General features: G+C 50.2%; 3 protein-coding genes and 1 pseudogene across 3 annotated transcripts; 2 read left to right on the forward strand and 2 right to left on the reverse strand.

The window, feature by feature from the left end:
• Positions 1-556: 556 nt before the first annotated feature.
• Positions 557-4,245, reverse strand: LOC136486234 (probable serine protease EDA2). Its single transcript, XM_066483111.1, has 14 exons — positions 4,025-4,245; positions 3,791-3,916; positions 3,500-3,655; positions 3,222-3,404; positions 3,007-3,123; positions 2,866-2,919; positions 2,715-2,786; positions 2,291-2,396; positions 2,051-2,147; positions 1,731-1,825; positions 1,538-1,612; positions 1,323-1,406; positions 968-1,105; positions 557-888 (listed from the first exon to the last, which is right to left on the reverse strand). The coding sequence occupies exons 1-14, from the start codon at positions 4,178-4,180 to the stop codon at positions 788-790; spliced, it is 1,560 nt and encodes a 519-aa protein (XP_066339208.1). The 5' UTR covers positions 4,181-4,245; the 3' UTR covers positions 557-787.
• A 1,901-nt stretch (positions 4,246-6,146) lies between these two features.
• On the reverse strand, positions 6,147-10,573 carry LOC136486240 (probable serine protease EDA2). Its single transcript, XM_066483122.1, has 11 exons — positions 10,232-10,573; positions 9,288-9,413; positions 8,895-9,050; positions 8,625-8,807; positions 8,402-8,518; positions 7,824-7,877; positions 7,673-7,744; positions 7,359-7,464; positions 7,119-7,215; positions 6,747-6,841; positions 6,147-6,230 (listed from the first exon to the last, which is right to left on the reverse strand). Exons 1-11 carry the CDS (start codon positions 10,442-10,444, stop codon positions 6,157-6,159), a joined length of 1,293 nt encoding a protein of 430 aa, XP_066339219.1. The 5' UTR covers positions 10,445-10,573; the 3' UTR covers positions 6,147-6,156.
• An 11,964-nt stretch (positions 10,574-22,537) lies between these two features.
• LOC136486250 (CDPK-related kinase 3-like) lies at positions 22,538-27,564 on the forward strand (annotated as a pseudogene).
• Positions 27,565-36,591: 9,027 nt separating this feature from the next.
• LOC136458238 (uncharacterized) lies at positions 36,592-39,305 on the forward strand. Its single transcript, XM_066458217.1, has 4 exons — positions 36,592-36,621; positions 36,707-37,121; positions 38,929-39,087; positions 39,166-39,305. The coding sequence occupies exons 1-4, from the start codon at positions 36,592-36,594 to the stop codon at positions 39,303-39,305; spliced, it is 744 nt and encodes a 247-aa protein (XP_066314314.1).
• The last annotated feature ends 30,665 nt before the right edge of the window (positions 39,306-69,970 follow it).

Here is a 69,970-nt window from a genome sequence, read left to right on the forward strand (position 1 = left end):
GACTAATATAAGTAATTTTTATTAGTTGACATATCAAAATTAACATATAATGTCCCATAAGATTCTAGCATGTGTGAGAGCTCTGATTAATGGACTAGTAAAGATCAATCAATTTCATTTTTTTGGCTGCCTAAGGAAATATGGGTTCTATAATATCATCAAAAGTAAATAAAAGCGAAATGTCTCGCCGTCCATGCTACGTATTAAAATGCACACGGCATCCAACTCCATTTCATTCTTCTAGACCAGGATCTGTTCATTCCTGTTCACATTGAATCTTATCAATACAATGATACACAGCGTACGACAGGGAAACATAAGGATTACATGCTCATTTTTCTTGTGGAAATGTGAGCTACGGGTCTACGGCGTCAAGAATAGCATACGGCAAGGAATAGTGCGCTATCAAACAAGCGTAACGGCAGGTGAACCGTACCAATCAGCTCACTTACCACCTCATGGAATATACAAATGCAATGGGATACAACCATCATGTCTCATATTAAAACAGTGAGAAAGATGTAGGCAGGCACTAGGTGCTCTTTACATGTTAACCATGTCGGCATGTCGCTTAGCACATAACGGACCTTTGCAGTTTATGTGGCTGATTCCCTGATCTACCCAGCTTGTCCGAACTACGAACTAATAGATCCTATGTGTCCTGTCATATGAATTCCAAAATCGGCCATATGCATGATAGCGAAGCTGCCTAGCTGCGTTATTGTTTTATTCCACCACCTAGAAAACATCTGCTTCTGAAAATGCACATAGCCGTAGTCCGAGGTAGTTATGTACGGAGTATTTCCCGACACAAGCTTACTCCAGGACATCCAAATCTCTTTCCAATCTTTCCCAGTGGAACAACGACTAATCTGCGGTTACCAGGCCCTGCATCAATAGAAAAGAGCAGCACAGGATCAGAATTCACAAGTTGCTAAGTTTGAGTTTAGATGGACTGCGCCCCCACCAGAATATAGCCAGAGAGGCAGAGACCCATACCCTACTGATGGTTTATTGCATTGCGACAGCCACAGGTCAATGTGCTTGGCGATCCTCTGTCTTACTGTATTGACTGCTGCGGGAGATGAGCAGTTTGAAGAGTCCCCTGATCAGTGCATAACCAGTGAGCATTCTCATCTAAACTGGGTGATAAATCAAGAGTTTAAGTATAAAATTCATGTAAACTACTCTGCCAACACTAATACACCTTATTACTAGTAGACAGAAAGAAAGTAGATTATTGTATTATCCTGGTGATCGAGGTCAGTATTGTATAGCAATCATAGCAAAGCTTTATGGAACGTTTTTTTCCCCCAAATTACCTTCAGTCCTGAAAGGCCATTGCGGACAGCCCCTCAAATCAGTTCCATGTCCGCAATTTCTGCATTTCATTAGGTACGATGGCACTGCATGTGTTGTGGAACATCTATCAGTACACAAAACCAGCTATCTAAGAAAAAAGTACTTACACCGTTCAGATTTGTCTGACTAATGGTTATGGAACAATGAACACCATAAAGAGTTTTGGAAGACTCACTGTCTTTCGATGATTTCTGCTTGGAGGCATGACGCCATGGATCTTGGGAGCCATTTGTAAACACAATTTTAGAAGCTGTACATATTTGACGAATCGTCAGAGAAAAGACAAGTAGATTGGAAAGTCGAAAGAGCTTCTCGTGGTCACTTTGATGTCACACAACAGACAATCAAAGCTAGCTAGAGAGACGAACCAGTAATTCCTGTGCCTCCATAATACAAGTTCGTCATGAACACATCAGGATAAACGCCTTCCCCAAAAACATTTCTGCATAGGTCCAAATGGTACCTGGAAGTTCAAAACGTGTAAGGTCTATATAGTATAGTGCAGTGAGATGACTAAAGAAAAGTACATAGTAGTCAGTATGCTCGTGCTACTCCAACCCAATATACTATGACTCAGACATGTCAAACCGGTAAAGATATTGTAACACAGTTTGGAATATAAGAACATGTAAAACTTGATAGATATGTCAAAAGTCGAAACGCACGGAAGAAGGATAGGAAATATTACTTCGTATTGATCCTTGCAGAACGAACGCTATCATTTTTGGGTGCCACTTGAAAGTAGGCAACCTCACTGCAAACTTGGAACCACCAGAGCCTAGAACCTAAAAGAAATTGTAACGTGAATAAGTACCTGCAGGTATGTAGATTTGAATACCAAACAAGAGTTGTCATGGTGTTCACTCGCTCTTAGATGCAAGCACATTTTCTATTTTTTGTTAAAGAAAACAAGTAGAACATCATTTACCAGAATCATCTGGAGTTGTTTGCTTCAAATATTCTCGATCATACGAAGATGGTGGTGTCTCCATTTTTTTAATGTAAAAATCTTTCACAAACTGAGCATATGCTTCCTGCAAAACCAATAAATGGAGGATAAAAAAGGAAGCTCTAAAGGGGGAAGAAATAATAGGAAAACAAATATAGAATGTGTATGGTCATCCATCGATATGTTGCCTGCAGAATTTTCACTGAATAGTATAACTGTTTTCCATCTTCATAGATTAAAGCACTTTGCCTATTCCTCTTATTTTCTTGTGGCACAATTGCGGGCATTGAACTAGTAAGGCAATTTGTATATAAAAGATTAATATATATAGTTATTTCTTTCCTCACTCCAGCAAGATATTACAGAAGATATCAAGTACAATTATAGAAGAAGGGACATGTACCACCAAGTTTTTCTTGTTCTTCTTTGCCTTTATTAGCTGAGGGCACAAGGCATCTGGATTCCCATATTGGAACTGCAAAATAGCATGGGCTCTCAAACACCCACAAAAGATACTTTTCAACAGAAGCAACATAGAAAAATATTATGCATACCGTTATAGCTGTGGCATCTGCCAGGAAGAAGAGGAAGTCACCATCATTTTTCAACTGCACGCACAGTAAAATGTATCATCAGAGAGTTGAAGTATGTGAAATTGGCATCATCATCAACTTGTTATATACAATAATATTTACCGTCTGTGCTCCAAATAGAGCCTTCACAGAGTGACTGTCCAACCGGAGCTGTTCATCAACAAGTTTAGTTATTTCCTGAAGGACAGCTTTGCACTCAGGGCCAGCTGACTCTCCAACCTACATAATAAAGGAGACCTGAATTGGGTAGAAGTACATAAATAATAAAGCAGACAGAATTAATATGTGCCATCTCCACCTATGCCCGTACTATCAACCTGCTTGTCAAAGTCGGTGTAGTTGTACACTGCCAGAACCACCCCTGAGCTAGCGAGGCTCCCACAAGTCAAATGGGGGAACTTGAGCCTGAACCAGGCGCTGAGAGCGCCGGAGTAGGATATCCCGATGACGAACCAGGGATTATCAAAACCTGATCGGTTGTACCGGGCATTCAAAGATTCCTAAAGGAAAAAAAAAGGAAAACAGAAGAAGAAAAAAAGGCTCACGTTATTGAGAAAATTAGATGCTGAATCAGGCAACAAAATGTCAATGCAACCTGATAGTACTGCCGGAAGACGGCCAAGTCGAACAGGGCCTGCTTCGACGACAGGAACCTCAGGTTCTCGGTGGTCAGCTGCTTGAAGGGAGAGCTCTTCCCGTAGTACCGGTGTTCCGGCGTCACCACCGCGGCGCCGAACTTCTTGGCGAGCACCTGAGCACACAGGGAACAGACCAGGCGGTTCATCAGCACGAGACGGAGCGGAGTACGGGGAAGCAGTTGTGCAGGTGTCATGTTTGTACGTGCTGTGTTTGACAGTGTGAGAGTGCGATGCGAGTTGCAACTCACGGCCAGGTAATCGTTGGGGATGCCGTCGCAGGCGGACTCGCCGCAGATGCGCAGGAAGACCGGCCCGCCGGGGGCGCGGTGGTAATCGAGGAACTCGAAGTAGCGCTGCTTGAATTGCCGGTGGTCCTGAAAAGCCGTGGCCGGCGTGAGCGAAGGCGCTCAGCTCAAACAAGAATCCTCCCCCAGTACGGGTGCGCCGTGCGCGACAGGGAGCCGGAGAGGGAGTTGACTCACAGTGGGGGAGAAGTGGTCGAGGCGCTGGTTCATCCACCGCTCGTCCTTCGTAAGGTGCCTGCTGCCGGCGGGTGCGGCGGCGGCGATCCGCTCGGCTGCGCGCGCGAAGAGGAAGGCGAGGAGGAGGGAGACGATGCGAGCGCGAGACCCCATCATCGGTCTCCGCCTCTCCGGCTGAAAATTCTCTCCCGTTGCGTTCCACACCAGTGGCTGTTGTTATGTGACTCTTGCCTTGGGCTGGGCTTTTGTGCTGCGTGACGGCCTGACGGAACCGCCACTCCGTCCGACAGCGGCCTGCCGATGGCGCAGATTGCACGTTGCCTTGAACTGTGCGAGCTAGCAGGATGGTCACCAAAACTGTCAGCTTCCGTTGTGACGTCGTCCATGATTATGTACTGCACCTGCTCACTGCAGGACCTTTGTTCATTCTGTGACGCGTCGGAACGGACACGTTCTCCTTTTCTCTTTGGAAATTTTATGTCACGAAATGATTGCGGCAAGGAACCATATGCGTGTCAGTTGAATATGATGTGCCAGTCAGTACAGCACCTCACATGCTAGAATTTATTAACAAAATTAGGGGCTGTTGGGTTTCTACAGGCAACTTCTAAAATTTCTGTTAGATCGAATATTCGAACACACGTATGAAGTATTAAATATAGACTAATTACGAAACTAATTGCATAACTTACTACTAATTTACGAGATGAATCTTTTAAGCCTAATTAGTTCATGATTTGACAACTGTGGTGCTACAGTAACATATGCTAATGATGGATTAATTAGACTTAAAAATTTTGTCTCGGAAATTAGCCTCCATCTATATAATTGATTTTGTAATTGATCTATATTTAATGCTCCTTATTAATATCCATACATTCGACGTGACATAAATTTTAGGAAGCGACTAAAGAACCAAACACCCCCTTACGACCAAGGGGATACATCCCAATCATTTCTCATGCTGAAGGGTATGCGCCAGATGTATACAAGTATATTAACGAATTTGTCAGTGTGCAGATCGTCAAAACATTTTCAAATCATGGCATCGTCTGTAGATCAACGCATCCGGGTCCAGAACGGTGGACATTTCTCACGTCTGAGCACCGCAAGCAAGCATCCCAAGATGCTGAGAGACTGAGAACTTTTTTAGAAACGGAGAGAGTGAGAACTGCCTCTTTTATTTATTTGCCACCGGTGGATTACTCAGCAGCCCGTATGGTTTGCGGAAACGATATAGCACAGTACTGCAAGAAAAGATAACAGATTTTCCTAGGTCTAGCAGCACAGTACTGCAAGAAAAGATAACAGATTTTCCTAGGTCTAGCAGCACATGCTTATAGCTTCCACAGATTGATCAAATAGTAGCTATGCTCCATCTGCTTCCCAGTGATGGATCTTTGTCATGTCCTGAAATAGCAACAATGTTAGTTCAAAACTGGATTGAATTGGAGGTGGCGTAGCTGGCAGTCATCACAGCCCTTAGATAGTGCAAAAGATCAGAGCCAATGTTACAGAGGCATTAGATAGAAAATATCAAGGATAATTGAAAACCACTTTATTCAGTGGCAGAGCAGACACATAAACCAAACTAACCTTGCTCTTGGCATTCTGATAACCACAGGTCCATGTGATCGACAATCTGCTTCCTTACTTTGTTCAGAGATTCAGGAGGTGAGCACTTGGATGAATCGCCTGGAGGGCAGAATACAAACAACTCGAAATTGGGGTCACTTACGTATTATACAATCTAGGGGACTAAAGTTAACTTAATCCTTGATGACACAATGACAGATTGAAAGCAGAATTTATAATTAGCAAATTCAAAGGTCCCCTGCACTATCATGTCAAGCATAGTTTCAGCAAAAGTTTGAATGATGGATCTACCTTCAATGTTTGAAGGAGCCTGAGGGCATCCAGAGAGATCACTGCAATGTCCGCAGTTCTTGCACTCAATTAAGTATGATGGCACTGCAGGCATAGCAGAACTTTCATAAGCATATAGTAGCATCAGAAAAAGAAACGTTTACCGCTTTTATACCGGATAAAAATATAGTATTATAGTGTATGTGTATATGTATGAAACGGGGAAATGGTGACGAAGTGACATGTAGGACTAAAAATGCTCACATTCAGTCTGACGATTTCTGCTTAGAAGCATGTCGCCATGGGTCTTGAGATCCATTTGCAAAAACAATTTTAGAACCTGCAGGCATGTGATTTATAAATTTCAAATACTTGAACTTTTTACCAGTAGGTACACTACTATGGAAGTCGCACTGTAATCTGAAGTATTGTGCACAACTGCACACACCATTGCACACAATTGGATATCCACAATATCGATTTAAAGATCATACAACGCAAAGTTTCTAGCGTGGCAAAAAAAACATGGCCATTAGCACTGCAGATATGAAGCCACTCAACTCTTTTGTTGTGCCTCTACCAGTGTTCATTGATCCTGACCTCACATATCTGCCTGTTGTGCATCTGGAGCACCCAGACCTCACAAAATTGATATGTTACTGACACACTGATAGTACTATCTCGTAATAATTAGTAGTGGAAACCTCAAAAATAAATCATGGTAAATCCTCATTATTTTAAAATTTTCCAAAGGAAGAGATGACTCAAATTTTCAAGGTAAAGGAAAGCAAAATGACATAAAGTTAAGATAACTCAAGGACTGAAGCGAATAATTCAGAGGATTCAAAGGCCATACCTGCAATTCCTGTGCCTCCATAGTATAAGTTTGTCATGAAGACATCAGGGTAGACTCCTTCGCCAAAAACATTTTTGCACAAGTCCAAATGGTACCTAGAAACAATTGCAAACACAACGATGCAAATGAATACAAGGTTTAGAAATGCAATCACATTAAAATTACAGAAGATCCTGGTTGATAGACTGAGATAACTTTCTTTTTTTTAAAAGAAAAAAAAACAGAGACAACTTTCATATGTCGATGGTGGAAGTGCTCATCTTAAGATTTGATAGTGGCTAGTACAGCTTTGTAGTAAAAATAAGAAAAAGGATAAGCAAAGGATACTTGGTAGAGACAAAAGGTGTGACTGAGCATAGTATCCCTACTGACCTTGTGTCAATCTTTGGGGAGCGAACACTATCATTTTTTGGTGCCACCTGGAAATATGCAACCTCACTGCAAACTTGGTACCACCATAGCCTATATGCTAAATAGAATCAATAGTCAAATGCATGGTCAATAAAATAGAAACAATGTTCAGATAACATTAACAATAGCCATGCACATAGTTTCATTCTAACTCTTAAATCGTGATATTGGGTAAAATTGAATGTCAGGGTTGGCATTTACAGGATTCAGCAGGAGTCGTGTTCTTCAAATATTGTTGGTCATATGATGCCACTGATGCCCCAAATTTTCCAATGTAATAATCTTTCACGTAACTAGCAAACGTTTCCTGCATAATAACAGTTGTTAGAGCATGCTAGATTTACTAGAAATTTAGGTAGCACAACTGAAATAAAAATCAAGGTCCACAGGGAATTATCATGTGCTTACTTACAATAAAAATCTTTAGAAAACAGAAATTTTAGCAACTTAGTCATCACATGATTCTTGGAAAATGTTTCCCTTTTAATCCTGCTTTCAAATAACACACTACTTACCACCAAGTCTGTCCCATTCTTCTTTGCTTCAGCTAGTGGGGAGCACAAGACATCAGGATTACCATATTGGAACTGCAAATGGTATAGGCTCTCAATGGTCACTTGCTTTCAACAAACAATGAGGTCAAATATAGAAGTAGATGGATCATACCGCAATAGCAGCAGCATCCGCCAGTAAGTAGAGGAAGTCACCATCATTTTCTAACTGCAAGTATACAAAATAAAAGCATGAACCTAAGAGCAGTCATTGGTGCAAACCTATAAGTTTAAGCATGTTTTCCAGATCCATATATGAGAAATAGCTAAGAAAAGCTTAGGACAAAGAGAAGCATTGGTAGGATCCAACGAGAAGCATTGGTAGGATCGATAAGTTGGACACATCAGAAAAGGAGATATCTGGCTTGCATGAACATACAATTCTTCTACAGACTGCTCACTGGTAGCCAATAACAGTAGTGTGGAAATGCTCAGACTCTAACCCCATATATGATATGATGTATAAAGAAGAAAAGAGATGGAGAGATTGCTATCTATATTGTAAATGCACTCTCTTTTAAGCACCACAACTATATTTCTCTTCAAATTAGCATTGCCCTCTTCATGCATACCAAAACCATCAACACAATATGTAAGATCATTCAACATGAAAGTAAAAAAATGTAGTTGCAAACTAATATGATTGCAAAGCTGTATTAACTAAAAAATACACTTCATATCACAAATGGATACCTTTGGTGCTCCAAACAGCTCCTTAACTGAGTTGCGGCCAGACTGAAGTTGTCCATCAACAAGTCTTGTTATTTCTTGAAGTGCTGCCTTGCATTCAGGACCAGCAGAGATCCCAATCTACAGAGACGTAAATCATACACAGAAGTAGAACTTCAGGAGTTCAGGTACAGACTGAAGTGTTTTAATGTTTAATGTATAAATCAAGATCTGCTCCTGCACCAACCTGTTTGTCAAAATCAGTAAAGTTGTATACAGCAAGAACGACTCCTGAACTTGCAAGGCTTCCACATGTCAAGTGAGGAAACTTCAACCTGAACCAAGCACTGAGTGCTCCAGCGTATGACCCTCCAAAAACAAACCAAGAACTGTCTGCCCCAGAGCGATTATACTTAGCATTTAAGGTTTCCTACAAATGACAGAAATCAAGCTCAGAACAAGGGTCTACACATTTGGACACTGACAAATAATATAATCACATATGCACATGGCACACCTGATAATATTGGTGGAAAACAGCAAGATCAAATAAAGCCTGCTTTGATGACAAGAACTGTAGATTTTCTGTTGTCAAACTGTTAAAAGGAGAACTCTTTCCATAGTATCGATGCTCAGGAGAAACCAATGCAGCACCAAATTTCTTCGCCATCACCTAATAACATAATCCATCAACATGTATACGTTATCTAACAGCTGGAGTTGTTGCATACAAACAAATGAGTAAATTACTAAATTTCGAATCATGTCTAGAGTAAGCAGAGAGTTGTTGCATACAAACGAATGAGTAAATTACTAAATTACGAATCATGTCTAGAGTAAGCAGTATAGGATGTCCAATCATTTAACTAAAAAATTTGCGGCTGCATGTCTGTATACTCATTAAACTCACAGCTAAGTAGTTATTGCCAATCCCATTGCACGAGGCTTCTCCACAGATGTAGAGGAAGATCGGGCCATTTGGAGCTCGGTAGTAGTCGAGAAATTCATAGTAACGCTGTTTGAATTGCCGATGGTCCTGCATATAAAAAAAAAGCATATAAATTCCTCGTCCATACCATGGATACAATGAATTACGTCTGTGTCTTCTTCTGGAGTATAATACCACTGAGATAACAATAGCAGGTTACAATCAAAGCTTCACAACATTGCAACTTGAAATTGAATCAGCTAAGAGGCAGTGCATTACAAAACAACCCCATGCTTTACAGCAGACTAGAAACTCACAGTAAGTAAAGTTTCAATTGGATAAAAATATACAAAATAGGTAAGAAAGCTGGGGTTAAAAAGTCAATCTGTGTAGCAAGTTCACCTCACCCACAAATTTCACAGATCAGAGACCCCACGTCATGCTTTAGAAAAGAAATAAGTAGATAATAATAATAATAATACTGGGTATCTGATGATCTGATCCAACACTTGTTAATTGTACTACATTGCGCTGCTAGACATCGCATACAGGAAGAGCCATTGGTTTCTCTTCATTGTAGTTCTAGGTGACATGACGTGCATGTGAGCAAGCAAAATGGTCTCATCGAAGTCATCCAAGCATGAATCACAAAAACTAGGAAGATTTTGGCATCTTCTACTTACAGAGAAAATAAATAGAGTAATTCGAAGCTGTACACCGTGATGTGCCAGCAGCAAATCTCTGAAGGTTCATTAATTTGGAATGTTCTCGTACCAGAGCTTGTACGTGCTCTGCTACCGGCCTAGAGTCCCAGACAGGGGATCCAAGCTATATGATCCCAAGTTTCCCAGCAGTTCCAACGAACGGCAGAACGACCCTCAAGTCAACATAAATTTGGAGAGAACACGTCGATTTGCAGTAGATACCGTCGGGTTGAAGTGATCGAGGGTTTGGGTCATCCAGTGCTCCTCCCGAGTCAGGTAACGGTCCGCGCCGCCGAGGAAGCCCCCTCCTCCGGCGGTCGGCGGCGGGAGCCAGAGACTGACGGGTTCGCCGCCTCGCGCGAGCATGAGGAGGAGGGCGGCGGCGACGACGAGGTGCGCGGTGGCGGTGGCGACGCAGGCTGAGGCGGACCCCATCGCCGGCTGCTTGATGCGTCCCGGTGGTGGGATGGATGGGGGTGGAAGTGGAGATCGTTTGGAGGTAGTAGGAGCTATGGGCAAGCAGCCAGCACGGCAAGACTCGAGAGCAAGCAAAGCAAATGCCAAGAGGCGCTGGGCGAAACCGTACACGTTTTTTTTCTTCTTTTGTGAGAGCGAGAGACAGAGAAGCGTGCAGTTTTTTCCTTTTTCTGTGTTTGTGAGAGGAAGGGTACACGTACTTCTTTCTTTCTTTTCTTGTGATCCCCATTTAGAAAAGAATATAATTTTAGTATAACTCTAAAAAAATATATCTTGGCTATTCGTCCACCTATTATACTTTTTACCAGTGCTTTTCTTGGCTATTCGTGACTTGTCTTTACTTACCTACCTTGGGTCCTTGGCTAGTTGACAAAGCCCTTAGTGACTGCTCTTTCCATAGTTAGCTGCCCTAACCTGCTCTACTTATCGCGAACCGACACATAAAGCTATGTGCTCTGTTCGTTTTTGCTGATAAGCTATGACTGAAAGTACTGTTGCCTGATTTGTTGTGAGAAAAAAATACTGTTTGTTGGCTGAAAAGTATGACTTATAAGCCAAACGAACATGACGCACGAGCTTACAGGAACAAACCATGACATTTTTTATTCCGCCGTGACTTAATCGGTTGTGAAGGAGGGATGGTGTGGGGATGAGGATATCGGGATGTGTGATGAAAGCAATCAGAGGATGCACATGAGACCCAAGTTAAAGCATTTTGAGTTTAACTAATTATATATAAAAAATATTAATACTTATGATATGTATCATTTGATTTGTCGTGATATATATTTTTATAATTAATATTATTGTAAATATTAATATTTTTATTTAAATGTTTTTTAACTTTAAATACTTTATTAAAGAATGTATTGTACTTTTGTGGACGAGGTGTACTTGGGTAGTGGATTTCTTTCTTTTTTGAGAGAGAGAGAGAGAGAGACGGTGGGGGTGGGGGTGGGGGTGGGGGGGGGGGGGGGGGCAGAGAGAGGGGTAGTGGATTTTGTAACCGCGTGCATGGGTAACGTGGATGCGGATAGTATTGGGCCGCACGTTCGAAATGCTATCCACTTGGGCTTTAGCTCTGTTGTTGTTGTTTTTTTTTTTTTTGAGAGGAAGGTAGGATATTAATTCACTTTAGAAGTGTTTTACATCAACAAGCACAGGAGGGGACTCAAGCCATATATATCTTCCAGAACTAAGAGTACATGTAGATTTTGCTAGCATATGAGCCTCCCTATTAAAATTCCTACCTTAATGTGGAAACCGCATAAAACTAAAAGACTTTGATCTTTCATGCATATCTCGGAGAATCAGAACATCGAGGCGTCTCCCTGAGCTCTGTTGTTGTTGTAGTGCGGGGAGCCGGAGACACTCGTTGTCTGAGGGATTGGACTTAGTGAGATCAATGGGCCTCATTCTGTCGCACCGGGCCGTTCGCGGGCTCTAGAATTTCGTCGGTCTTTGCTTTGTAGTATCAGTTTCTTGCCTCATCCTTTTCTCTATTTCCTTTTTGGGGTCCCATGTAAAAAAATGCAGCTTCCACTACCAATGCACAGTACATAGGGTTTTGATGTGAACAAAACGTTTACACTGCAACTTAGAGTAGCGTGAGTATTGACATCGGTCAAAATTGCCTCCGTCACGTACAAAATCCAAGCATTTGAGCTACGCACAAACGGCGTGTTCGCTAGTTGGTTTCTGTACTGGTTTAGGCTGGCTGGTACTGATTTGTTATGAGAGAAAAACACCGTTAGCTGGTTGAATAAGCCTGGCTGAAATCAACAAGGGAACAGAGTGAAAATCCCATCGACTTCTCTCCCACTGACTACAGCCCTTTTCAGCACGGAACCAACGAAGAAAAGAAAAGAAAAAAAAAACAACGCTTCCAATAAAGTCACGAATAACAGTGTTATTACTTAGGGTGTGTTTAGATCCAAAATTTTTGGGTTTTGGGTACTGTAGCACTTTCGTTTTTATTTGGTAATTAGTGTCTAATTATGGACTAATTAGGTTCAAAAGTTTCGTCTCGCGATTTCTTATCCAACTGTGCAATTAGTTTTTTTTTTCGTCTACATTTAGTACTCCATGCATGTGCCGCAAGATTTGATGTGACGGGTACTCTGCAAATTTTTTTGCGAACTAAACGGGGCCTTAGGCATTTAGGCGGCGTACTTGAAACGACAGCGAGGAGCATCAGGCATCGCACGGCGCTAAACGCTTGCGGTCAAATTTAAAAAGCAGGCGACGATCGAGGCGATCGAGCCGGCCACTGCCAAGCGCGTACGTGCGCGCAGGCCCGCGCCGCAGAACAGACAAAAACAACGCCAACGAGGGGGACGGGGAGGGGGGCCGCGCGGCGCGGCGTGCGAGTAGCAGTAGGTGACCGGTGTTTCGGTTGGTAGCTGCTGCTACTATCCTACGTGTGATACGGCGATATTCCCCGCGCTGCCCGGGCCTCCTGCTCGTCAGCCGTGAGGCAGCCATCGCCGCGCGCACGCAGCACAGCAGAAGACGCCGAGGGGAGCCGGTGGCCCGGGCCTTGTCGCCCGGCTGGCTGGTCGCTCCGCTCCAGACACAGGCACAGCAGAGACGGTTGTAGCAGGTTGTACGAGTCGCCTACTCCTACACTTGTGCGCGCTTGCTGCTGCCTCGCCGTCACCGAGCGGACGGAGGCGCCTACAAGATGGGACAGGGGGTGACGGGAGCGGTAGGTGCGGCTTGTTCGACGGTCAGAGCGTGCCTGGGCATCCATGGGAGGGGCTTGTGTGTTGAAGGAGCTTATCTAGTGCTAATCCGGGTGCGTTGTTGTTAGTTGTTAGTCTACGACGACGGCAGATTTGGGGGCCTGGCTGTTCCACCAGAAACGGTAGGGCGGTGGATGTTTAGGCGGGGAGCAAAACTAGTCTCGCCTAACATCGCCTTTGACTGGACAGACAATGTACGTACGTCCCTCTGAATCTCTGTCAATGGAGTGAGTGAGCACGACTACGTACGCTGTGGTCGTGTTCCACAATCCACACACACAACTACTCGTAGTAGGAAGGTACAGCAACAAAGAAAGGATATTTGCCCTCTGTGCCCCTGTCCTCGAACACCGATAGATGCAGCAGTGCGTGGAATCTCTACGGTTCTGGCGTGGCAGTAAGTAGCTAGCAGCGATGTTCTTGATCAGTGATCACTAGCACATACTACTGCGCGCGTCGACAGGTCCATTTCTTTTCCCTTTTCAGGCTGCCACGTCAGAAGCTCTGAATCGGTTTAGTACTGCCTGCGAACACCACACAGGACATGACAAAGACAAAAGCCCTCACCCCTCATCGATGTGGCGACGTCTACGACTGCGGCGCGCGTAGACGCGGAGGCTGCAAAGCATAGGAAAACAACTCACGAACCCCTCGCGTGCACGATGATGCACCTGAGACCCACCTGACGCTCAAAACCCTGCGCCTCTCAGGTCTGGTCCAGCGAGGCAAATGTGCATGGGAAACGAACGTATCGGACGAGTTCCGTCCGTCCGCGCAAGGTCCGAGGCCACCACCCACCAGTTAGCAGTTAGTACACGACAGACAGATTGGCAAGCTTGGACCGTGCGCGAGCGGCGAGACCACGAGACTACGAGAGCGAAGGCGCTTCTCGTTCTCGTGGTCGTAGTCGTGCTGTGTTGCTTGCTCCTCCTTGCCCCCACGCGGCCCCGACACCGACCCCGACGCGACAAGCACACCAAACCGTCGCGTCCTGCCCCTCCTGCGGCGCGCGCAGGCGCTACCGGCCACCGCCTGCCTGCCGATTCCCAGGACGCTCTCCTTCGGTCCCTGCCTCAGGCCTCGGCTGCCCCCGCCTTCTTTTTGCAGAGCCGGCGCGTAGTACATACATTTATATAATCAGCACGTTCGCTTGTCGCCTAAACCGTCGCTCACACCAGCTAGCCAATGATGTTTTTCTCTCATAATAAATCAGCACCAGCAAGCCTAAACCAACCAATAAACCAACCAGTGAACAGGATCATGATGACAATGTTCAGTTTGTTTATTTTTTTTACAAAGCTGTACAGACATTTATATAATATCAAATAAATATAAGTATTGCTAGATTTATTGTGCAATATATTTTCATAGCATAGTAATTTAGAATCATAATCGTTTATACCTATTTTTATAAACATAGTTAATCTTTAAATAATTTGATGTGAACTAGAGATAAAAGTGTACTACTCCCTCCGTTCAGAAAAAAATGCAACTACGTGTTGCGTGCCAGCAAAAGTAGTTCACGTAAATATTAATATTTTTTTATATCATAAATATTGATATTTTTTATCTATAATGGATCGAACTTAAGATACAAAACTATAACGTTGTGCTATAATTGCATTTTTTTTCTGGACGGAGGGGTACTATTTTTGCGATGGAAAGAGTGTACATTATGGCATGCATCAAAAGAAACCACCAGCAGGTAGGGCGCAAGGACACTGCAGTGTGTTTTGCGCGACACTGTCACTGTGTGAATAGCTGAAAAAGGCCTCGGTGCCCGTTGCGGCTGCTACATGCTACTAGGGAGACGGGGACAAGAGCGGTTGAGATTCCTCGGGCTGTGAAGCGATTACAGTCTACAGAGGCTTGTTGCTACGTGCTGTAGCTCGAATCTTCAGATGTTCTTGTGGCTGAAACTCTGGTCTTGGTCTGTCCCCGAGCGGTTTCTGTTCCTCACTTCCACGTTGATGTGGGCCGGAGTCATATAATTAATGAGAGATTTCTCGATCTTGCGTCAAGAAGGGACAGGCGCTCTGGCGATCAATCAATTTAGCAGAGAACGAAAGATTTTTCACGACGACAATTTCTGATTGTGCGTCGTCTGTACTCTGTACCGAAGGAGAGAAGCCTATATATGATGATATTTTCATATGATTACGCACGGCATTAAGGGCCTAGACAGACCAAGTCAAGTCCATTAGTGCGGCAATCATGCCATGTCACGGTGGTACGTACGAAAGCTTAGCAAGTTTTTCTTCCTTTCAACAACTGAGGAATTCCGGTTTTTTCGGCTTATTTTTTCAGCCGGAGCAGTGTTTTTCTCTCCCAATATTCCAGTATGAACAGTGTTTTCAGCACAAACAGTAAAAAATCAGTCCATCCGAACACTCCGAGAAGCCGATGAGAGTTAATCAGAACAGAAGAACAGTACCGAAGGTCTGATACTCTGATGCGTTGCTATGTTGTCTAATCAGAATGGCCGCTGAATTCAAATGGATCGGTCACCCGTGTTTCGGCTCATCAATAATAAATTAGACTTGGTGGCTCATATGAAGTTAAACAAATAAAAATAGAATAGCCTAACGTGCTACTATTAAAAATAGGTGAGTATAGACACATGAATCATAAAATGTGCAAGCTTAGCTCTTTGGCCCCGTTCGCTTTGCTAAAAAAACAAGCCGAAACATTGTTCTGGCTGATTTATTGTGAGAGAGAAAAATATTATTCCGACTGAAAAAATAAGCTGAAAAAGACGGATTATAAGAGAAGCGAAGAGGGCCAAGCTATCTAGTTGCTTTGGTGTGTAGGCCACTATGTAACTCGGTAGTGGTACGGTGGCAGTTTAAGCATGTTCGCTTGGTCGTAAACGATCGTAAATTTTCAACCAGAACAGTATTTTTCTCTCACACCAAACCAGTCAGCAGTAATAATCCACGATCATATACGATCGTATCAGCACCAGCCGAACAGACTGTTAGTCGGTGGCCGCTGTCTGTGGCTTGCCTCTCACGCTCCCTGGCGTTGTGCCAGTCAAGTTTGTCTTTGAACTTCTAATCCTTTTATTATGAAACACATGTTCGCGAAAAAAGTTGTTTTTTTATCATTCTCTGTCTTTCTTACTAAATAAAAATATGCTATGAAGTTGCTATTTTAACACTATTGGAGCTAAGTATAATAAAAAGTTCCTATAGAGAAGGTTGGTGGTTACGTGTGCAGCCATCTAGGGTTCTGCTTGGCCAAAGCTAACTTGCTCCTTGGAACCTACCTGTCTGAATATAGGCCATCTATTATTTTTATATATGTCATATAGTTTTGCTCTGAGTTAAACATTTTCATCTTTGACCATCATTTTAAAAAAATCCATGTAGTTTCACAACATATAAATTATACAATATATTATTAAAGTATTTGTCACAGCGAATCTAAAAATATAAATCTTATGTTGTTAATGTGTACATTTTTTTTAGATTGATGATGAAAGTTAGAACCGTTTGATTTAGGACAGATCTAATATGACATGTAAAAAAGAACATGAGAGTACTAGTTTGAACCAAAAAAATATGCAGGTTCATTTTGGGAAATATAAGTACAAATATGTTTCCCGACTCCTATGGAACTACTCCATCCGTCCACGAAAGAATACAATTATAGAAACCATGCCAATCAAACTAGCTCAAGTTTGACTTTATGTATAGTAAATAGTATTAGTATTTATGTCTTCAAATAAATTTATTATGAAAATATATTCTATAACTAATTTAATGTTATTTATTTTGTCTCATAAGTATTAGTACTTTTTCATATAATCTTAGTTAAAATTTAAATTGCTTGACTCCTCGAAACGTGGAAATTGTATTCTTTTATGGACGGAGGTAGTATAACATGTTTCTTCAAAGTCTCTATGAAGTTCCATTCTACCGATCATTGGTGGCAAGCGGTGGGCAGAGTGTTAACTATTTTATTAGTCCTAGTCTACTCAAACATATAGGTGGAATAATTTTTATTAGTCCCTGTGGTCTGCACGACAGCGGGAGCGGACAATTCTTCTTGGTTTTACGGTCTGTGATGACATTGGCTGGCTGCACACAGCATCTGCTTGTCAGGTTGGAGTAGTCTGACCTTGACGGCTTGGCCTCGTCGAGGTAATTATTGCACTTCGTGTCCACGCATTCTATTCTGCGTTTTGCTGATATCGACACGTCGAATGTCGTAGTTAGTGAACACCGAACAGGGACCAACTCGCTCGTTCTCCTGATAGAAGTTTTTTTTTGGACAAATATAAAGGTTGCTAAATACTCAGTTGTTGCGGAAACTTGAATTGAACTGGACATAAAGATCCTTTTTACACATCTCCGATATGGGTCTCTTAGGTTACCCTGACGAGAATGGGGGCAGAGTGCGATTTCTGGGCCCTGGGGGGTTCTCGGCCTGCTTGCCGCATCGGCTCGGCACCATCTCGTTCTCGGTCACTGCGCCGCGCGCGGACGTACACATGTATGTGGTGCCACGCCCACGCCTACGCCCACCCCCACCCGCGGAGGGAGGCCGGAACCAGAGAAAAAAAAAAGAAACCTTTCGACCTTTTTGTCGTTTTCGGCTCGCTCAAACTTGGCTGTAAGTGGCTGAAAAATACTATTATGACTAAAATGTTAGTAAGAAAAAACACTGTTCCGACTAAAAAAAGAAGCCGAACAAGTCGGATATAAGGTAAGTCGAACGGGGCCTTTGCGGTTTTGCCGTGGGCGGATGAAGATGAAGCAGCAGGAATCAGGAACCACACGAGCAAGGAGCGCGTCGTCGTCTTTTTCTCGACCGTACAAAATCTCCACGGCATCGCACCAATCGGAGTTCGGACATGTTTGGCTGGTATTAAAGTCGGCTAATAAGCTGACTAAAACTGTTTTATTGTGAGCAAAAATACTATAGATTCTAGCGGATAAAAACCAACAGGCCCAAATCCATCCAGCTCGCGCGCGCTTGGCATTGACACCGTGCACGGCCGGCCAATCCACGGACCCCTTTTAGTTCGCCCGAACTGCCACTTCAAGCGAGCCCCGGACTCACCTCGTGCCGTCTCTGACTCCCGTGCCGCCTGAATCGGACAAAGCGAGCGAGGGACCGACCTGATCTGTTTCTGGGTAAAAAAAAACTCTGCTCGTGGCGTGCAGTCACCATCTGAGGGTTATTCTGTTCTCGGCAGAACGCGCGCACAATCTCACTGAGATCGTGGGGGTCTATATTTTATTATGCGAGTATTATACCGGCGGAGCGTATAATTGGGCAGGAGTATCTGGGAGCGTCATTATTTTATAATATAATAACAAGTTAATTAATTAGATGAGTATTTTAATTTATTTTATTTTATATAGACGGGCGAGCGAGATGCATCACGCATGCTTGGGCGCAGCAGGTCAAAGAAGCAAGCGGAAGCGGTGGTTGGTTAACTACAGATGCATTATTCTTCGTCGCCATTTGAGATCTGCAAAGCAATTATAGCGTCACGTAATCCACCCTATAAATCCCTCGTCTAAACCTAAAATGGGTAGCAAGAGACCTAAAATCAGCCTCCAACAGAGTATATGGGAGACCTATTTTGGATTGCTTGAGAGACACAACCCAAATATGGACATCCTCTCTCCTAGAAACCCATTTGCAGAAATGATTCTCTTTTGGGTTTTGTTGTTGGAGAAGATGCCGAATAGGTATTGAACCTTTTGCATGTAGCGATACTCAAATGACGAATATGTCTTGTATTTTGGGTGTTGTTATTGGAGATAGCCTCACTTATGCAATACTTGTCCACAGCGCACAAACAAACAAAAAGTGAAATGGCAAATGACATTCATACCCCTATACAACTATGGGCCTGTTCGGCAGGACTGAAAAATACTGTTCCGGCTGATTGTTGTGAGAGAAAAATACTGTTCTGGCAGGACGTGAACAGTGCCCCGTAGCCTGGCCCAGTCAGCCGAATAAGCCAGCCGAACACGCCCCATGTCTTTTCTATCGAATAATTTAATTATATTTAAAGAGTATACAAATAATGCAATAACTAATACCCTTTATATTTCCAATGGACAGGTAGGAGTATTGTGGACATTTTTCTGATGATGAGGCCGGCGACAAGTATCACACTAGAAGATAGATAGCTTTTGAGCACCAACCCCCAGCATTATTCCACCTTTCACCGATCCAGATTGTGGATCACCGAGTAACGAAAATGCTCATAAGTTTTTATTTTTATTTTTTGTGAAATTACCCACATTCGACACTGATTTACCCCCGCCCCAGTTACCAGTAGGAGGGGATTGGAAGATCCATGTGTTTCTGGTAAAATGAAACATGCAGTCCATGGTCTAGCTAGGGTGCCAAAAACATGAAAGTTATTTTACAATTGAGATTCATATAATCTAAGATTTTTTTCAAAATCCACAATTCTTTGGCAGCTTTTCATAATTTGAAACTGAAACAAACAATGCCCTTAGCCATTTTATTTGTCCTCTTTTGGTACCAATGGATTTGTTTGGCTGCCTGCTGACGAGAGACGGGTAAAAGAAATAACATGTGCCTTTTTTAAAAAAAACACACCTTTACATACAGACAGACATTCACTCATTCGACTTTCTTAGCGACTGGATCGTGTAATTTGCTATCAAATATTAATCTAGCAATGTGCAGTATAAAGATAACCAGACCGGCGGCACGCAAATGTATAACACGAGCCAGAACTCTAAATTAACCAGGATTGCCGTGGCATCGATGATCACACCGCCGCGACGTTGTGATTATTCAGTCAAAATCGGCAATTGGTCAGTCAGATTTGGGCGGAGGCCGGGGCCGGTTATGGTTAGGAACGTCAGCCAATCTAGCAGTTGCAGTCATCTCGTACTTTTCTTGTGTGTGATGCAAAGCGTAGAAAGGCGCTACGTACTGGCACCACGGAAGAAAATACTTGCAAGAGACGCTACTGCAGCGAGGACCACGACCACCACCATGCGCCTGTCTGCAAAACGGGCAGGACGGTTTCAAGCAAGAGCATCAATGCGCGGAACCCAATTCCCATCAGAATCACAGGCAGCATGGAAAAAATAAATAAATGAGAACATAAATTCTTAAAAAGAATATCCGATCATGGACCGATGGATATCTCAATATATAATTAGATATGCGATAATTAGTTGCCTTGACCTCCCAGATTTATATTACTAAATTATGTAGTATCCTTAGAGATATCAGATATATATGCAGGGCTTACAAGATTTTCTTGATTATATTATATATTATAATATAATGAAGACTCATATGCAAGGCAACACTCATATACCGGTGTATTATATGTTATAATATGTAGAGCCTACATTATATATTATAATATGTCCAATACGGCAACACTCATATACCGGTGTATACCATGCGTCACAAATGACATTCCGCGTCGGGTGCACTGCACTTTAATTAATGAGATTGAGAGAGGACATGGAACTAGAGCGCTGAACTACACTCGTAGCCCTACACGGCAGTAGGGCAACGACGACTGGGTCCATGCATGCACCGATGTGGACCGCTTACAATGCATGACAAGTTTTGAAAGAGATGGTGCAAGGAGCTATACTAGCCGATTCCTCCGCGATAGATATTCCATGGCCATCACTCTTGCTTTATGATCCAGCTGATTTTCGCGGCTGATGCTGTGAAGTTGATATACGAATTATCGATCTCCTTAATAACTTAAAAATGGGAAGCCTATTGCTAACTTTAATTAGTTCAGAGCATGGTATGGTATGGAGCACCATAATTGGGTTATTCTAGAATTCACAAGTGGTGAGTGTTAGTATTCGCTACTGTTAGGGCTTGTAGAGGAGCTGCCGACATTCACCAAAGTGTGAAGCTAGTTGAAGTGCCATAAAAACTTGCAATGTCGACGATGTTACCTACACTGGTGATTAAGTTGTTTTCTTCTCAGTACCATACCCTATTTTTCTTGGAACGCTTACTTTTTTCCACATGCTAGTGGTAGGCCTAGGTTTGCTCGGCGTGTTTGTCTCGTACCATGCAAGTTTACTATCCTCTTAATGAAAAATGTGTGCACGAGCACGATCGTGAAAAAAATGAAGCCTACATTAGGCATGTAACGGTTGATACACAAAAGGATAACTGATTTGTCGGCATTAATCCGACAAAATAAAGAAAACCTAGGTTAGCATGTAACGGTCGATACACAAAAGGATAACGGCATGTCAGCATCAATCCGACAAAATAAAAAAAGAATGAAGCCTACGTTAGCATGTAACGGTCGATACAGAAAAGGATAATGATTTGTCGGTATCAATCCGACAGAATAAAAAAAAGAATGAAGCCTACGTTAGCATATAACGGTTGATACATAAAAGGATCATGATTTGTCGGCATCAATCCGACAAAATAAAGAAGCGAAGGCTACATTAGCAGGTAACGGTCGATACACAAGGATAACGATTTGTCGGCATCAATCCGACAAAATAAAAGGATCGCAACATTCTTAAATCGAAATGCAAGGGTAATAAGTTATAAAAAAAGTATACACATTTCAAAAAAAATGACAAATAGTGGAATGTCATTATCTATCACAAGATGATGAAACAAATGAAAAAAAAACTTTTGCCCATAGGAGTGAGTATTTCCATATCTCAACCACGGCCAAATTCAAATTTCCACGGCATCGTATCAGCTCTGGCAACCCACCACAGCACACAGAAATCGTTCAGGCCCTCGGACACCGCCATGTGGGCCTACTCCGCTCAACCGAAAGTGGCTCCACGCGTCATGCACCTCGACGGTTTGCCTTGCCCCCTCCTCCCTTGCCATTGCCTAAAACTAGAGATGAAAACAGATAGAATAGAGACGGATATTATTAATATTATATTTGTTTTTATATATCTGTCTGAATTCGGATTCGAATATGGACAGTGTCAACCATGTCAGATATAATATGATTGAATATACGATTTAAGTATTTAAATACGGATACAATATCGAATGTTAAATATCTGAACTCGGAAATAAACAGATTTAAACTTCTCTAAACGAATTCAATTTCGAATAAAAAAAATCCATAACATTTACAACCCTACCCTACGCACACAGGCGGCAGGCGCAGTCCGTCGCCCTCAACGCGTACTACGTTGCCACTGCCGGGTCTGCAGCGCCCGCAATTCATTTTTTTTCTTCCTTTTCCCGTTTGGTTTCGTCACACCACCCTCCACAGCCTGACTTCCACCTCGTCGCCCCCCTCGTCCACTGCATTAATACTGCCACTCCCCGGCCCGCCCCCGTTCCGTTCCCCCCTCTCCTCGCACGCTTCCGGAGCTATAAATTCGGCACCCCCCCGCTCCCGGACCCCGCATTCCCGTGCGCGAGCTCCGGTGATCGCCGGGACCGACGAACCGGCGGCCATGGGGCAGTGCTACGCGAGGAACGTGCACGGCGTCGAAGCGGAGGACCGCGGCGGCGTGGGGGCGACCACCATCACGGTCTCGGCGGGGTTCAGGGGCGGGACGGAGGATGCGGCGTCGGGAGGGGGTGGGGGAGGAGGAAGAGGAGGGAGGCGGAGCGCGCGGCCGTCGCCGGCGGGGACGCCGCGCGGGGGCAGGGCCGGGGCGACGCCGGCGCGGTCGTCGGCGGCCGGCAGCCCCTGGGCCGGGAGCCCTTTCGGGCTTCCCCGACGGCATCGCGCCGTCGCCTGCGACCTCGGCGTCCACACCGCGCCGGTTCTTCCGCCGACCGTTCCCGCCGCCGTCCCCGGCCAAGCACATCAAGGAGTCGCTAGCGCGCCGGCTCGGCCGCCGCTCGCCGGCCTCCTCGTCGCAGGTGCCCAGGCCGCCCGTCGAGGTCCCGATCCCGGAGCACGGGGCCGGCGGTGCCGGGGAGGTGGAGCGGGAGCTTGACAAGAGCTTCGGCTACGACCGCCACTTCGCCGCCAAGTACGAGCTGGGCAGGGAGGTGGGCCGCGGCCATTTCGGCCACACCTGCCTCGTGCGCGCCCGCAAGGGAGACATGAGAGGCCAGGTCCTGGCCGTCAAGGTCATCTCCAAAGCTAAGGTCTTGCTACTCGTGATCTCAAACTCCTCTTTTACTGAATGTACGATCTTACCTGTTTCAATCGGTTCGGTTCCTCCAGCGGATCATGAACCAGCTATATGGGGGGATAGAATTGCCACCCTGTTATGATATTTTTAACTGTCATTTACTAGTAGATCATGGTTGGTTGTTAGTTTCGCAACAAGAATTCAGTATCTCTACAGTGCCACTAGCACAGATGTTGCAATCATAGGTTCATCATTTGTTTCTTGGCTGCCTTGCACTGGTGATCAGGTTTTTTGCGATGGTATTGGCATTGGCATTTACCCACAGGGTTGGAAGCACATTGTAGAGATCTTGTTTCAGCAATGCCGCATTTAATACTTTGTCTGTTTTTATGATATGAGTGTTCAACTGTTCATCCATCTATCACCTGTTTCTTGCTTTTTTGTTCTTTCTTTAAAGCTATGATGGAATAGTAGTTTATGCAGTGGTAGATCACTAGCTTGGCAGTGACAGTGTTCTTTGTGAGACCTCAGAGAACTTGTCAGTGTAGCTGGACTTCTTGAGTATCTCCAACATATTGTTGTTCACTGCCATGAGTTCAGTAGTCCCTTGGTCCATTCTGCATCATTTTATTATATGATCATAAGTAGAAGAAAATATAGGGAAAAGTGTGGGAAGTAAAGAAATATCTCTTTTAGATTTTTGGTACCAAAGCTGAGAACATGTTGATATTGGGGCTGCTTTCCACTGACATTGTCCTGATTGTTGAATTATTTAATTTTGATCTCAGTTTTACCTGGCATCTCAAATGTTTGCGCAGCAAGTTATCGAGAAAACCTAGCATACGATAGGCGACACAGAACAATTCTACGTGCATGGCTGCATTGATGTTTTCATGCATGTATATTGTCGTTTTTGTGAGCGTTACGGCATGAATTAATTAATGACTATTTTGGCCTGCTATAATTTTCGCTTGTGCTACTGGAATTATTTGAGCAGGAGATTTATTTATCGAGTCTAATGTGTTTCTTCCTTCTGTGTAGTTCTTTATTTGAATTGCATGCAATTTATTCCTTGTTACCACATACATACATACATGGTATAGACTTTTTGAGGGTAGAAGCTAACAGATGCTCAAAGGATCCTTTCAATTAAGATTAAGGTTTCTCTTAGACAACCCACCAGTTAGCGCTAAATTCACTTTCCTAGCTCATTACACCAGGGGAAAAAATTATCTCTTGGCCTAGATTTCATATTTTAGTTTGCAAAAGTCACCTCAATCCTTTGGTTTTCTCTTGCAGATGACGACAGCAATATCTATTGAGGATGTGCGCAGAGAGGTGAAAATTTTGAAGGCGTTATCTGGACATTCCAATCTTGTCAAGTTTTATGATGCTTGTGAGGACGCCCTAAATGTCTACATAATCATGGAGTATGTTTTCCCTCCTTGCCTTTGCATAATATTGATCTATGTAAAAACTGTGAATATTGCATGTGCTGTTTATCTTGAAACAGTATGTATGATAGTGCTCAAAAGTCACATTATCTACCGTAGGGTTGATGTTCTCTTGCAGCACATAACATTATATATGAAAGGACTTGCTAACTGTTACTATAGGCCTTTTCTTTCTAGCTAGATTAATGGGAAGTTACATGATAACTGATGTTTTCTTCACCTATTGATCAGGCTTTGTGAAGGTGGAGAATTATTGGATAGAATCTTGTCCAGGTATTACATTTGCTTGAGAAATGTTTCGTGAACACCGCTACAAGGTGTAGCTTTGTTACAGTACTGTCTGCTTTTTGCAGAGGTGGAAGATACAATGAAGGGGATGCAAAAAATATTGTTGAACAGATATTAAAAGTAGTTGCCTTTTGCCATCTTCAGGGTGTTGTTCACCGTGATCTGAAGCCAGAGGTCTGTGGACTCTGTTAAGTATAGGTGTATAACGGAATATGATTTGTCTTGTTGAAAAAACTGTGGTATATTCCTTCTGATAAATCCACCCTTGGATATGTTTTAACAGAATTTCCTATTCAGCACTAGGGAAGAGCGTTCTCCTATGAAGATAATTGATTTTGGTCTCTCAGATTTTATAAGACCAGGTATTACATACCTCCACACAAGGATCATCCAATCATGAAGTAGTTCTGTTTTACAAATATGTTAGAAGTCCATTGACATAAAATGAAACATGATATGACCTTCCTCCAAAAAATGTTCTAAAGCCTGATGCTCCTGATGCTTTTCCCCCCTTTACAGATGAAAGGCTTAATGACATTGTTGGAAGCGCATACTATGTTGCTCCAGAAGTCTTGCATAGGTCATATAGCACAGAAGCAGACATGTGGAGTATTGGTGTTATCACTTATATATTGCTATGTGGTAGCAGGCCATTCTGGGCACGAACTGAATCAGGTATTTTCCGCTCAGTGCTGAGAGCTGACCCTAACTTTGATGACACACCATGGCAATCAGTATCTCCTGAAGCTAAAGATTTTGTCAAAAGACTTCTTAACAAGGATTACAGAAAAAGAATGACTGCTGCACAGGCACTTTGTAAGTACTCTCACAGTCTCACTGACAGTTCCTTTTTTCACTTGTAATGTCTGTATATCAACTGTATTCAACACTTCTTTTTGAAATTTCATTTTTTAAGGACAGAAGTTTTCTTACGTGTCGTTTGCATGCTGCAGTTCACCCCTGGTTGCGAGATCAGCACCGACAAATACCTCTGGATATGCTAGTATTCAAGTTGGTTAAAGCATACCTTCGTTCGACGCCTCTCAAACGGGCGACATTGAAGGTTGATATTTTAGTTCCTCTGTCCATTTAACTATGGGAAATGCTTCATGTATGACCATTTTGTGTACAACTCAAGTATAGCCATGCATCTAAACCATTCGATGTGTCTAAGTCCATTGATTGTTCATGATTAGAGGAATTAAAATTTCTTTTGAATATTACTTAGATGCTTACAGCTATGTTTTTACATGGCTTCCATTTGAACTAGACCATCTTCTACCTTGCAAAACTAGCTGGTTAGGTTTAGTAGACTAGACTAGATGAAGGCAGTTGGGGAGCTGAAAATCATTGCATTGGTCTTGCTGAAATCACATTACCCAATTTGTAGTCATGTTAATTTTATTTTCGATGTTCATTTGACAGGCCTTGTCAAGAGCAATAACAGAAGATGAGCTTATCTACATCAGGGCACAATACAACTTGTTAGAACCAGACAGTGGAGATGGTCGAATATGTATCGATAACTTCAGGACGGTAAGCACTTATAAATAATAGTTTACCATTTGCTTGTCCGTATTCTTTTTTTATACATGTGTTATGATGCACTGAAATTCTTTCCATGTTTGGCACACTAAGCTCAGTTTTTCCTTTTCTTCCCTTTAAATATGCAGGCTCTTTTACAGAACTGTACTGATGCTATGAAAGAATCTAGAACACTTGAGATCTTGAATGCGGTATGAGATATGGACTATATAGCCAACCTTATCTACTCCCTTTTTGTATGTAATATAGCTTGGTTCAGCGTTTCATTTTGCCTGTGTAATCACCTTCAGCTGGAGCCACTCGCATATAGGAGAATGGACTTTGAGGAGTTCTGTGCAGCTACAATAAGCCCTTACCAGCTTGAGGCTGTGCCGCGGTGGGAAGAAATCGCCAGTACTGCATTCGAGTACTTTGAGCAGGAAGGCAACCGTGCTATCACAATCGAGGAGCTTGCTCAGGTACGAAAGATATATACTGAACTGAGTGATGGAATAAATATTTGATCTCACTTAGATGTTGATCTAGTTATATCCCTTCTGGTATACAGGAGATGAATCTTTCCGCAGCAGCTTATTCCATTGTCCGTGACTGGATTAGGCCGTCAGACGGCAAGCTTAGCTTTTTAGGCTACACCAAGTTTTTGCATGGACTGACGATGCGAAGCGGCAACGCAAGACGGCACCATTGATTCTCTTGCTGCCCTGGTAGTTGCCTGAATTGGTTCCATTGGTTTTGTTGATGGGGAGTTGGAGAGATGGTGTTTTGTCTCTCTTCTTTTGTTGCCTTAGCTTCTTGTAGAATGCTTGTAGAGAGAAAGGGAAAAGGGAAAAAAAGAAACGGAAAGTGATAGCTCAAAATTGAGTTGTAGAAGAAAAGGTCATGTTTTGCGCCTTGGTTCGAGTACATTGTTCGTTTTAAGCTATGAATGGGCATTGTACAGTTGTCAGTTGGCCCATGCTACATGGTGCTATGGCCTATGGCCGAACTTGGTTGCTCAGTTGCTGGTCGCAACAGCCAACACCAACAGGAATTGGTGCTGCGATTTTGGTGAAACTGTTGAGGCCATGTGGTCATCTTAATGCCTGAGATGGTGTTGTGGTTTGCCAGCATGTTGCTATCATATGGCAAAGCAAAGCTATCTTAATGCAAAAGGGGGCAGCAGAAACTATCATGCCTTGCTTTTTCCGGACACTTGTACGGCGCATTTTTATGGTCTTGAGGACAATTAACTAATGCGCCCCCAAGTACAAAAGGTGCTTAGCAACCGCACTGAACTCATCGGTGAGTAAAAGGGTCTTATCCGGGCGACTGGTCTGTGGGAGCCCACTTAGAACTTGTTTGAGTTTGGACAGTTTGATCTCTGGATTGACATGGAAATCGGTTCGTTTTTCCTTTCAATTCAAAGAGATTAGACATGCACCCTCCCAATGTGAACAATTCATCGTGAATTCTTGATCAACACACGAGTGTCGTACCCAAGTCCTGTAAAAAACATATCTCCTATATTTTAGTTGCTTGAAATCTTGAGAAGCGGGCTGGTGGCGAGAGGAGGAAGATGAATAGTGCATGATTTGATCTGGAAAGTTTGTTTCTCATCCAATGGCTTTGGTTCATCGCCTGAAAGAAACAAAAAAGTCGGGCACTTGAGAAATAGCAATTCCCTTTTAAAAAAAGAGTCCAAAGTTAGGCTCCGTCTATAGACTATATAACATGATTATTTTATCAGTGGGAAATTTATGTTAAATTTATGTCAAATTTCTGGGTGCCAAACTCCTAATGCGAATAACCGGGCTGGAAATAAACTAAATATGTTTTTACCAAAAAAAAGGCAACAACTTGGCTCTGCCTATACTCACGAACTACCTAGATGGCTTCAGCTTGTGATACCTTTGTGTTCTACAATATGAGTTGTTTTCTAAGGAGTGTAGCAGGAGTTCTGGGAAGGTTATACTTCGATCCGAAATACAGTATTTCTTACAAAGTGACACTTTGAGTAATGTCTCATATTGTCGGTGTTTTGGACCGACGGACCCTCAACCAACTAGTGAAAATATACTGCGTGCCCCTAATCCCGGATGATGATACAAAGAGACACAAGGTTTATACTGGTTCAGGCAATAGGTGCCCTACGTCCAGTCTGAGAGATCGAACTTGTATTCCTTGCACCGAAGTGCTTGTAGTAGGGGGTTACAAGCAGGGCGAGAGAGGGAGCGAGTCCCAGGTCTCTGCGTGGAACGGTGCGAATTGCTTGAGATGTTGATCTCAGGCAGCGAGGAAGCGTGCATGTTACAGAGTGTCGCTTGTGCGAGTGAGTGAGTTAGTCTATCTGTGTTCGTGTTCGTCTATCTCGTGAGCCCATCCGCTCCTCCCTAGAAACGGCCCCGGTCCCTTCCTTTTATAGTTGAAGGGGGGATAGGGGTGGTACATGCGTTCGCTATGCGGCGTCCTGTGAGCGGAGGCGGCATGTCCGAGCCCTGTAGCCTGTCACTGTGGCGGTATGGTTGACGGAGTGGTCCTGTCCTTGAGGTGCTGGAGCAATGCGCCGGTCACACCTGATCCTGTGCGACGTGGGAGCTCTAGTGATAGCTTGACGCAGGGTATGGCGGACGACGTGCCGGTCGCTGTGTGTCGACGGTGTAAAGAGCCGAGGCTCGGTGGGTGCCGAGGCCGAGCCATCGTGGGGGGCTCGGCGGGCGCGAATCCCGAGGCTGCCGAGACCCTGAAGTGGATTGCCGAGGCTCGGAGGGAGCAGTTGGTCCTGTACACTGATTCCGAGGCTATAGTGATCCGGACTTGACTCCCCACGCCGCGTTGTTCCTGGAGCTGGGGTTAGGTAGCACAGTGCAGTGCGGGCGTCGGTCATGGGCACAGTACCGAGCACAGCGGCCGGTAACCCCTGCCCTGTCCTGTCCCGGACGGTACGGTGTTGATGCGACTTCCCGTCTCGTCGGCCGCTCTGCTGTGTCGAGCCGTCGTCCGGCTGATGTCGTGGGAGTGGTTGGTCGCATTAATTGGGCGTGACGTTCTGTCAGGGAGATCGGTCGAGGCAGAGGCGACGGGGCCGTTGCCGAGCCGGCCTCGAGCGAGACGGAGAATTGATACCGCGTCCGAGGCCTTACGTGCGGGGCCTCGAGCGAGACGGAAAATTGATGCCCTGTCCGAGGCCTTTCGTGCGAGGCCTCGAGCGAGGCAGAGGTTCGGTAGGCCGTCCGAGGCCTTTCGTGCGAGGCCTCGAGCGAGGCGGAGAGTCGGTGGCCTCGGACAAGGCCAGGGGTTAGCCAATAGTTTGTCTCTTGGCTTTGATTTTGATGGGGTCTAAGCGATTTTTTTCAGTTTTTGCTTAGGGGACCCCGTTTTATGCTACCCGACAGTAGCCCTCGAGCCTCAGGGAGAGCGTGAGCGCTCTCCTTGAGGTTTTGATGAGACTCGGCTCGCGGCAGCTCCTGGCGGGATGGTGTTTCGTACTCGAGGCCTCGGTGGATGCGCGTGAGCGCACCCGCCGGGTGTAGCCCCCGAGGCCCTGGAGGAGTGGATTTATTCCTCCAGGGGCTTTTCTTACGTCGTGCGAGGGGTTACATTGCGTTTGCTGAGCCCATGAGTGCGAGTTTGGGTTGCTGAGCCTTGGCTTGGTCGCAGGAAGAGCCCCCGAGCCTCTGCGCGGAGCAAGAGGTCGATCAGGAGTTTCCCTGTCTTTTTGTGCGGCCCTCACGCATCCTTTTCGTTCAGAAGGAGGGGTGGAGGATGCCAGGCTACCCTCGGTGGGCGCGAGCGGTGACACCTCTGGTGAGCTGTTATCGGGTAAGTCCGAGTGGAGGTCCGTTCCCCATTCAATAGGGGTCGGTTAGCGGTCCAGAGACGCACTCCAAAAGTACCAGAGGGCTTCTCTAGTGGGTCCTAGGGCCGTTCGATGGGCCCCGGTGGCTCGATGCCTCCCTACGGTGGGATCCCATTCAGAGACCTCCCTACCGATCTCGGACACGACTTAGGGCATCCCGAGCGATCACTTGCTCGGGCCTTGGCCATGTTCGGGCTCGCCCATAGTTGTCCCTGACTCTGTTGCCCTGGGACGGCTGTCGAAACCTTTGAGGGCCCAGCCTTCGAACCCCTGGACCGTAACGGGCTCGATGCCCTTTATCGCGTTTTTCCGAGCCTCCGAGTGCGAGCTTGTCTTCGTCCTAGGTGCAGAAAGAGCCCCCGAGCCTCCACGCGGAGCGAGAGGGCGGTCAGGAGTTCCCCTGGCTTTTTGTGCGACCCTCGCACATCCTTTTCGTTTCGAAGGAGGGGTTGTTTGTCGAGCCCTCGGGTGTGAGCCTAGGTCGCTGGGTCTCGGCAAGGTTGCAGGAAGAGCTCCCTAGCCTCTGCACGAAGCGAGAGGGCGGTCAGGAGTTCCCCTGACTTTTTGTGTGACCCTCGCGCATCCTTTTCATTCGGAAGGAGGGGTTGTTTGCCGAGCCCTTGAGTGCGAGCCTGGGTCGCTGTGTCTCGACAAGGTTGTAGGAAGAGCTCCCTAGCCTCTGCACGGAGCGAGAAGGCAGTCAAGAGTTCCCCTAGCTTTTTGTGCGACCCTCGCGCATCCTTTTCATTTGGAAGGAGGGGTTGTTTGTCGAGCCCTCGAGTGCGAGCCTGGGTCGCTGGGTCTCGACAAGGTTGCAGGAAGCGCCCTCGAGCCTCTGCACGGAGTGAGAGGGCGATCAGGAGTTCCCCTGGCTTTTTGTGCGACCCTCGCGCATCCTTTTCGTTTGGAAGGAGGGGTGGAATATGCCAGGCTACCCTTAGTGGGCGCGAGCGGTGACACTTCCAGTGAGCTGTTATCGGGTAAGTCCGAGTGGAGGCCCGTGCCCCATTCAATAGGGGTCAGCTAGCGGTCCAGAGACGCGCTCTAAAAGTACCAGATGGCTTCTCTAGTGGGTCCCAGGGCCGTTCGATGGGCCCCAGGGGCTCGATGCCTCCCTACGGTGGGATCCCATTTGGAGACCTCCCTGCCGGTCTTGGACACGACTTAGGGCGTCCCAAGTGTTTCGCTTGCTTGGGCCTCGGCCACGTATGGGCTCGCCCATAGTCGTCCCTGACTCTGTTGCCCTAGGGCGGCTGTCGAAACCCTCGGGGGCCCAGCCTTTGAACCCCTAGACCGTAACAGGCTCGGTGCCTAGTTCCTTCGTCTGAAAGGAATCAGGTGAGGGATATTCCCAGCCTTTGAGGCGGTTTTGTCAGGGAGGCGGAACAGCGCCTGCCGCTGCTGCGATCGGATGCGACGCTGTGTCAGCGGATGGGACATAACTATTCACACGATTAATAAGGAAAAGGTGGGTACGTGGGTGGTAAAATCGGATCTGGATTAACTATATCAGATTTGAGGGAAACTCCCCCGATTTCGTCGCCCGTCCGCTTCGTCCCCTTCCTACATAAATACATAACAAGCCTCGCCCCTTCCCTCCTTACCTTGCCTGCACTCGCCTTCGCTGCCCTCGAGCCATTGCTAGGAATAGAGAGCACCAGGGAGAAGAAGGGAGAAGGGCGAGGGAGAGAGAAAGGCTTACCGCATGTCGGTGTTTTGGACCGGGGGGGGGGGTCCTTGACCAACTAGTGAATTTGTTCTGCGTGTTCCCGATTTCGGATGGTGATGCAAAGAGACACAAGGTTTATACTAGTTTGGGCAATTCGTGCCCTACGTCTAGTCTGGGAGATTGATCTTGTATTCCTTTCACCAAAATGCTTGTAGTAGGGGGTTACAAGCTAGGTGAGAGAGGGAGCTAGTCCCAGGTCTCGGCGGGGAGTGATGTGGGCCGCTTGGGACGTTGCTCTCAAGCGGCAGGGAAGTGTGCGTGTTACAAGGTGTCGTTCTTCGTGAGAACCTATCTCCCCTAGATGGCCCAAGTCCTTTCCTTTTATAGTTGAAGGGAGGACAAGGATAGTACATGTGCTAACTATACGGCGTCGTGCAAACAGAGGCGGCGTGTCCGAGCCCTGTAGCCTATTCCTATGGCGGTGTGGTCGTCGGAGCGGTCCATCCTTGGAGCACGGGGGCGAGGTGTTGGTCACATCAGATCCTGCACGTCATGGGAGCTCCTGGGCTGCTTCGGAATGGGTGCGGTGGTCAGTGTGCGGGTCGCTGTGGATCGACTGTGCGTGAGGCCGAGGCTCGGTTGGTGCCAAGGCTGAACCACGGTGGGGGGTCTCGGTAGACGTGAATCTCGAGATAGCCGGGACCCTGGCGTAGAGTGCCGAGGCCTAGAGGGAGCGGTCAATCTGGTACACTAATTCGGAGGCAATGATGTCCCAAGCCAGACTTCCTATGCCGCGTTGTCTTCGGGGCGGGAATTGCGGGGCACAGTGCGGTGCGAGCGCTGATCGTGGGCACAGCGCCAGGATACAGTGGCTGGTAATCCCCGTCGTGCCCCGTCTCAGCTGGTATGGTGCTGATGCGACTTCTTGTCCCGTTGGCCACTCCGTAGTGTTGGGCCGTCGTCTAGCTGAGATTGCGGGAGTGGTTGACGCATTTAATAGGACGCGACATGCTGTCGGGAAGACTGGTCGAGGCGGGAGCGTCGGGTCATTGACAAGCTAGCCTCAAGCGATACGGAGAATAGCTGTCTTATTCGAGGCTGTTCGCACGGGGCCTCGGGCGAGACGGAGATTGGGCTCCTTGCTGAGACCTCTCGTGAGAGGCCTCGTGCGAGGTGGAGATTGCGTCAGGACGCCGAGACCTCCCATGCGAGGCCCGAGGCGAGGTGGAGAGCCTGGTGGGCTCGGACGTGGCCGGTGATGAGCCCATGGTTTACCCTCTAGCTTTGTTGTTGATGGGATTTAAGTGACCCTTTTGGTGTACGCTCAGGGTACCCCGTTCTATGGTACCCGACAGTAGCCCCCGAGCCTCAGGGGGAGTGCGTGCACTCTCCCTAAGGGTTTGTCGAGACTTGGCTTGTAGCCGCTCCCGTAGGGATTGTGTTTTGCTTCTTGAGGTTTCGGTGGGTACGCGCGAGCGCACCCGCCGGGTGTAGCCCCCGAGGCCCTGGAGGAGTGGAATCACTCCTCTAGGGGCTTTTTTGTTTTTTGAGTGAGGAGTTTTTATCGTATTTGCCGAGCCCACAAGTGCGAGTTTGGGCCGCGGGGTCTCGGCAAGGTTGCAGGAAGAGCCCCTAGCCTCTGCATGGAGCAAGAGGTCCGTCAGGGGTTCCCCTAGCTTTTTGCATGACCCTCATGCTTCCTTTTCGCTCAGAAGGAGGGGTGAAATGTGCCAGGCTACCCTCGGTGGGCACGAGCGTTGGCACTTCCGGTGGGCTGTTATCGGGTAAGTCCGAGTGGAGGCCCGTGCCCCGTTCGCTAGGGGACGGCTAGCGGTCTAGAGACGCACTCCAAGAGTACCAGAGGGTTTCTCTAGTGGGTGCCGAGGCCATTCACTGGGCCTCGGTGGCTTGGTGCCTCCCTATGGTGGGATCCCATTCGGAGACCTCCCTGTCAGTCTCGGACACGACTTAGGACGCCCCGAGCGGTCGTTTGCTCAGGCCTCGGCCATTCATGGGCTCGCCCCTAGTCATCCCTGACCCTATTGCCCTAGGGCGGCTGTCGAAACCTCAGGGGGCCCAGCCTTCGAACCCCTGGATCGTAGCGGGCTTGGTGCCCTTTATCGTATTTGTAACAAAACTTCTAGCGCAGGTTTAAGTCGTTTGTCTTTGTCTTGGGTGCAGGAGGAGCCCCCAAGCCTCCGCCTGGAGCAAGAGGGCGGTCAGGGGTCCCCTGGCTTTTTTGTTCGACCCTCACATATCCTTTTCGTTCGGACGGAGGGTTTGTTTGCCGAGCCCATTCGGGTGTGAGCCGGAGCTGCTGGGTCTCGGCAAGGTTGCAGGAACAGCCCCTTAGCCTCTACATGGAGCGAGAGGGCCGTTGGGAGCTCCCCTGGCTTTTTATACGCCCCTCGCGCGTGAGGGTTTGTTTGCCGAGGCCCCTTTGGGCACAAGCCTTGGTCGCGGGGTCTCGGCGAGGTTGCAGAAAGGGCTCCCTAGCCTTTGCACGGAGCGAGAGGGCCATCAGGAGCTCCCCTAGCTTTTTGTACGACCCTCACGCTTCCTTTTTGCTCGGAAGGAGGGGTTGTTTTGCCGAGCCCCCTCGAGTGCGAACCGGGGTCGCTAGGTCTCGGCAAGGTTGCAGGAAGAGCCCCCTAGCCTCTGCACGGGGCAAGAGGTCTGTCGGGGGTTCCCCTGACTTTTTTGCACGACCCTCACGCTTCCTTTTCGCTCGGAAGGAGGGGTGGAATGTGCCAGGCTACCCTCGGTGGGCACGAGCGTTGGCACTTCCGGTGAGCTATTATCGGGGTAAGTCCAAGTGGAGGCCCGTTGCCCCGTTCGCTAGGGGACGGCTAGCGGTCCAGAGACGCACTCCAAAAGTACCAAAGGGTTTTCCTAGTGGGTGCTGAGGCCGTTCGCTGGGCCTCGGTGGCTCGGTGCCTCCCTACGGTGGGATCCCATTCGGAGACCTCCCTGCCGTGTCTCGGACACGACTTAGGGCGTCCCAAGCGTTTGCTTGCTTGGGCCTTAGCCCCATATAGGCTTGCCCATGGTCGTTCCTGACTCTGTTGTCCTGGGGTGGCTGTCGAAACCCCAAGGGGCCCAGCCTTCGAACCCCTGGACCATAATAGGCTCAGAGCCCGGTTCCTTCATCTGAAAGGAATAGGGCAGGGGGAATATCTTCCCCATCGGCTCGGCAATGGGTGGCACGCCTTTTGAGGCGGTTCCCTAGGGAGGCGAAACGAGCCCTACTGCCGCAGTGGCCGAGCGCGACGTGGTGGATGGGACGTAACTGTTCTCGCAATTAATGAGAAAGAAGTGGGCATGTGGGCGGTAAAATCGGATCGTGGTTAACCGCGCTGGATCGAGGGGAAACTTCCCCGATTTCATCGCCCATCCATTTCACCCTCACCCTGCATAAATACTCAAAGAGTCTCGCCCCTCCTCACCTTACCTTGCCTACGTTAGCTCTGCCTCCATCGAGCCGTCGCTAGAGCAGCGGGTGCCGGGAAGAAGAAGGGAGAAGAGCGAGCCAGGGAGAAAGCGAGAAAGAGCGAGAGAGCGAGCGAGAGAGAGAGAGAGAGACTCACCACCGCATTCGATCCCTCCACCGCATCCATGGCCGGCGACATCATTGTCATCGAGGCGGACCCCTGGGATCCATCGGATGTCACCGAGGAGATGCTTCAGTCACTCATCGATGGCGGACTCCTTCGTCCGGTGACGGACCCCAACAGGCTGGAGTGGATCGCTCCGTCGGGCGAGCCGGAGCCGAGGCCTCGTGACGGTTACATCATGAGCTTCATCTCTTTTCACGAGCGTGGCCTCGGCGTCCCGGTGGATCGGTTCATACGGGCGCTCCTGCACTACTATGGCGTGGAGCTCCACAACTTCAACCCCAACTCCATCGCACAGGCGGCCATCTTCGTTGCTGTCTACGAGGGGTACTTGGGGATTGCTCCCCATTGGGAGTTGTGGCTCCATCTCTTCCGGGCGGGGCACACCACTAAGCCGACGGGCACGTCGGGCACGAGGAAAGCGACGAGGGCCAGCGACTGCACTCTCCAAGTGCGCTAGGACCGCCAGCACCTCTACATCCTAGCCTAGCTCGCGTCATCCAATCACCGATGGTACATGAGCTGGTTCTACCTTCGCAACGACAACGGAGGACTTCCCCCCTACACTGGACGGATTGTGGGGAGCTACCCAGAGAGGTGGAAGTACGGCGTCTCGAGGGAGGATCAGCCCAAGCTGCAGCCGCTTCTGGAGGGGCTAGAGAGGCTACGGGGCCATGGCCTTACCGTGGCTGTGGTCGTGGCTGCCTTCCACCGCCGGTGGGTGCTGCTGCTGATGGCTCGGCGGCGGCGTCTGTTCGAGATGAGGCTGGGTGAGCCCAATGAGGGCATCCGGATGTCCTCCTCCGCCCTTTCCGACGAGGAAATTCTTCGTCGGGTGGGGGAGACGGTAGAGGCAAAGCTGAGGGGTGGCAACTTGACCCCCATCGTGATGCCACCGTCGCAGGGGTTCCTCTCACTGGTAAGTCGTGCACTGCTGTAGCCCTCGAGCCTCCTCCATTTCTCCTTATCTCTTGTTCCCTTATGCGCGTTCGCCGTTCCTGCAGGGGATGAGGGACATGCGCTCCTCTCCGCCGCCTGTTCCCGAGGATGCGAGGAGGCGGGCGATCAACTGGGCACACGCCGATGCACAGAAAAAATGGAAAGACGCCAAGGCGGCGAAGCGCATGAAGAAGATCCTCGCGCGCGAGGAGCTGGACAAGCGCCGCCGTCAACAAAGGAAGGATGGTCTCCCATTGGAGGAATCCCCGTCGCCGTCGCTGTCGACGAAGGCCTCAGATGGGGATGACGAGGGCGAGGTGGGGCGAGGTCCCCTGGACCATCTCCCTGACATAGTGGAGGTGGTGCCCGGGGTGTTGGCAAGCAGCCCGGCACTCCCGGGAGGAGGGGGGGGAGTGGACCCGGGGTCAGCAATTGCCCACTCTAGGGCCGAGGCCAACACGCCCGAGGCGCGGGCATTGGGCAAACACGTCGTCAGCCCGGTGGGCTCGGCGGCGGCGGTGGAACAAGTGGCGGCGGAGGCGATGCAACTGCCCCCACAGAGGACCGAGGGGGCACCGGGGTCCGTTGAGGACCAACCGGCGCCGATGGACATGGAGGCGATGCAACTGCCCCCGCCACCGCCTTTGCAGACGAGGGTCACCATGGCGAAGCGATTGCCGCCCCGCTCGAGGTAGGTGTATTTTTGGTGGGGTCGCAGTGCCTTCCGTTTGTTCTTTTGTCTTGTACTAACCCCGTGATTGTCTTGTTCTTAGTTGGAAGGGGCCTACGGAGGTGCCTACCTTGGCGCCCCTTAAAGTGCTCAAGGTTAACCCCGGCTCCACCACCCACTGGGTGGTGGAGGCACAAGCCGCCCTACATCATGGCGCGGCGTCGGCGAGGGCCGACCCAAAGGAGCCGGCCACTCAAGGAGGGGCTACCGAGGCGGCCCTGACATAGGAAGGGGAGGCAGCGCCTTTGCCCCGCGATGGCGAGGCCCGTGGGTCGGAGGCGGTCGAGGTTCCCTTGGCCGTCGAGACCACCGGGACCGAGGTCCCCGGGGTTTCATAGGCCGGGGCGACCAAGGCTGCGGCGCCCAGGACCATCGAGGCTGCTGCGGCGGGCACCGGAGCCCTTGCGACCGCCGAGGCCATGATGGCCGAGGCCAGAGCCCCCCAGACCACTAAGGCCACGATGGCAGAGGCCGGAGCCCCCGGGTCCACCGAGGCCACGTTGGCAGAGGCCGGAGCCCCTGGGACCACCGACGCTGATGTGATCATGGTGGGGCTGCTGGCCTAGGAAGTGGAGATGAAGGCGGTGGAGGCCTTGGCGGCACCCTTGGTTGAAGGCCCACCGCCGTTGCGGGAGAGCGCTCGGGAGGTGGAAGTACTTCCGATCTCCTCCGACGATACTTCTCGGGCGCAGGAGATGGCCGGCGCTAAGGTGGCCGGTGTCATGGACTAGCCGGCTCCAACCCTAGGCGAGGGAAGCTCGGCCCTTGCGCGGGTGTGACCCAAGCCCCGCGGGTGGAACCACCCGCGTGTCCTGTGGCAAAGCCGGGATGATCCTGAGGTAGAGCCTCTGTTTGCTCTCAAGGACGTGGCCGAGGGTAGTCGCTGGGACACGTTCGAGCAGTACCGCCGGCTGGCAGAGCGGTCTCTACGGACGGCGCTGTCCGTGGTGGCCAACGATTTGCCCAGAGTTGCCTAGGTTTGTGCTTTCTTTTCCCATGCGGTGGTCTTTTTCCGAGTTTTCTTTGCGGGGATTGACCCCTGTTCTATTTCCCCCAGGGGCTCGAGACCCGATCTCTTGGGAAGTCGGTCTTCCTCCGCCGGGAGAGGGATGTCTAGGACCAACTTCAGCGGCAGAAGGGCCTTCTTGCCGGCGCCAACGAGCTCCTATCGGCGCGGAGCGCAGAGGTGGAGGACCTCCACCTTCGTTGTGCTGATGCGAAGGTCGAGGTGGCCACGGCCTAGGAGCAGCTCGCTCCTCTGGCGGTGCGGGTCAAGGAGTTGGAGGAGGAGCTCACCCGCGCGGCCAGTGATCAGGATGCCTTCAGGGCTTGAGCCGTTGAAGCTACGGCCTCGGCCACGGCTCTTGCGGGGCAGCTAGGAGCGGAACAGAATGCGCACCAGCTGACGAAGGGCGCTTTGGATGAGGCCCTTACAGCAGCTGAGGCCTCGCGAACCGAGGCTATGGTTTGGAGGGGAAAGGCCGAGGGTGAGTCCTATTCCCTTCGTTTTATTCGCCTTTTCTTACGTTCGTTCCCTAACTTCCTCGTGTGACGTAGAGCTGGGGAGTGAAGCTTCTAGGGCAGCCGAGGCTTCTCGGGTCGAGGCCCAGTGCCTGAAGGAGAAAGCCGAGGCTTCCCAGGCCGAGGCCCTGCACTGGAAGGAGAAAGCCAAGGCCTGTGAGGTTGAGACCCAACGCTGGGAGCAGAAGGCCAAGGGTGAGTTCCATAGGCTTCCACCCCTAATTTAGGTTGTTTTTCCCCTCGCTCAACCCTGTTCTGTTTTCTGTGGTGCAGAGTCGGAGGCGGAGGTTACCCGGGCAGCCGAGGCTTCCAGCGCGGTGCAGACGGTGCTCGAGACCGAGATCGAGGAGCACGAGGCGCTGAAGAGTGCCGCCCATGCCACCTACGAGGCCTTGGTGGTCAAGGGGGTTTAGTCAGGCAGCTCCCTTGGGAGCCGTCTGATTGCGCTGAGCGGTCAAGTGCGTGAGCGGCTCCGAGGAGCGCTGCATACGGGCGTCAAGCGCTCACTGGCCGTCATCGCCTCGCACTACGTTGGTGTCGACCTTCCAGCCATTAGCGATGGCTACGTCTTGCCCAATGATGACGACGAGGCCGACGAGGTGGTGACGAAGCTGTTGGAGGCAGCGGAAGGCCCTGGCACCGCGCTGGCAACGTTGTTTGAAGAGGAGGTGGTCCCTCCCCCACCGTCTACCGATGCTGGAGGTGCTAAGCCTTGACCTGGGCCCAAGTAGCCATGTAAATAGAGTAGGAATTAGATTTGTATCGTAACGTTTGTGCCCGTCGAGGCCTTTCTTTTTAAAGTACTCATGTTTCTTTAATCGTTTGTCTTGTATTTTCGAGCCTCTGCCCTCTTGTTGTCTCCGATCTGATTTCTTTGCAAAAAACCTCTTTGGAGCCTAAGCCGTTCCCTGGGCGAAAGGTGGTGAGGGAGTGCTGTAGCCTAGAGGCTTAGGCTGTCTCGTGACTCAACCGGCCTTCTGGCCCTGAGTCGGGCTTTTGGTCCTTGGGTTTTCCGCAACCGATTCATTAGAGCGTGCTAGAGGGTTTGGCGTAGGAATTTTTTTGAAAAATGACTAAAAAATAGCGCGTGGGACTTTAGGGGGAATCCCCCCTCTAGCCCCTATGGGAGATTTGGTTCTGTAGAGGCAGAGCCGAGTCTCCCTTATAGTGTCATCGTATTGCCGAGACCAACGATAGGCTCGAGGAACTTCTCGAGAAATTAGAACAACTAAAAAACGGGTTTCAATTGTATTCCGAGAAACAGTATATACAATGCTTGGAATCTTAAGGATAAAAGCGACGTAGCTGTTCTATGTTCCAAGCATTGGTGAAGATTTCACCCTTTTCGTTGGCTAGCTTGTAGGTCCCGGGCTTCAGCACTTGGGCGAAGATGTACGGTCCTTCCCATGGCGGGGTCAGCTTGTGGCGGCCCTTGTTGCTCTGTGCTAGCCTCAACACTAGGTCACCCACCTTCAAGTCTTGGCCTCGGATGTGCTGGGCCTGATAGCACCGTAGGGTCTGCTGGTATTTAGCCGAGTGCAGTAGCGCGACGTCTCAGGCTTCCTCCAGTTGGTTGAGGGTGTCCTCTTGGGTGGTGCGGTCGCTTTGTTCGTTATAGGCCTGTAGCCTTGGGGAACCGTATTCCAAGTCAGTGGGGAGGATGGCCTCGGCCCCATAGACCAAGAAGAAAGGCGTGAACCCCGTGGCTCAGCTTGGGGTGTTCCTCAGGCTCCAGATGACCGATGGGAGTTCAGCGAGCCATTTCTTGCCAAACTTCTTCAACTAGTTGTAAATTCTTGGCTTGAGGCCTTGTAAGATCATGCCGTTGGCACGTTCTACTTGGTCGTTGGTCCTTGGGTGTCCTACGGCCGACCAGGCCACATGGATGTGGTGGTCGTCCCAAAATGTCAAGAATTTTTTACCAGTGAACTGTGTCCCGTTGTCGGTGATGATGGTGTTAGGGACCTCGAACCTGTGGATAATGTCAGTGAAGAACAGCACTGCCTGCTCGGATTTGATTCGATTGATTGGACGAGCCTCGATCCATTTGGAGAACTTATCGATTGATACCAGTAGATGGGTGTAGCCCCCAGGGGCCTTTTGCAGGGCCCGACCATGTCGAGCCCCCACACGGTGAATGGCCACGTGATGGGGATGGTTTGAAGGGCCAGGGCCAGGAGATGTGTCTGTCGAGCATAGTACTGGCATCCTTTACAGGAGTGTACTAGCTTGGTGGTATCGGCGACCGCCGTCGGCCAATAGAACCCTTGACGGAAAGCATTTCCCACGAGCGTCCGAGGCACCGCATGGTGCCCGTAGGCCCCTGCGTGTAAGTCCCAAAGTAGGGCTCGGCCTGCCTCGGCGGTGATGCATCATTGGAGGACACCAGAGGGGCTTCGCCTGTACAATTCATCATTGCAGAGGACATAAGTCTTGGCTTGGCGTGCAAGCCATCGGGCTTTGGTCCTGTCAATAGGAAGCTCCCCCCGATCAAGCCAATCAAGGAATAGGATTCGCCAATCCACGTCTTGGTCAGTCTGGGGAGGCTCGGTGCTGACTTCCATGACTTCAGGCTTGGTCGAGAGAGTCTCAGCGGCAGAGGGGGGCGTCGAGCCTCGTCGTGGGTTAGACAGGTGGGCCCTCCTCTACTACTAGGTGTAGTCAATGGAAGGTTTGTAGAGGTCCCTGGTGAAGACGTTCGGGGGGACCGGAGCCCGTGCTGAGGCCATCTTTGCCAGTTCATCGGTGGCCTCGTTGTACTTCCGCGCGATGTGGTTTAGTTCGAGACCGTCGAACTTGTCTTCTAGGCGACGTACCAACTTGCAGTAAGCCTCCATTTTGGGGTCGAGGCAGTTTGACTCCTTCATGACTTGATCGACGATGAGCTGTGAGTCGCCCCGGACGTCGAGACGTCGTACCCCAAGCTCGATGGCGACCTGCAAGCCATTGACGAGGGCCTCGTACTCGGCCGTGTTGTTGGAGGCGGCGAAGTGGAGCCTCACCATGTAGCGCATGTGTACTCCGAGGGGCGAGATGAAGAGGAGACTCGCGCCTGCCCCAGTCTTCATCAGAGACCCGTCGAAGTACATGGTCCAGTATTCTGTCTAGACTTGAGCAGGTGGTAATTGGGTGTCGGTCCACTCAGCCACAAAATCAGCCATGACCTGAGACTTAATCGCTTTCTGAGGCACAAAAGTCAAGGCTTTCCCCATAAGCTCGATGACCCACTTGGCTATCCTGCCTGAGGCTTCCCGGTTATGGACTATCTCTCCCAAGGGGAAAGACGATACCACGGTCACTGGGTGGGACTCGAAGTAGTGACGTAGCTTGCGCCAGGCCAGGACTACGGCGTAGACCAGCTTCTGGATGTGGGGGTAGCGTGTTTTGGTCTCGGAGAGCACTTCGCTGATGAAGTAAATAGGTCGTTGGGTGGGTAGAGCATGCCCCTCTTCCTGCCTTTTGACTACTACGGCAGCGCTGACTACTTGGGTCGTTGTGGCAACATAGAGTAAGAGGGCCTCGTCCCTGGCCGGGGGTACCAGGATGGGAGGATTAGTGAGCTATGCTTTAAGCTTGGCGAGGGCTTCTTCGGCCTCGGGGGTCTAGAAAAAGCGCTTGGATTTTCTCAAGAGGCGATACAGAGGCAAGCCTTTTTCGCCGAGGTGCGAGATGAAGCGGCTCAGGGCCACGAGGCATCCCATGACCCTCTGTACTCCCTTGAGGTCTCTGATTGGTCCCATGCTGGTTACGGCTAAGACATTCTCTGGGTTGGCTTCGATGCCGTGCTCCGAGACTATGAATCCCAAGAGCATGCCTCGAGGGACCCCGAACACACACTTCTCGGCATTGAGCTTGATGCCCTTCTCTCTAAGGCATTTGAAGGCTATCTTCAAGTCATTGACGAGATCTTCGGCCTTTCTAGACTTGACCACAATGTCGTCCACATAGGCCTCGATGGTTCACCCAATGTGGTTGCCAAAGACCTGGGTCATGCACCGCTGGTACGTGGCCCCCGCGTTTCTGAGGCCGAAAGGCATAGTCATGTAGCAGTACATGCCGAATGGGGTGATGAAGGAAGTCGCAAGCTGGTCGAACTCTTTCATCTTGATTTGATGGTAACTGGAATACGCATCAAGGAAGGACAGGGTCTTGCACCCCGCAGTAGAGTCAATGATCTGATCGATTTGGGGTAATGGGAAGGGACTTTTGGACAGGCTTTATTCAAACCGGTGTAGTCCACACACATCCTCCATTTCCCATTTTTCTTCCTAACTAACACGGGGTTAGCCAACCACTCTGGGTGGGACACTTCCTTGATGAACCTGGCCGCCAAGAGTTTCTGCACCTCCTCGCCGATGGCCCTACGCTTTTCCTCATCGAATCGGCGCAGGTGTTGCTTCACCGGTCTAGAGCCAGCCCGGATGTCCAAGGCGTGCTCGGCGACCTCCCTCGGTATGCCTGGCATGTCCGAGGGACTCCATGCGAACATGTCGGCATTCGCATGGAGGAAGTCGATGAGCACGGCCTCCTATTTGATGTCGAGGGTGGCGCTGATCCTCAGTGCCCGGTCGTCGGGGCAGGAGGGGTTGACCGGGATGAGCTTGATGGCCTCCGTGGGCTCGAACGCCCCTGCACGACACTTGGAGTCAGGCACCTTGCCACTGAGTTGGTCGAGATTGACGATGAGGGTCTCGGCCTCCGCAAGAGCCTCGGCGTACTCGATGCACTCGATGTCGCAGTCATATGCATGTTCGTACGTGGGCTCAATCGTGATGATACCGCTGGGGCCTGGCATCTTGAGCTTGAGGTAGGTATAGTTGGGGACTGCCATGAACTTGGTGTAGCACGGCCGCCCTAGGATGGCGTGGTAGGTTCCCCTGAACCCGACCACCTCGAAGGTAAGGACCTCCTTGCGATAGTTGGAGGGGGTGCCAAAGCAGATGGGAAGGTCGATGCGCCCGAGGGGTCGCGTGCATTTCCCTGGCACGATGCCATGGAAAGGTGCGGCGTCGCCTCAAAGCCTCGACTGGTTGATCTCCAAGAGCTCCAGGGTGTTGGCGTAGAGGATATTGAGGCCGCTGCCTCCGTCCATCAACACCTTGGTGAGTCGGGTGTTGCCGATGATCGGGTCGACAACAAGTGGGTACTACCTAGGATTCAGAACATGGTCGGGGTGGTCATCTCGATCAAAGGTGATCGCCTCCCGAGACCAGTCGAGGTACCGGGGAGTGGCCACCTTGACCGAGAAGACCTCTCGGCGTTCCCTCTTTCACTGCCATGCCATAAGGCACGCCGAGGGTCCGCCGAAGATCATGAAGGCGTTGTGTACCTTGAGGAACCCGTCGTCCTTGTCATCATCCCGGTCACCAGCGCCCTTCTGCTTGGCGTCGTCGTCGGGGTGCCTGAGCCTGGCGTAGTAACGCCGCAGCATGGAGCAATCCTCGAGGGCGTGCTTTACCGGGCCTTGGTGTAAGGGCAGGGTTTCTTAAGCATGTCATCGAAAGGCCTGGGGCCCCTGGGGCCTTGGGGATTCTTGCATTCTACGGCCGCGACCATATCGGCCTCAAGGATGGCCCGCTTCCCCTGGCGATCCTTCTTCTTTCTTTTGGGGAGGCGGGGAACCAAGGCCTCGAGGGCCTCATCCCTCCGCTTCCCCTTAGCATCGTCCGTGGGGAAGATGGCCCCTACAGCCTCCTCGCCTGAGGCGAAATTGGTGGCGATGTCGAGGAGCGTGGTGGCCGAGCGCGGCACGTTCTGGCCTAATTCTCGGACCAAGTCTCGACAGGTGGTGCCAGAGAGAAAAGCCTGGATGATCTCTGAGTCGCCGACGCTGGGCAACTCGGTGCACTATTTAGAGAAGCGTCGGATGAAGTCTCAAAGAGACTCGTCTGGTTTCTGGCGACAACTCTTAAGGTCCCAGGAGTTTCCAGGGCGCACGTATGTGCCCTGGAAATTCCCGATGAAGATCCAAACCAAGTCGCGCTAGTCGTGGATCTGAGAGGGAGGAAGGTGCTCGAGCCAGGCTCGCACTGAGTCTGATAAGAGCAAGGGGAGGTTGCGGATGATGAGCCGGTCATTGTCTGTGCCGCCTAGCTAACAAGCCAGGCGATAATCGGCAAGCCAGAGCTCGGGGTTGGTCTCGCCGCTATACTTGGTGAGGTTGGTTGGCTGGTGAAATTGGGCTAGAAACTGAGCATAGCGAATGGCTCTGCTAAAGACTCGGGGGCCAGGCGGTTTGGGAGAAGGACTGCGGTCCTCCCCACTGTTGTAGCGGCCGCCCCGATGCGGATGGTAGCCCCGGGTGGGCCCCTCACTATCATGGCATCATTGTCAGCCGACCACCTTGTGGTCACCCTACGCCTCACGTTGGTTATCGAGGCGGTCGTGGACCGGGGGGACCCTTTCGATTGCTGGCACCCGAGCGGGCTCGGGATGAACCAAGGCCTCCCTATCCTACCGATGCGGTGCTGAGGGGAGGTCCGAGATGGCTCCATGCCACCGGGAGGCAGAACTCTTAGCCTACTGCACCGCAGCGGTCTCGAGGAGATCTCGGAGCTCACCACGAACTCGTTGCCCTTCCGTGGTGGAGGGCTCGGGCATCGCGCGCACTAGTATCGCCGCAGCCACGACATTCTGGCTGGCGCGATTGAAGATTGGGGGATGATCAGCCCCTTCATCGTCGTTGATGTGGTGGTGGACGTCGTGAGCCTGTCGTCGAGCTCCTCCGCTGTCAGCGCAACCTTGCTGCTCCTGCTCGAGAGTGTTTCGGAGCTGTTGCAGAAGGAGCCGATCTTGCTCGACCTTGGCCTAAAGGTCGCGGAGCTGCTCTAGGTCCGGACATCGGAGTTGTCCGAGGGCAAGGTTCTCGCCCCATGCTGCCGGTGGGATAATGCATGAAGGCGTGGCGTCACCTATTCCCTGATGAAGCAGAGTGCGGTTACCTACCCCCTCGTCCTCATCGCCCATGCTTGGCATCCCAAGTCCGACAGGGAAGCACTCACGTGAGGGATCGTAAGTACCTTCATTGTCAGAATCGGAGTAGCCAAAGCAATAGTCGTTTGTGGCCAAGAAGCGACGCATGGTTTCGTGGTCGTGGAGGTTAGAGAAATCCGCTCCAGCCCACGCCTTGTCCTCCTCCTAGGAGTCGGCGTGGGTGTGGGTCGACATGGCGGTGTCAAAGTTGAAAGCGAAGCGCTGGCGGCGCTTCGAGAGATCCGTGTGAGCGGAAGCGTAGGCGTAAGCATAAGAGGCGGTGGCGTTTCTCAACCCGAAGGGGTATGGAGAAGGCGCCGTCGCCAGGCTCTGCTCCGCCGGAGTTGGCTCCTTAGAGAGTGGTGGAGCGGAGCTTGATGTCGGGGCATCGCCGGGTGCCACCGGTGTCTTTCCCTTATCCAGGCTCAGGCTAGATAGGTCCCCAATTCGGGGCCTTGCACCAACAGCTGGTCGTGGGATACCGTCGGAGGGCGGCGAATCGCCCTGGGTTTGCACGGCATCGGGGTGATCCTGCTCGCGTCGTGCCTAGCGAGCACGGCGAGAATGGCTGCCCGGGCACCGCCTACGCCTGGGCTGCCGGTGTGTGATGTCGTCGTCGGCAGGCGGGGCTCGGGGTGTGAGAAATACCATGTCGTACTCGTGCCCTAGAGACATGAACTCCAGGCTCCCAAACCAGACCACCATGCCGAGATGCAGCGGTCATGCGGGGTCTACCATCTAGAACTTGTTGGGATGACAAAATTGACACACAGAGGCCCCTACCTGGCGCGCCAACTGTCGGTGTTTTGGACCGGGGGGTCCTTGACCAACTAGTGAATTTGTTCTGCGTATTCCCGATTCCGGATGGTGATGCAAAGAGACACAAGGTTTATACTGGTTTGGACAATTCATGCCCTACGTCCAGTCTAGGAGATCGATCTTGTATTCCTTGCATCAAAATGCTTGTAGTAGGGGGTTACAAGCTAGGTGAGAGAGGGAGCTAGTCCTAGGTCTCGGCGGAGAGTGATGTGGGCCGCTTGGGACGTTGCTCTCAAGCGGCAGGGAAGTGTGCGTGTTACAAGGTGTCGTTCTTCATGAGAACTTGTCTCCCCTAGATGACCCAAGTCCTTTCCTTTTATAGTTGAAGGGAGGAAAAGGACAGTACATGTGCTAACTATACGGCATCATGCAAACAAAGGCGGCGTGTCCGAGCCCTGTAGCCTATTCCTGTGGCGGTGTGGTCGTCGGAGCGGTCCGTCCTTGGAGTGCGGGGGTGACGTGTTGGTCACATCAGATCCTACGCGTCATGGGAGCTCCTGGGCTGCCTCGAAATGGGTGTGGTGGTCAGTGTGCGGGTCGCTTTGGATCGACTGTGCGCGAGGCTGAGGCTCGGTTGGCGCCGAGGCTGAACCATGGTGGGGGGTCTCGACAGACGCGAATCCTGAGATAGCCGAGACCCTGGCGTAGAGTGCCGAGGCCAGGAGGGAGCGGTCGATCTGGTACACTAATTCGGAGGCGATGATGACCCAAGCTAGACTTCCCATGCCGTGTTGTCTTCGGGGCAGGAATTGTGGGGCACAGTGCGATGCGAGCGCTGATCGTGGGCACAGCGCCAGGATACAGTGGCCGGTAATCCCCATCGTGCCCCGTCTCAGCCGGTATGGCGTTGATGCGACTTCTTGTCCCGTCGGCCACTCCGTAGTGTTGGGCCATTGTCTAGCTGAGATTGCGGGAGTGGTTGATGCATTTAATAGGACACGACATGTGTCGGGAAGACTGGTCGAGGCAGGAGCATCGGGTCGTTGACAAGCCGGCCTCGAGCGATACGGAGAATAGCTGTCTTATTCGAGGCTGTTCGCACGGGGCCTCGGGCGAGATGGAGATTGGGCTCCTTGTCGAGACCTCTCGCGAGAGGCCTCGTGCGAGGCGGAGATTGCGTCAGGACGCCGTGACCTCCCGTGCGAGGCCCGAGGCGAGGTGGAGAGCCTGGTGGGCTCGGATGTGGCCGGTGATGAGCCCATGGCTTACCCTCTAGCTTTGTTGTTGATGGGATTTAAGTGACCCTTTTGGTGTATGCTCGGGGTACCCCGTTCTATGGTACCCGACACCACCATAGTCGCATTCTCCACCGCACTCATGACCGACGCTGTTGTCATTGAGGCGGATCCTTGGGGTCGGTCTGACATATCCGTGGAGACGCTATAGTTGCTCGTCGATGACGGCCTTCTCTATCCGGTTACTGACCCCAATAGGCCGGAGTGGATTGCTCTGTCAGGCGAGCTAGAGTCGAGGCCACGCGATGTCTATGTTGTGAGCTTCGTGTCCTTCCACGAGCGCGGTCTCGGCCTGCCGGTGGACCGGTTCATGCGGGCGCTCCCGCACTACTACTGTGTAGAGCTTCACAACTTCAACCCCAAGTCCATCGCACAGGTGGCCATCTTCGTCGCCATCTGCGAGGGGTACCTGGGGATTGCCCCCCATTGGGAGCTGTGGCTCCACCTCTTCCGGGCGGGGCATACCACCAAGCCGACGGGCACGACGGGCACAAGGAAGGCAGTGAGGGCCGGCAGCTGCACTCTCCAAGCGCGCCAGGACCGGCAACACCTTTACATCCTGGCCTAGCTCGCGTCAACCAATCGCCGCTGGTACACTAGCTGGTTCTACCTCTGCAACGACGATGGCGGACTTCCCCCCTACACCAGGTGGGTCATGGAGAGCCAACTGGAGAAGTGGAGGTATGGCGTCCTGAAGGAGGATCAGCCCAAGTTGCAGCCGCTCCTAGAGGGACTAGAGAGGCTGCATGGCCATGGCCTCACGGCAGCTATGGTTGTGGTGGCCTTCCACCACTAGAGGGTGCTGCCGCTGATGGCTTGGCGGCGGCGCATATTTGACATGAGACCAGATGAGCCGATCGAGGGCATCCGGATGTCCGCCGCCGCCCTCTCCGATGAGGAGATTCTACGTCGGGTGAGGGAGACGGTGGAGGGGCGGCTGAAGAGCGGTGACCTGACCCCTATTGCGATGCGCCCATCATGGGGGTACCTCTCTCTGGTAAGTCACGCGCTGCTGCGGCCCCCGAGGCCTCCTCGTTCCTCACCGTTTCCCATTCCCTTATCTGTGTTTGCCGTCCCCGCAGGGGATGAGGGACGTGTGAGCCTCCCCACCGCCCGTTCTCGAGGACGTAGAGCGGCGGGCGGTGAACTGGGCGCACGCCGAGGTGCAGAAGAAGCGGAAGGACGCCGAGGAGGCAAAGCGCAAGAGGAAGATCCTTGAGCGCGAGGAGCTGGAGAAACACCGCTGGAAGCAGAGGCAGGACGGTCTCCCGGTGGAGGTGTCTTCGTCACCATCATTGTCGAATGATTCTTTGGGCGGAGATGACGAGAGCAAGATGGGGCGGGGTCCCCTAGACCACCTCCCTAATGTTGGGGGGACAGCGCCCGAGGCGTCAATGAGTAGCTCGGTGCTTCCAGGAGGAAGAGGAGGGGATGCCTCAGGGTCAGCGACCGCCCGCCCCGAGGCTGAGGCCGACACGCTCGAGGCAAGGGTGTTAGGGAAGCGCGCCGTTAGCCTAGTTGTCTCGATGGCAGAGGTGGAGCGGGCAGCGGTGGGGGCGATGCAATCACCCCCGCAGAGGGTTGAGGGGGCGCCGGAGTCTGGCGAGGACCGGCCGGCACCGGTGGATATAGAGGCCATGCCACCGCCGCCACCATCGCCGTTGCAGAGGAGAGTCGCAGTGCCGAAGCGGTTGCATCCCCGCTTGAGGTAATTGTTTTGTCAGTGGAGTTGCAGTACCTCCCGCTCATCCCTTGGCCGCATGCTGACCTTGTGAATCTATACCTCCAGCCGAAAGTGTCACCTAGAAGTGCCTGCCCTGGCGCCACGTAAGGCGCTCAAAGTGAGCACTAGCTCCACCGCCCAATGGGTGATGGAGGCGCAAACCGCCATTCAGCGTGGCGCAGCCTCAGCCAGGCCTGACCCGAAGGAGCCCGGCGCCCAAGGAGAGGTGGCCGAGGCGGCCATGGAGCAAGCAGAGGAGGAGGAGCCTATGCCCTACGAGGCCGAGGCCCACGAGTCAGCTAGAGCCGAGGCGCCTTTAGTCGCCAAGGCCAAGGCGATGGAGGATGGGGTGCCTAGGACCACTGAGGTCGCGGTGGCGGAGGCCGGAGCCCCCGAGACCACCGAGGCCAGGGTGGTGGCGGCCGGCATGAGTGCGGCGAAGCTGGTAGCCCAGGAAGTGGAGACGAAGGTGGGGCAAGCTTTAATACTGCCCCCCGGTCCAAGGCCCGCCGCCATCATAGGAGAGCGCCCGGGAAGTGGAGGTCCATTCGATCTCCTCCTACGATACTTCCCGGGAGAAGGAGGTGGCGGATGCCGAGGTGGCCAGCACCGTGAGCAGCCTGCTCCAACCTCTAGCGAGGGAAGCTCAGCCCTCGTGCGGGTACAACTCAGGCCCCGCAGGTGGGATCACCCACGTGTCTTGTGGCGGAGCCGGGATGACCCTGAGGGGAAGCCTCTGTTCGCCCTTAAGGACGTGACCGAGGGGGGGGGGGGGGCGCTGGGAGACCTTCGAGCAATACCGCCAGCTAGCGGAGCGGTCGCTATGGACAACACTATCCGTCGTGGTTGATGATCTGCCTGGCGTTGCCCAGGTACGCGTCTTCTTTTCTCGTATGGAGTTGTCTTTTTCTATGTTTTTTCACAGTGCATGACCCCTGTTCTGCCTATCTAGGAGCTCGAGACTCGGTCCCTCGGGAAGTCATTGTTCCTCCGACGGGAGAGGGACATCTGGGACCAGCTCCAGCGGCAGAAGGGCTTGCTCGCCGATGCCAACGAGCTTCTGTCGGCGCAGAGCGCAGAGGTGGAGGACCTCTGCCTTCGCTGTGCCGATATGAAGGCCGAGGCGGCCATGGCTCAGGAGCAGGTTGCCCCTTTGGTGGCGCGGGTCAAGGAGCTAGAAGAGGAGCTGACCTGCATGGCTAGCGATCGGGACACCTTTAGGTCCTGGGCTGAAGAAGCGATGGCCTCTGCCAAGGCCCTCGTTGGGCAGCTAGGGGCAGAGCAGGGTGTGCCCCTACTGATGAAAGGTGCCCTAGCAGAGGCCCTCAAGGTGGTCGAGGCCTCCCAGACCGAGGCTTTGGTCTAGAAGGGAAAGGTCGAGGGTGAGTCCTGTTCCCCTTGTTTTATTTGTTTTTCTTGTGTTCGACCCCTAACTCCCTGGTGTGATGCAGAGCTAGAGAAAGAGGCTTCCAGGGTGGCCGAGGCTTCTCGGGTCGAGGTCCAGGGCTAGAAGGAGAAAGCCGAGGCCTCTTGGGTCGAGGCCCAGCGCTGGAAAGAGAAAGCCGAGGGTGAGTCTTGTAGTCCTTTGCTCCTGTTTGGCTTATCTTCTTTCACGCCTAACCCCATCCTGGTTGTCTCAGCGCAGGGTTGGAGAAGGAGGCTTCTCGGGTAGCTGAGGCTTCCATCGCAGTGCAGGTGGTGCTCGAGGCCGAGATCAAGGGGCACAACGTGCTGTGGAGCGCCGCCCGTACCGCCTGCGAGGCCCTGGAGGTTGAGGGGGTCTAGTCGGGCAGCTCCCTTGGGAGCCGCTTGATCATGTTGAGCGGCCAAGTGCGCCAGCGACTCCGAGGGGCGCTGCACATGGGCGTCAAGCGCGCCCTGGCCATTGTCGCCTCGCACTATGTTGGCATCGACCTCGAGGCCATCAGCGATGGCTATGTCCTGTCCGAGGATGACGAGGAGGCCGATGAGGAGGTCACGAAGCTGATGGAGGCAGCTGAGGACCCCAGCACAGTGCTGGCCAAGCTGTTCGAAGAGGAGGTGGTCCCTCCCACGCAGTCCGCCGATGCTAGAGACCCTAAGCCTTGACCTAGGCCCATGAGGCCATGTAAATAAATTAGGGATTATGTTACCGTATCATAACACTGGTGGCCATCGAGGCCTTTTTTAAAGTACTCGTGCGTCTACGCTTCTTAATCGTTTTTATTGTATTTCCGAGCCTCTGCCCTCTGTCTCATCTCTAAACATATTTCTTGCAAAAAACTTCCTCGAAGCCTAAGCTGCCCCTCGGGCAAAAGGTGGTGAGGGAGTGCCATAGCCCGGAGGCGTAGGTCGTCTCACGACTCAGCCGACCTTTTGGCCTTGAGACAGTCTTTCGGTCCTTAGGTTTTTTTACAATCGATTTGTCAGAGCACGCTAGAGAGTTTGGCGTAGAATTTTTTTCAAAAAATGACTAAAAAATGGTGTGTGGGACTTAGGGGGGAGTCCTCCCTTCTAGCCCCCGAGGGAGGCTCGGTTCTGCAGAGGTAGAGCCGTGTCTTTTCGAGCCTCGCAGTGGGCACCTCTGCAGAGGCGGAGCTAAGTCTCCCTAATGGAGTTATCGTATCGCTGAGGCCCTTGATGGGCCCGGGGGGTTTCTCGAAAGATTAGAACAACTAAAGAATGCTTCTTAATTGTATTTTGAGAAACAATGTATACAATGCTTGGAAATTTAAGGGTAAAAGCGACGTAGCTATTCTATGTTCCAAGCGTTGGTGAGGATTTTGCCCTTCTCGTTGGCTAGCTTGTAGGTCCTGGGCTTCAGCACTTGGGCGATGATGTACGGTCCTTCCCATGGTGGGGTCAGCTTGTGGTGACCCTTGTTGCTCTGCCTTAGCCTCAGCACCAGGTCGCCCACTTTTAGGTCTCGGCTTCGAATGTGCCGAGCTTGATAGCGTCGTAGGGCTTGCTGGTACTTGGCCAAATGTAGCAGCGCAACGTCTTGGGCTTCCTCTAGTTGGTTGAGGGCGTCTTCGCGAGCGATGCAGTTACTTTGCTTGTTGTAGGCCTATAGCCTTGGGGAACCGTACTCCAAGTCAGTGGCGAGGATAGCCTCGGCTCCATAGACCAGGAAGAACGGTGTGAACCCCGTGGCTCGGCTCAGAGTGTTCCTCAAGCTCCAGATGACTGATGAGAGTTCGGCAAGCCATTTTTTGCCAAACTTCTTCAACCGGTTGTATATTCTTGGCTTGAGGCCTTGTAGGATCATGCCGTTGGCACGTTCTACTTGGCCGTTTGTCCTAGGGTGTCCTACGGCTGACCAGGCCACATGGATGTGGTGGTCGGTGAATTGTGGCCGGTGAATTGTGTCCCGTTGTCAGTGATGATGGTATTCGAAACCCCGAACCTATGGATGATATCAGTGAAGAACAGCACTGCTTGCGCGGATTTGATTTGATTGATCGGATGAGCCTCGATCCACTTGGAGAACTTATCGATTGTTACCAGCAGATGGGTGTAGCCCTCAGGGGCCTTCTGCAGAGGCCCAACCATGTCGAGCCCCAACACGGCAAACGACCATGTGATAGGGATGGTTTGGAGGGCTTGGGCCAGGAGATGCGTCTGCCGTGCGTAGTATTGGCATCCCTCGCAGGAGCGTACGAGCTTGGTGGCGTCAGCAACAGCCATTGGCCAGTAGAACCCTTGGCGAAAAGCATTTCCGACGAGCGTTCGAGGCGCTGCATGGTGCCCGCAGGCTCCCGCGTGCAAGTCCCAAAGTAGGGCTCGACCTGCCTCGGTGGTGATGCATCGTTGGAGGATGCCAGATGGGCTTTGCCTGTACAACTCACCATTGCTGAGGACGTAAGTCTTGGCTCGGCGAGCAAGCCGTCGGGCTTCGGTCCTGTCTGCGGGAAGCTCTCCTTGGACGAGGCAATCAAGGAACGAGACTCGCCAGTCTATGCCCTGGTTGGCCTTGGGAGGCTCCGCATTGACTTCCATGACCTCGGGCTCGGCCGAAGGAGTCTCGGCGATAGAGGGGGCCTCGAGCCCTATGGTGGGCTCGGCCAGCGGGCCCACTTCTGCCGCCGAGGCGTAGTCGATGGAAGGCTTGTGGAGGTCTCTAGCGAAGACGTTCAGAGGGACCGGGGCCCGTGCCGACTCCATCTTTGTTAGTTCGTCCGTAGCCTCATTGAATTTACGCGTGACATGGTTGAGCTCAAGTCCGTCGAACTTGTCCTCAAGGTGATGTACCAGCTTGCAGTACGCCTCCATTTTGGGGTCATGGTAGTTCAACTCCTTCATTACTTGGTCGATAACGAGCTGCGAATTGCCCCGCATGTTGAGGCGCCATGCTCCAAGTTCGATGGCGATCTGCAAGCCGTTGACGAGGGCTTCGTACTCGGCTGCGTTGTTGGAGGCGGCGAAGTGGAGCCGAATTATGTAGCGCATGTGTACTTTGAGGGGTGAGATGAAAAGTAGGCCCATGCCTGCCCCGGTCTTCATCAGGGACCCATCGAAGTACATGGTCCTGCATTCCACCTGGACTTGGGCAGGTGGTAGTTGGGTGTCGGTCCACTCAGCCATGAAATCAGCCAAGACCTGAGATTTGATTGCTTTTCGAGGCACGAAAGACAGGGTTTCCCCCATGAGTTCGACGGCCCACTTGGCTATCCTACCCAAGGCCTCCTGGTTATGGATTATCTCTCCCAGGGGGAAACATGACACCACGGTCACCAGGTGGGACTCAAAGTAGTGACGCAGCTTGTGTCGAGCCAAGACTATGGCGTAGATCAATTTCTAGATGTGGGGGTAGCGTGTCTTTGTCTTGGAGAGCACTTCGCTGATGAAGTAAACAGGTCGTTGGACAGGTAGGGCATGCCCCTCTTCCTGCCTCTCGATGACCACGGCCGTGCTGACCACTTGGGTCGTTGCGGCGACGTAGAGTAAGAGGGCTTCACCTTCGGCCGGCGGTATTAGGATGGGAGGATTGGTGAGCAGTGCCTTGAGCTTGACGAGGGCTTCTTTGGCCTCGAGAGTCTAAGAAAAGTGTTTGGATTTCCTCAAGAGGCGGTACAGAGGCAAGCCTTTTTCACTAAGGCGTGAGATGAAGCGGCTCAGGGCCGCAAGGCATCCCATGACCCTCTGTACTCCCTTGAGGTCTCGGATTGGTCCCATGTCGGTCACGGCCGAGACCTTCTCTAGGTTGGCCTTGATGCAGCGTTCTGAGACTATGAACCCTAAGAGCATGCCTCGGGGGACCCCGAAGACACACTTCTCAGGGTTGAGCTTGATGCCCTTCTCTCTGAGGCATCTGAAGGCTATTTCTAGGTCATCGACAAGATTGCTGGCCTTCCTGGACTTGACCATGATGTTGTCTATGTAGGCCTCGATGGTCCGCCTAATGTGTTCACCAAAGACTTGGGCCATGCACCGCTGGTATGTGGCCCCTACGTTTCTGAGGCCGAACGACATAGTCACATAGTAGTATATGCCGAATGGTGTGATGAAAGAAGTTGCGAGCTGGTCGGACTCTTTCATCTTGATCTGATGGTAACCGGAATAAGCATCAAGGAAGGATAGGGTTTCACATCCCGCAGTGGAGTCAATGATTTGGTCGATTCGAGGTAATGGGAAAGGGACTTTTGGACATGCTTTGTTTAGACCGGTGTAGTCTACACACATTCTCCACTTCCCATTTTTCTTCTTAACTAATACAGGATTAGCTAACCACTCTAGATGGGACACTTCTTTGATGAATCTAGCCGCCAAAAGCTTCTGCACCTCCTCGCTAATGGCCCTATGCTTTTCCTCATCGAATCGGTGTAGGCGCTGCTTCACCGGTCTAGAGCTGGCCTAGATGTCCAAGGCGTGCTTGGCGACCTCCCTCGGTATGCCTAGCATGTCCGAGGGACTCCACGTGAACATATCGGCATTCGCGCAAAGAAAGTTGATGAGCACGGCTTCCTATTTGATGTCAAGGGTGGCGCTGATCCTCAGCGCCCGGTCGTCGGGGTAGATGGGGTCGACCGGGACGAGCTTGACGACCTCCGCGGGCTCGAATGTCCCGGCGCGACGCTTGGGGTTAGGCGCCTCGTCACCAAGCCAATCGAGGTTGATGATGAGGGTCTCAACTTCCACGAGAGCCTTGGCGTACTCGATGCATTCGACGTCGTAGTCATAAGCATGCTAATACGTGGACTCGACTATGATAACATCGTTGGGACCTGGCATCTTGAGCTTAAGGTAGGTGTAGTTGGGGACCGCCATGAACTTGGCGTAGCATGGCCACCCTAGGATGGCATGGTAGGTCCCTTTGAACCCAACCACTTTGAAGGTGAGGACCTCCTTGCGGTAGTTGGAGGGAGTACCAAAGCAAACGGGCAAGTCGATGCGCCCGAGGGGCCGCGTGCGTTTCCCCAGCACGATACCGTAGAAAGGCGTGGCATCACCCCAGAGCTGCGACTGGTCAAGCTCTAGGAGTTCCAGGGTGTTGGCGTAGAGGATGTTGAGGCCGCTGCCTTTGTCCATCAACACCTTAGTGAGCCGGGTGTTGCCGATGATGGGGTCGACGACAAGTGGGTACTGCCTAGGGTTCGGGACATAATCGGGGTGGTCATCCCGATCAAAGGTGATCCCCTCCCGAGACCAGTTGAGGTACCAAGGAGCGGCCACCTTCACTAAGAAGACCTCCTGGTGCTCCCTCTTCTGCTGGCGTGCCGTGAGGCACGCTGAAGGCCCGCCGAAGATCATGAAGGCGTTATGCACCTTGGGGAATCCGTCATCCTTGTTGTCGTCCCTATCGCCGGCGCCCCTCTTCTTGGTGTCATCGTCGGGGAGCCTGAGCTTGGCGTAATAATGCCGGAGCATGGTGCACTCTTCGAGGGTGTGCTTCACCGGGCCCTGATGGTAAGGGCAAGGTTTCCTAAGCATGTCGTCAAAGAGCCTGGGGCCTCTGGGGCCTCGAGGATTCTTGCGCTCTGCGGCCGTGACCAGGCCGGCCTCGAGGACTTCTTGCTTCCCCTAGCGACCCTTCTTCTTCTTCTTGGGGAGGTGGGGAGCCAAGGCCTCGAGGGCCTCATCCCTCCGCTTCCCCTTGGCTTCGTTGTCGGGGAAGATGACTCCGACAGCCTCTTCACCCGAGGCGAAGTTGGTGGCGATGTCGAGGAGCACGGCAGCTGAGGTCGGTACATTCCGGCCTAACTCCCAGACTAGGTTTCGGCAAGTGGTGCCAGAAAGGAAAGCCTGGATGATTTCCGAGTCGCCAACGCTTGGCAACTCGGTGCATTGCTTGGAAAAGCGTCCAATGAAGTCTCGGAGAGACTCGCCCAGCTTCTGGCGACAACTTTTATGGTCCTAGGAGTTCTCGGGGCGCATGTATGTGCCCTGGAAATTCCCGACGAAGACCCTGACCAAGTCGCGCCAGTCATGGATCTGCGAGGGAGGGAGGGGTTCGAGCCAGGCTCGCGCCGAGTCTGACAGGAACAGCGGGAGGTTGCGGATGATGAGTAGGTCATCGTCCGTGCCGCCTAGCTGACAGGCCAGGCGGTAATCAGCCAGCCAAAGTTCAGGGTTGGTCTCGCCACTGTACATCGTGAGGTTGGCCGGTTGCCGAAACTGGGCCGGGAAATGAGCAGCGTGGATAGCTCTGCTAAAGACAGGAGGGCCAGGTAGCTCAGGAGAAGGACTGTGATCCTCCCCACTATCGTCGCAGCCACCTCGGTGCGGATGGTAGCCTCGGGCGGGCCCCTCGTTGTCGTGGCGCCGTCGCCTGCTGACCACATCGTGGTCGCCTTGCGCCTCGTGTCGGGCACCGAGGCGGTCGTGCACCAAGGGGGCCCTGTTGGCTGTTGGCGCCCGAGCAGGCTCGAGATGAACTGAGGCCTCTCTATCCTGCCGAAGCGATGTCGCGGGTAGTTCCGAAGTGCCTTCGCGCCGTCACGAGGCGGAGCTCTCGGCCTGCTGCACTACGGTGGTCTCGAGGAGGTCTAGGAGCTCGCCGTGGACCCGTCGCCCCATCGTGGTAGAGGGCTCGGGCATCGTTCGGAGAACCATCGCCGTGGCCGCGATGTTCTGGCTAGCGCGATGGAAGATAGAGGGTTGCTTGTCCCCTTTCGTCATCGTTGATGCGGTGGTGGACGTCGCGGGCCCTCCGCCGGGCTCCTCCGCCATCACCGCGACCTCACTGCTCCTGCTTGAGAGTGTCTCAGCGCTGCTGTAGAAGGAGTCGGTCTTGTTCGACCTTGGCCTGAAGCTCATGGAGCTGCTCTAGGTCTAGGCGTTGAAGCTGTCCGGGGGCAAGGTTCTCGTTCCACGCTACCGGTGGGACAACACGTGGAGGTGTGGCATCGCCTGCCCCCTGCCGAAGCAGGGAACGGTTGCCTGCCCCTTCGTCCTCATCGCCTGTGCTCAGCATCCCAAGTCCGACGTGGAAGCACTCACGAGTGGGGTCGTAAGTGCCTTCGTCGTTAGAGTCAGAGTAGCCAAAGCAGTAGTCGCTCGTGGCCAGGAAGCGGCGCATAGCTTTAGGGTCGCAAAGTCTGGAGAAGTCCGCTCTGGCCCACGCCTCGTCCTCCTCCGAGGAGTCAGCATGGGTGTGGGTCGAAGTCGTGGTGTCGAAGTCGAGGGTGAAGTGTTGGTGGCGTCCTGAGGGCTCCACGTGAGCGGAAGCGTAGGCGGAAGCATAGGTGGCGGCGACATTTCTCAACCTAAAGGGGTACGGGGATGGTGCCATCGCCAGGCTTTGCTCCGCCGAAGTCGACTCCTCAGGAGGTGGCGGGGCAGAGCTTGATGATGGGGCGTCGCCACACGCCACCGGTGTCTTTCCCTTGTCCAGGCTCAGGCTAGATAGGTCCCTAACCAGGGACCTTGTGCCAACAGCTGGGCGTGGGATACCGGTGGAGCGCGGCGCGTCGCCCTAAGCTTGCGTGGTGTTGGGGTGGTCCTGCCCGTGTCGTGCCTGGCGAGCGTGATGAGAGCGGCGGCCTGAGCACCGCCTGCGCCTAGGCTGCTGGGGCGTGACGTCGTCGATGGTGAGTGGGACTCTGGGTGAGAGGAGTACCATATCGTACTCATGTCCTAGAGACATGAACTCTAGGCTCCTAAACCAGATTATCGTGCCGAGACGCAGTGGTCGCACGGGGTCTGCCATCCGGAACTTGTCGGGATGACGAAGATGACACGCAGTAGATCCCCTACCTGGTGCACCAACTGTCGGTGTTTTGGACCGGCGAGCCCTCAACCAACTAGTGAAAATATACTACGTGCCCCTAATCCCAGATGGTGATGCAAAGAGACACAATGTTTATACTGGTTCAGGCAATAGGTGCCCTACGTCCAGTCTGAGAGATCGAACTTGTATTCCTTGCACCGAAGTGCTTGTAGTAGGGGGTTACAAGCAGGGCGAGAGAGGGAGCGAGTCCCAGGTCTCTGCATGGAGCGGTGCGAATTGCTTGAGATGTTGATCTCAGGCAGCAAGGAAGCGTGCGTGTTATAGAGTGTCGCTTGCGCGAGTGAGTGAGTCGGTCTATCTGTGTTCGTGTTCGTCTATCTCGTGAGCCCGTCTGCTCCTCCCTAGAAACGGCCCCGGTCCCTCCCTTTTATAGTTGAAGGGGGATAGGGGTGGTACATGCGTTCACTATGCGGCGTCCTGTGAGCGGAGGCGGCATGTCCGAGCCCTGTAGCCTGTCACTATGGCGGTATGGTTGATGGAGTGGTCCTGTCCTTGAGGTGCTGGAGCAACACGCCGGTCACACCTGATCCTGTGCGACATGGGAGCTCTAGTGATAGCTTGACGCAGGGTATGGCGGACGACGTGCCGGTCGCTGTGTGTCGACCGTGTAAAGAGCCGAGGCTCGGTGGGTGCCGAGGCCGAGCCATCGTGGGGGGCTCGGCGGGCGTGAATCCCGAGGCTGCCGAGACCCTGAAGTGGATTGCCGAGGCTTGGAGGGAGCAGTTGGTCCTGTACACTGATTCCGAGGCTATAGTGACCCGGACTTGACTCCCCACGCCGCGTTGTTCCCGGAGCTGGGGTTAGGTAGCACAGTGCAGTGCGGACGTCGGTCGTGGGCACAGTACCGAGCACAGCGGCCGGTAACCCCTGCCCTGTCCTGTCCCGGACGGTACGGTGTTGATGCGACTTCCCGTCTCGTCGGCCGCTCTGCTGTGTCGAGCCGTCGTCCGGCTGATGTCGTGGGAGTGGTTGGTCGCATTAATTGGGCGTGACGTTCTGTCAGGGAGATCGGTCGAGGCGGAGGCGGCGGGGCCGTTGCCGAGCCGGCCTTGAGCGAGACGGAGAATTGATACCGCGTCCGAGGCCTTACGTGCGGGGCCTCGAGCGAGACGGAAAATGGATGCCCTGTCCGAGGCCTTTCGTGCGAGGCCTCGAGCGAGGCGGAGGTTCGGTAGGCCGTCCGAGGCCTTTCGTGCGAGGCCTCGAGCGAGGCGGAGAGTCGGTGGCCTCGGACAAGGCCGGGGGTTAGCCAATAGTTTGTCTCTTGGCTTTGATTTTGACGGGGTTTAAGCGATTTTTTCGGTTTTTGCTTAGGGGACCCCGTTTTATGGTACCCGACACATATTATCTTATATATATAAATCTTTAGAAATTATGCAAGTTTTGTCAGTATATGTATGTTTTTCTTTTTGAAAGGAGGAATACCTCTGCTTTTTGAAAGCAAGTGAGTACATAGTTCTTACAAACAAATACGGTGGGGATACCAGCTTAACAGTATATGTATATAAAACTTTGGACAGTCATGGTCAAAGATAAAATACACAAATCTATATATTTTTTTTAAACCGGAGGCATCCCCCATTTCCATTAGAGTAAACGGAAATACAGAGTTTTGTAGACTGTTTCAGGCAGTAAAGAAAAAAGACATGCTAGAGATAGCAGACTCACGACCAACCCCTAGTCTTGACAGACCTACTGCAAATAAATTGTCACACCAAAAGGCACCACCGTGATAACCAGACCAACAATTCAGGCTTTACATGAAGCCAACCAACATTACACAGGCGACCAAACGATCGGCTCTAGAAACAGTGTCAAAATCTGCTCTCATCTTTGCCACTTCATTCCTGCTCATTGTCATCTGGTTTGTCCTTCAAGAGAAGTCTTCCATCATTGTGCATCTTCTTCCCGAGCAGCTTGGCGGCGATCTGCAGCATGGTATTCACCGCAGCTTCCAGCGCCTCTTTGTCCATCTCCAGGAATAAACCTGCCCAGTAACCGATGAGCGCACAAGCATAACATATGATTGATGCAGGATTCCTGAGAATTTTTTCCATCAAAACAGGCTTTATTCCTAGTCTTCCAAATAGCCCAGCATACAGCAGCAATACCAACAGTATGAAATTGTTTACCAAAGGGAAGCCATCTTTCACACCACAGCCAGCACTGACCAAAAGATTTAGGGACATTGTTGGCACCAATGCATTGGGCTACAATCGCCCAGACAGCCTTGGCTGTGCTGCACTGAAAAAAGAGATGAGCAACAGTTTCCTCCTGATTACAGAAATAGCATATTGGATTGCCGACCCATTTTCTTCTCAGCAAGTTATCCTTAGTCAGAATAGCATTGTTCATTAATAACCAAAGAAATATTTTGATTTTTGCAGGAACCTTGCCTTTCCAGATTTTTTTATGATAAGGACCAGAGTCATTAATGGTCAATGCATTATACACATATTTCACACTGAAACGGCCAAGAGGCCCAAATTTCCAAGAAACTAAGTCATCAGCAGAGTCGAAGTCTATTTTCCCCATATCATCCAGAATCTTTTGTCCAGTCAATAAGCATATCATCCATTAACCATCTAGTAAAAGAAATGCTTTGAGGGTTGTTTCTGACCTGATCTACTACAGTGTTTTGTTGTTCACAAAATTTGAAGAGATCAGGAAACATGATACATAAAGGTTTCTCATAAAGCCAAGTATCCTTCCAGAAGAATGTGTTCTTACCATTTCTCACCACTCTTTTCCTTCCCTGAAGATAGACATCTTCAACTTTTAATAAATCAGCCCAAATGGCTGAATCAGATTGTTTGTGAGATACATCTAGAAGTGAACCATTTTTAAGATATTTAGACTTGACAATTCTTTGCCATAATCCTTCCTCCTTGTCAAACTTCCACCACCATTTGGTGAGGAGGCTGACATTCATTTTCCTAATGTCCTTAACCCCGAGGCCACCCTTTTTTTTACTCTTACAATTTTTTGTCCATTTGATTAGATGATATTTCCTTTTGGTCCTCCCTCCTTGCCAAAAAAGGTTCTACGAATTTTATCCAACCTATCGAGGATTGTTTTAGGCAAAAGATAAATAGACATGTGATATATTGGAGCATTATTCAAACTAGAGCCAATCAAAGTGGATCTCCCAGCAATGGACATAGTTCCTCCATTCCAAACATCTAATTTTTTTTTCACTTTTGTTAACCAAGGGAACCCAATCACTCACATGCAATCTACTGGGGCTAACAGGGACTCCTAAATATTTAATAGGAAAAGTTCTCACTTGGCAATTAAAAATGTCAGCATATTTTCTGTTCCAGCCCTCTTCATCATTAATAGTAAGAATCTCACTTTTTGAAAAGTTTATCTTAAGACCAGCCATAAGCTCATACATGTATAGGAGCAACTTCATGTTTTTTGCCCCCTCAATATCATGTTTTAAACATATTATAGTGTCGGTGTTTTCGAGTTGCCACTGACGAGTAAATTTGTATTATTGCGCGTCTAGCCTGGATGGTGTGCTAAGAGGACACAAGGTTTATACTGGTTCGGGCAGAATGTCCCTACGTCCAGTTCGTTGTTGTTGCTCGTGTTACTATCACTGAAAGTTCATAGTAGGGGTTACAAACGGTCGAGAGATGGATGGGTCCCAAGTCTCTGGTGGTGTGTTGTGATGAGTTCCGATCGGTTCGGATTTGAGTCGAGCTCGGATGTGTTCGGATGCCGGATCGGTGTTCTGATCATTGGTCCGATGTGCGATGCCCTTAATGGGATGTCCTGTTTTCTATTTTATAGGTCAAGGGAAAGTAGGGGTTACAGCGAAGGAAAAAGAGAGGAATGAGAAGGAGAAGAAGTCCTCCAAGGTCAACGGGTCCTTTTCCTTCACGTGGGTCCCACCGACCCTATAGACGTCAACAGGGACAACCCCACGTTGCGGCCCTATCCGTCACTAGCACCATGTGCAAGCGTCGTCTCCCGGTCGTAGCGCTCCACTCTGTTCTGACGGACATCGTGGTGAACTGACGCGTCTGTCAGTGTTCGTACGAGGGTTAGACAGAACAATACTGGTACGCCCGACGCTATTCCTGATGTGAGTCCCCAGGTATGACCTGTCATGGCCACGGGTTATATCGGGGCGTGCCGGTCACTTTCCTGGCGTCAGAGCTTTGACCCAGACCCATACGTTTGGACCTGGAGTGGTTGGCGGCGGTATAGGTCTTCGTCGGGTGAGACAGAGCCTCCGACCTTGGGGTCAAGCGAGGCGGAGTTCTTCCCCAAAGGCCGGGCGAGGCGAAGCACAATCCCAAGGCTCGGGCGAGGCGGAGCCCAAACCCATGGGTCAGGCGAGGCGGAGTGCGAACCCAAGGATCGGACAAGGCGGAGCCCAAACCCATGGGTCAGGTAGGCGAGGCGAAGCCCTACCCTCAGAGGTCAGGCAAGACGAAGCCAGCCCTTGGAGGTCGGGCGAGGCGGAACCGCCCTCAGGTGTCGGGCAAGGCAGAGCCCATGACCTTGGTGTCAGGTGAGGCGGAGCCAACCCTCAGGGGTCAGGCGAGGTGGAGCCCGCCCCAGAGGTTGGGCGAGGCAGAGCCACCCTCAGGGGTCGGGCGACGTGGAGCCGCGACATCAGTGTCGGGCGAGGCAGAGCCAACCCTCCGGGGTCGGACGAGGCGGATGAAAGGTCCTTGTGTGGTTTTGGTAATTGAGTGACAACCTAGGTAGACTAATTGTGTTTATGTGAGATGCACAGGTGATTAGTCCATAGGTACATGTGTGTGAGCAACATATGCCATGAAGGTGAAAATGGCGCAGAGATGTTGCAAAGCTCACACATGTGATGATGAAGGAGCTCATTGCACATGAGATAAGACATTAAGTCATGTGATCAAGGTGGAGAAGATCAAGACAAGACTTGGCTTGATGGACCGGTTGCAAGCGTGAAGGGCAAGTCGTAGGCTTTGGAGCGATGGATCGTGTGGTGGTGAAGCTTAAGCAAGAATTTGCACCGATGGATGAAGGCAACAGTGAAAAGCAAGTAAAGTTAATATCGATGAACCAATGCGGTCATGTGATGATATGAAGTGGATCATATCATTTGGTGATTGGTTGGTGCATGTGTTGCATCAACATTGGAGGAGATGGAATGGAATGCGCAAGGCAATGGTATAACCTAGGGAATTTCATTTCACCAGTCATAGGTGTGTAGAGAAGTTTATGACCGGGTTTAGGATAGATGGCCGTACTATCAAGAGGGGCAAACTTGTTTGCATATCGGTCATCTAGTGCCACTCATATGATCTAACTTTGCATCATCGCTAGGATCGAGTGGCGTGGCAAGTTGAGTGGCTAAATCCTTTGGAAAATGATTATGAAAATGCTAACACACATACACATGGTGTACACTTGGAGGTGTTCGCACATTTACAAAGGAGATGAAGTTGGAGTTGATGTGGATCAACTCGGCGATGAAACGGAGGCGAGAACGGTTCGAAACTTCAGCGGCAGAGTGTCTGCCCATAGAGTGCAGACAGTCCGACGGTGCCACCGACGCCCTGTACAGAAAAGATAGGGTTTCATAGAGTGCACCAGATGCTGGTCACGCTGTGACCGGATGCTGGGGTCCTGCGTCTGATTAGTGGCAGTAGAGAATGCGTAGGCGTCGGTCTTCAACCAGACGCTGGCGTTGTAAGTGACAGGACGCTGGCTGGGTGCGTCCGGTCGTGCTTGTGTAGCGGCGCATAGAGAAGACAGTGAGTGATCGGACGATGGGCTAGTCTAGTCGGGGGTGACCGGACACATCCGGTCATGAGTGGAACCTTACTGGAAGTGACCGGACGCTGGGGTCCTACGTCCGGTCATACACTGTGTTGCGTCCGGTCGCAACTTAACCGTTGCGATAGGGCGCTCAGTATTTGAAGCCAGGGATGATGTGGCAGCCATCCATTGACCAGATGCTGGCAGGGTGCGTCTGGTCGATCTGACCGGAGTATTCGATCACCCCGAGTTGTGCCTAGTGAAGGGGTACAACGACTCTATTTTCGTGGGGACTATAAATAGAAGGGGTCTCAGCCTTAGGCTAGTAGCTGAGTATTTGTGCTCTCTAATTTGGCATTGGTTGCCTTGTTATTGAGCATTGCCAGTAAGCCTAGGTGGCTTTGTGCTTTTGCTTACTAGCATGTGTAGGAGCTCCCTCATTGCTTGAAGTACTAGTGGCATAGGTTTGTATGACCTTGCTTCTAGAATTGGTTAGATGAGCTCTAGCTAGCCTAACACCTTAACTGCTTAATTAGGATCTTTGCATGGTGCTAGAGAACATAGATAGAGGGGTGTAGTCTTGGCTAGACCGATAGATTTAATTCCGCATTTGTTTCGGTTAGCCGACGTGATTAAAATTTAGAAATGACTATTCACCCCCCTCTAGTCGCCATCTCGACCTTACAAGTGGTATCAGAGCTAGGTCTCTCATTTGTGGTCTTCACTGACCCGAGAGGATGGCGACTTATGGGCTAGATGTTGAGTGTCCATACACTTTTGATGGCACACACTTTGCACGGTGGAAAAATTGGATGACATGCAATTTTAAGTTCATTTCCCTCCAAATGTGGTGGATCATAGACGTGGGGTTTTCTCATGCGTTGGATGAAAAGAATGCAACTAAAGCGCAAAGGAAATGCCTACATCTCGATTGCCAAGCTACTAACATTTTCTATCAATCCATTAAAGATAACATATTTGGGGAGATTATGTACATGAAGACCACCCATGATATTTGGTTGTACCTCAACTTAATATATGGGAGTGTCTCCAATGATGATGATGATGAGCCCAAGAAGGAGGCACATGAGTGTGTCAAGCATGACCACAATTTGGTGATTGTGGAAGATTGCTCCACCTCATGGTCAAGTGATGATGATGATCTTTCTACCACAAGATCACTTGACAAGATTGATGATGATGCCTCAAGTGATGCACATGATGATACTACTTCATGCACACTTGATGGTGATGATGATGGCTCATGCTTTGATGATGATTGTGATGCCACTATAAACCCATCACCACATTGCTTCATGTCACAAGGTGACTCTAAGGTATCAAATGATAGTGTGGTTGATCATGTTGATTCATATGATGAGCTTGTGAGTAGACTTGCTAGCATGACCATGTCTTTAGAAAATAAGAAAGCTAAAACCGAGAATTTGAAAAATGAAAACTCTTTTATAAAGAACACATGTGAACAACAAAAGCATCTACTTTATGTTACTACTTGTTCACATGAGGAGCTAAAACTGGCTCATGAGGAACTTAGTGTTGCTCATGATAACCTAGTACAAGACCATGCTTTTCTCACTAAGGAGCTTTTCCAATGGAAAAACTAAAACTAGTGATAGCTCATCACATGGGTCAATTGATCAATCACATATTGTTGCTAACCCTTATGATATAGGCAAGAAGCATGTATCCACCTCTTGTGATGATTTATTAGAAATGCCATGTTCTTCACAATTAGATGCTTGTTCTACTTCTATGTCTTGTGAGACTAACCTTTTAAAGGAGAACAATTGAGCTTAATGAACAAGTGAAGAAATTGAGCAGCAAGTTAGAGAGGTGCTACAACTCTCAAGTCACTTTTGAGGATATGTTGAAGACTCAAAGAAACTTTGGTGACAAGAGTGGCATCGGCTTCAAGACTAGCAAAGTCAATCATCAAGAAAGCCGCAATGAAATAAGTGGCATTGGCTTCAACAAGAGTAAGATTAAGGGCAAAAGATGGGGCAAGAGAAGATATGAAAGAGAGATGAAGAAGCAAGAACAAGAGAAGCTCTCTTATTTTATGTGCTTCAAGTGCCATGAAGTGGGACATCTTGCAAATGGTTGCCCCAATAAAGAAAAGCTCAAGTTGAAGAAAGAAGAAGAGAGGCTAAGGCATGTTAAGTGCTTCAAGTGCCGCACATGGGGTCATCTCACCTCTATGTGCCCAACCAAGCAATTGGTGAAGCAACTAAAAGAGCCTCAACCAAAGTCACAAGTTGAGCAAGAGAAGACACCCCAAGAGCAAATTAATATCAACCATGAAGATGGTGGTGATTTGATGATAAAGAAGAAGAAAACTAGAAGGGGTGGAAAAGCAAGAGAAAGAGCAATACGTCCAATGATGAATCAAGATGCAAAGCAAGTAAGCACGAACAAAGAAGAGAAAATAGAGAAGATTGCTCACATGAGATGCTATAGTTGTGACACATTGGGCCACCTAGCTTTGGGTTGTCCAAACAAGCTTGAGAAGAAGGCTCAAGCAAATAAGGAGAAGTAAGGCAATGGGAAGCACAATATGAGCAAGGAAGAAAAGGATCAAGCAAAGAGAAAGTGCTACTCATGCCAAAAAAGGGGACACATGGCACATTCATGTCCCCTAGGTAACACCCCTAAGCATATTTCAATTGATGATGATTCTATGCTTAGAAAGGATGGCAATGGTACCTCTATAGTTGCTATTGCAAAACATCTTGCTACTCATACAAAGGCATTGCCTAAGTATGTTGCTCCTAACTTGAGAGGACCCAAAATTGTTTGGGTACTATCAAAAAGTGGATGATTGTTTGTAGGTACCATCAGCATTGGAGGCTTGATTCAATTGATTTCATATTGATCATCATATGTTGAGTCAAGATATGAAGCCTAGTGCATATCCAAACCCAATACCATGATAATTGAGTGAAGTCCAAATGTGTTACATCATACAAGTGCTATAATTCAAGTTGTTGGTGATTCATTGGATATATTTGATGGCTTGCAAATAATTGAGTTGAAGCTTACTAGTTGGATAATCATAAGCTAACCAAGCTGCTAGACAACCTAGTGATACACATCTCCACCAAATTTCATGGTATTTGGATTTGTACTTTGGGGAGATATGCATTTTTCTTTGAAGAGTACAGAATCTGCTAGAAAAGTGACAATTATTGGATTCATTTAGAGTCACTTTGATTGAAAGGTCCTCAAGTTGGAAACATGTTTATAAGTAATTGAGGCACCTAAGTTTGTTTTTGAGATGATCTAGAAGCATGACAAGCAAAGAGTACAAGGACATTTGATTATGGAGTGTACTTTGCACACTTTTGATACTCAAGATGAAGATCAAGATCAAACTCAAGTTGAAGATGAAGTTTAAGTTCTAGATGTGATTGGAGATCATTTGATAGAAAGAAAAGGACTTAAACAAGTAGAAAGAAAAGGACTTAAAGAATGAATCAAGGTTACTCATCAAGTTAAGTCCATCACTTGGATCAATCAATCAAGCTATTTCAAGTGAGTATCAAGAATGGTTCTTTAGAGAGAGATCATTTCTCCCTAGTGTAGGGGCTTGCTGCCTATGTGTAGATAAACCAAGTGTGGTACTTGGAAGGCTAATATGGAAGTGGTAATCCAAGAGACATTTGGGATGCTTAGTTGAAGCAATCAAAATGATTGATCAAGAAAAGCAAGCAACACCCAAAAAGGAGCTAATCATGATATTTCAAGTGGTATTCTCACGTTGATGCTCTCATGCAAGCATTGATCTAAAGATGAGGCAAGCCAACCACAACAAGAAACAACACTTGATCATAAGTGGTATTCATTTCATATGGGTGAAGAATGTAATTCAAAATGGTATCTATTGATCTTCACCAGGCTTATAATTGGACTTTATATTGCTATTGGAGTAATGAATTGGAATCTATGTGACTATCCTCTACTCCAACTTAGCAAAGGTATCATTATAATGTGCATGATTATTTCATCCCTTACTAGTAGGCGATTAGTGCATATAGTACATACTTCATAGGATCATGCATAACAAATAAAAGTTTTAAATTCATAAGCCTACCACTATTGCTTGAATGATTAATTGATCTAGTGGTTAGTATATGAATTCGTTCATGAGCTAGTGAACCCAAGTACTTGATTTAATTTGGATTGCTAAACAAGTGACAAGTACAACATTGGCAATATAACCCTTGCAAGAGGTGTGAAGAAGCTTGTCATTGGTTCAAATCGGAGTTGGAAGCTTAGGAAAATCAATGTAGTTTAAGTCAACCATAGAAGCTCATGATAGTGATAAGAGTACAAGCACAAGACAACAATGCAAATGGATATATAGTTTGTTTGTTCTAAGTGGTATCTAGACTCAAATATTTCATCAAGAATTCACAAGTAATGTCTAAATCAACCCACAAGTGATATCCTATAAGTGGTACTCATAAAGATAGCAAATGTTCAAGAAATGGTCAAAATTGACAAATCCAACAAGTGGTTCCATACTAGAAAATTCTTTCAAGTGATATCACATTTATACGTGGTATCAATCATGCAAGACGATGGTTCCACAAGTGATCCTCAACTTTAAGTGATCATCAAATGAAGAATGGATCCCTCACTTCCAAGAGTTCAAGTTGAGCAAATAGATGACTGTCACACCCCAAAAATTACATTTTGGGTTGTGAATAGTTTTCACTGAATAAAATTAATGCTTTTATCATTTTCTAAAGTTTCCAAAATTTAATTAGGGTTTTTGCAATTTATAATGTGAAAAATGTTGATTTTTAAATAACTTTTATAATATAATGTGAAGGGTGTTGCATTCATGCCGGTTGCATTTGGTGTTTATGAGTGCAAATGGTTTTGAAATATGATAGAGCGACGTTCCTTTCTCTCCAGGAATTTTTCCGATCTTTTCTAGAATTAAATTTCTTTTTCCTTGGGCTTAATATTTTTCCTTGATCTTTGCAACAATCTTTTCGTGAGCTCAAACAACTTTAGTTGAGTTCCTCATCCTTCAATCTATCTCCAGGATTTTTCCGGGGATTTTTCTAAGCTCTGGGCTATTTTTCGTGGCTTAAAAAGCAATTCTGGATTTTCTGAAATTATTTTAATTCACGAAATTAAAATAATCCCAAAACCCTAATTTTTCCATTGACCTAAACCTTGCCTATAAATACATGCCGCCGTTCTTCTTCTCTCGCTGATCGCAAAAGTACGATTGGTTTCGAGAGCCGCCAATCAGTTTGGCCTACATCTATCGCCGAAGTTGCGACGGCGAACTTTTTCGACGAAGGTTCGGCGAGTTTTTTCGGCCAACTC

Source organism: Miscanthus floridulus, chromosome 1 (assembly GCF_019320115.1).
Source record: "Miscanthus floridulus cultivar M001 chromosome 1, ASM1932011v1, whole genome shotgun sequence".
Taxonomy (NCBI): Eukaryota; Viridiplantae; Streptophyta; class Magnoliopsida; order Poales; family Poaceae; genus Miscanthus; species Miscanthus floridulus.

What these genes read in the sequence shown, in the direction of transcription:
- LOC136486234 (XM_066483111.1), bottom strand. Translation starts at nt 4,180, where the DNA reads ATGATGGGGTCTCGCGCTCGCATCGTCTCCCTCCTCCTCGCCTTCCTC. An exon ending in AGAACAAGAAAAACTTGGTG is followed by an intron (nt 2,397 to 2,714) that starts GTACATGTCCCT and finishes TTGGTTTTGCAG; the next exon opens with GAAGCATATGCTCAGTTTGT. An exon ending in AACAACTCCAGATGATTCTG is followed by an intron (nt 2,148 to 2,290) that starts GTAAATGATGTT and finishes AATTTCTTTTAG; the next exon opens with GTTCTAGGCTCTGGTGGTTC.
- LOC136486240 (XM_066483122.1), bottom strand. Translation starts at nt 10,444, where the DNA reads ATGGGGTCCGCCTCAGCCTGCGTCGCCACCGCCACCGCGCACCTCGTC. An exon ending in TTGGCAATAACTACTTAGCT is followed by an intron (nt 9,051 to 9,287) that starts GTGAGTTTAATG and finishes TTATGTTATTAG; the next exon opens with GTGATGGCGAAGAAATTTGG. An exon ending in TGGAGGCACAGGAATTGCAG is followed by an intron (nt 6,231 to 6,746) that starts GTATGGCCTTTG and finishes ACATGCCTGCAG; the next exon opens with GTTCTAAAATTGTTTTTGCA.
- LOC136458238 (XM_066458217.1), top strand. Translation starts at nt 36,592, where the DNA reads ATGCCACCGTCGCAGGGGTTCCTCTCACTG. An exon ending in GCCCGAGGCGCGGGCATTGG is followed by an intron (nt 37,122 to 38,928) that starts GCAAACACGTCG and finishes CGTGTGACGTAG; the next exon opens with AGCTGGGGAGTGAAGCTTCT. An exon ending in CTGGGAGCAGAAGGCCAAGG is followed by an intron (nt 39,088 to 39,165) that starts GTGAGTTCCATA and finishes TCTGTGGTGCAG; the next exon opens with AGTCGGAGGCGGAGGTTACC.